The 72089-nt window shown below is 44.6% G+C and overlaps 1 long non-coding RNA gene across 3 annotated transcripts; it reads left to right on the top strand.

The window, feature by feature from the left end:
* The first annotated feature begins 38647 nt into the window (after window positions 1-38647).
* On the top strand, window positions 38648-66061 carry LOC138803944 (uncharacterized). Of its 3 annotated transcripts, none has more exons than XR_011365103.1 (4): window positions 38648-38877; window positions 39841-39899; window positions 58411-58641; window positions 61796-66061. It is a non-coding gene; the product is annotated as an uncharacterized lncRNA (long non-coding RNA). The 3 variants fall into 3 exon arrangements; XR_011365104.1 differs by lacking the exons at window positions 38648-38877; window positions 39841-39899 and adding exons at window positions 50652-50825; window positions 50943-51097; XR_011365102.1 differs by lacking the exons at window positions 38648-38877; window positions 39841-39899 and adding an exon at window positions 50849-51097.
* The last annotated feature ends 6028 nt before the right edge of the window (window positions 66062-72089 follow it).

Here is a 72089-nt window from a genome sequence, read left to right as displayed (position 1 = left end):
AAATCAGAAATGTCCTAGTTAATTTAAACAAATGGATGCAGTCTCATAATGTAAGTTTCGGTCCTATGGCTGGCAGACTTAGCATGCAAGAAGAGTAGATTTGAACTAGCCTCCAACAATAGAGTAAAATCAAATAGGAAGGGGAATCTGAAAGAGATGAAGAGTGATAAGTTGAGACAGGGAATAAAAAAATATGGTCCCAGTGTTCAGACCTAAGACTAAAGAGTGGACAATACCAACGCCCCAGCTCCAGGCAGACAAATGATATTTCTTCTCATTCATGGGAAGGTCAGCTTTGTTATCTCCTCAGACCTTCAAAGAGCAGACACAGACTGCTTAGGGAGGGCTATCTGCTTTATTTGATCTTCCAATGTAAGTGTGAATGCCATACTCTTGCCACGATACCTGGGCGGTCTGTGGCTCAGCCACGTTAGCACATAGAATTAGCCATCACAACACTGGAGAGCAGAGCTGAGTGATACAGTTAGATCCATGATTAGTGCCTCTAGACCTAGGCATGTTCTATCTTTGGTCTTTTCAGTCACATGAGCCAATGATCCCCCTCCTCCACTCCAGTTTTCCTTTTGGAGAGGGAGGAGGGAAGAGTTCCTACTAATAGAAACCGTAATATCTGATGTCTCTGAGTCCAGCACTGGTAACAGTGGGGGTAGAGTTGGAGAGCTGAGCATGTGCCCAGTGTACTGAAATACACTGAAATTCATATTTGTGCGGGTGCTGGTACCCAGGGAACAAGCTCTTACTGAGGTTAGAAGTGATAGCTTGGCCCACAAACCTTCTCACCAAGAGGGCAGAAAAGCAATGGAAACTTGAAATGCTTTCTGTTTTCTAAATCTTTGCACAATTATCAGTTTCTACATCGGTCTTATGTTATGGTTTATTTTCATTAAAAGTACTTAGAAAAGGTAGTATTGGTCAAGATTCCTTGGACTCCTATGTGGTAAGTTGAAAGTCCTTTGTACAACTAAAAGATAATAAAAATATAAAACTAAATGACAAAAAGCACCAGAACCCTGTGGTCTTGTCCACATCATTTCAAAGTTAATTTTAAAAGTTGTTTGTTTTTCGGCACATGGTCTCCCTGATAAGTGGATGTTAAATCCAAAATGTAAGGTGACACGACAAAATTAACGAGACTTAAGAAACAAAGGACTTCCACTCATCTGGTTGAATCACTACTAAATAACCCCATGCTGATGATCACATGTATGGTATATATGAGCACACCGGAGGGAAACCAGGAGGATGACACAGAACTAGAGGGAATCAAGGAAAAACATACAACAGCGGGACCCATCAGCTGCACTGGACATTGACCAAAATGAACTAAGCAACTCAATGGCAGTGATGGGAGGGAGGGAACAAGTGGGAAAGAAGGAACAACTGATGCTATGCAAAACAAAAGAAATGTACAGATCACCCAATGTGGAAGAAATAACTGTATCGCATAGAACTCATAGAACTCATAAATGTTATAGACCATGATAGACAATTTGCTCCATGAGAGTTAGAATGTGTTTGTAACTTTAAGTATCACTATCCCACAATACTGTGAAATTTGGGAAATTATATAACCACTTAATCACAATAAAAAATTTGAGAAAAAAGTTGTTTGTTTTTCACCAACCAGATAACCCTCAGTAGATGAATACATCAAGAATGTGTGTGTGTGTGTGTGTGTGTGTGTGTGTGTGTATTCTCTGCTTCCATTAAAAAGAATGACACTGCCCCATTTGTAAGGAAATGGAAAGACTTGGAAAAAATCATATTAAGTGAAGTAAGCCAAACTCAAAGAAACATAGGTCCCATGGTTTCCTTTATTTGCAATAATTAGTATATGTCTAGGATAATCTTAGCAGATGAGCAGAATAGCTCAAACTTATGCAATAAGACCAATATAAGATGATGCTAAGCTAAATGAACTCTAAGACATGGACACAAGAGGTTTTTCTTTGTTGTTGTTGTTTTTAATGTACTATGTGATTTTTTTTGTTTCTTTTGTATGTTCGTCCCCCTATGGCATATCCTCTGTTGTTACTGTATTTGATTTTGGTACCTTGGTATTGTATATACATTTATTTGAATTAGGAAAGGGAAGGGGAACAAAGGACTTCTTGATGCAATGAAAGAAATGATCTGCACCTTTTTTTTTCCTGCTGAGGTATTTGGGATCTGGGTGGAAAAAAATGAAGTCTTGGGCATCTCTTTGCTTTCAGCATCTTCTTTTGGGCCATCCACATGTTTTGGAATATATCTGTAATCACAGGCATGTGCACTCTTTTGTGATGAAAAATTAGAAGTAAACAGGCAAGCATTGTAATTACTTTCCAAGGTGGCTTGTGTTCCTTTATGTGTGTCTGTTCATGAAGGCTAGTTCTGCATTCATGCAGAAACACTTACTGCTAAAAGTAAAAAGAATCCTCAAATAATTACTGCCGAAGTTCATCTCTCAGTAAAACAATACACCTTCTTTCTGGCCAAAGGAATTTCTTTGTGCTATAAAAAGCCAATGCTTCCCTACTGCTTGTTCTTGTAAAGCTATGGACTGCTTCAACCGATCTGTGCCTGCCACATCTGTCTTGATGGTTTAATGTATCCTTAGAACGACACTGAAAAGACTAAAGCTAAAGACTAAAGCTAGTCTTGCAAAGCTCTATAGATCTTTGAATAAGTCTATTCATCAGATTCTATCAGTGCTAAAATGGGACAGTTGATATTTTTATAGACTACTTTTAGTCTAAACCAATGGAAGATATATAGGAAAGTATATTAAAACACTTCTAAAGATAGCTGTTATATACCACTCTTTGTAACATAGGATTGGAGAGTTGGAATGCAATCCAGTGATGAATGGATGGAGTTGGTTGGTTTTTTGTTTTTTGGGTTTTTTTTTTAACATGTTGGGGATTGAACCTAGAGATTTACACATTCTAGGCAAATGCTTTGCCACCAAACTTTATCCCTAGACATAGGTATTTTTTTTTAAATACAGCATCTCAGGAACTTGGTAGTATAAAGTTTTTCATATTTAGAACATGGATTCTTCATCTTTTCCAGTATAGATGAGAATCACAGACCATGGAGAAACCCAGATTCCCAATCATTCTGAACCCAAATTTTCTGGGAAGTAGACCCGTCCATTGAATATATTGCCCCAGCCAGGTGCAGGACATGAACAACGTGGAGCTCCCTCTGGCCTGGACAGTTGCTAGACAGAGAGCAGGCAGGGTGACAGGCCCCACACAACACTTTGAATGTCTGCTCCGTTCTCCCTCACAAAGGAAAGGAAATAGGTGTTAACCAGGGGTCTTGAGCACCTCTCCTGAAGTCCGCTACCTTTTGTCCTTGAAACTTTAGCAACATAGCTGTTTAAGTGAAATGACTTGGAGTGCAACACAAATGAATGTGACCCACTTCCAGGGAAGAGGTGTGATAGCATGGCAAATGAGAACTTAGGAGAACAAGGTGCTGAGCAGGGTCGTTGGCTGGGAGAGACGGAGCTACCATGTCTAAAAGCATCTGCTCGCGTAGCACTAGGATTTTGAAGTAAACCTCCAGTTCTTTTCATAAAACAGGAGAAATATGAACCCCATGTTCTTAAGCCTTCTTTCAGGGTGATCTGTGACATCAGAGGCTGTACTGATTGTTGTCACATTACCTCTTCTGGTATCAATTCTCTATAAACATTCATAGATGGCTAAAGAATAAGGGTTAGAGACACAACACCATGTCTAAACACATCTGCTCCTTTAGGAGAGCCAGATTTCCCTAGGGTTTGGAAGGGAACCTCCACTCCCTTCCATAAGATGGGAGAGATCTTGGGATAGAGGCACGGTGGCCGGGGGGCAGACACCCCCCGCGCAGGTGCGCGCCTTGCCTCATGAGACAGACGGACACGACAGGAGTCTGCTGTCAGCAGTTCCTGCAGCTTCACCAAGCAAGCTCTGCTGCACATCCTACCCCATGTCACACGCAAAGTGGAAACTAAACGGACATCATTCTGGAGCTTGCCACAAAGGGAAACAAGCCCAGGAATTCCATTCTGGATGAGCACAGGTAAAACCTACACGGAAGGGGCAGAGAAGGTTCTATGTTGGTAGGGGAGCAGGGAGGGAGTACTGTGACAGTTTTCCCTGAGCCAATGGTGACCCACGGTGCTACCTCAGGAGACTGAATTCCTGCATACTCTACCCAACACACACACTATACAGAAGGATTCTTTTCTTTTCTTTTAGAAGTCAGGGTTAGGAATACAAAGCCATTTCTTGGTGTCTTCTAAGGGAGTTGGAAAGGAAATTGCAAGGGTACGGACTGCAGTGCATACATATAAGCTTGAGACACAAACCTCTACCAAATGCTGTGTTTCCAACTAAGTCTAACCTATTTCAACTGTGTGTGTGTGTGTGTATGCACATGCGCATATGTGTACAAACAAATGCTGCTACCAGGCAGCGGTGCTGTAGAGTGAAGGGGCATGCTAGCACACTGCCACAGGAGGCCTCAAACAGGGCTTGGCTCCTTTCTTCCTTTAACAATGGTTGCCCTATAGAAAAGAACGGCATGACTTTCTTCCTCATGCCTAGACAACAAAATGAGTGACTCACAACGGGCTTCCCTCCTGGGCACTGCCCGCTCACTGGAGGGTGGCATTTTCTCACCCTTATTGTCTGGCTGGGTGAGGGCCATGACCTGTGTTGGAGCAGGCCTGCAGCTTCATCTAACTGAATGGGCATCGTGGGCAGGCTGCATTGACTAGATCCTGGGCACCACAGCCTCCCAGGCTGGAGGTGACTCTGCTCTAGGAGAGCCTTGCATGGAAGAAAAAACTAGAACAATAGCTTATCCCAAGCCATGGCCCATGGGGTGGTGGCCAGCCTCTGGTCTGGAGGTAATGACAGTTTGTGAGTCTTCTTTCATTCGGGGTAGCATGGCTAATGAGCCAATGCTAACTAACACAACTGCATAGTCTTAGTCTTGAAACTGGGTTGGGGAAGGGTGAGCCCAAAGGGATCCAAGGAACATCATAGTGATGTTCACCATCTTGTCACTAAAATCGACACCCAGAGGTTGAGCAAGTTGTCCCAAGCACTCTCATGAAGGAGCCTGGTAAGGGAACCTGAACCAAGTCCTGGCTTGCTAGATGAACATTATTTTCTTAAGTGTTCTTCTAGAGTGATCTGTGAGGTCAGAGACCATGCTGGTTGTTTGTATCATTACCTTTGTGTTTATTGCGGTATCAATTCTCAATAAATATTCATAGATAACTAAAGAGCTGAACGTGTAGGCATAATGAAGTGCCACACAGAGGTTAGACAGAACACTAGGACCCTATGGAAGGAAGAGGCTAGAATCCAATGGATGAGATAACTACAAAGGTTTATGACTCTTCTGCTTGGGGGGGGGGGGTGGTTCCATATTGGGAGCCACATTACAGGTTAAGTAGAATTCCTCTTCACAACGGTCCAAGAGCTTCTGTTCACAGTGAAGGTCATGGAATGGAGGTGAAGGAAGGAGGAAGCCACCTGTAGAGCTCTGAGCACCTTGGTGTGTTTGTCTTTTCTCTGTTCTGCTCTTGGAAAGGAAGCATTTGCAAAGCAGACATGGGGAATTAAAATATAATCATCTTCCTTGATTTTTGGATGTGGAAGGACTTCTAGTGATCCGCCCACTTAGGGAAAGCCTAGGGCCTTCCAGATTCCTTCTCTCTACTGCCAGCATTACACTGCCAAGTCTTCTGGGAGCTGGTGGCTCACGCCTGTAATCCAAGTTACTCAGGAGACTGAGATCTGAGGATTGTGGCTCAAAGCCAGTCTGGGAAGAATAATTAGTGAAACTCTTACCTCCAATTATCTTCTAGTAAAAAGCAGGGAATAGAGGTGTGCTTTAAGTGGTAGAGCTTCAGCCTTAAGCAAAAAACAAACAAAACAAAAACAAGAGCATTTAGTCCCTGAGTTCAGTTCCCACCACTAGCACAAATGAATGGATGAGGGAATGAGCTGCTGAGTCTCCACCTCACCAGGCATGGCTTGGCTGGTCCATCTCAGGAGAAAACCCACCTTCCTTTATCACAGAGGTCATTCTGCAGCAGGTCCCGAGAGGACCCGCTCCATGCCAGGACTGACTATGTGTCATTTAATCCTTGCGGAAGTCCCATAGGAGAAGCACCATTATTATTGTTGTTGTTATTGTTATTATTATTACCATTTTTCAGAGGAGGAAAAGTCCTGCTCAGTGTCTTGCCCCCTAGAGACTCAAGAACTTGCAAAAAGCTGTTTCCTCTTAAACAATCCAGCCATCTTGTCTGTACATTTCACATCTTCCAGTTTTGTGTTGTAATCTGGGAGACATGTTGGGCTGAGGGGAAGCCAAGAGATCCTGTTTATTACTTAGGCAACAGTTTCAGTGATGACTTTCATATGAAGCTTATCAGTGTCAAACCAAAGTTTACTAACACGTTCCTAACTTATAAACAGGCGCCCCGCACACTTCATTCCGTGCTGATACAGAAAAACACACATAAACATTTCAAAACATTTCGGGTGGGCAATTAATTTCTTTCCTTTGGGAAAATATTCAATTGATGATAATAATGAGACAATGCATGCTTTGGAGAAAGATAATATTCCAATGGGTAGGTTTGGTCTTGTTCAGATTTTTTGGGGAAATTGTCATTAAGAGTCTGTTCTGAGATACCTTTTTATTTTTTTAAGTTTTGGTCCACTCTGAAGAGTGTGCTCAGGAATTTAAGACAGAAGGAGAAGGACCATGCACGAGGTCTTTTGGTTTATTTGGAAATTCTTTGTCTAATTTTTCTGGAAATGTCTTTTTTTTTCCTAAAGTACCTTGCTGCATCTCTAAATATCCTTGCTACAATTTTTCAACCAGATTTCTTCTCTGCCATTTCTATTTGAATTCTTCCCTCCCTCTTCTGTTTCTCTGTGGCACAGGTAGGTAGCTAGTACAGGTAGGGAGGGGAGAGTTGATTTTTGGTTTTGGGGTTTTTTTTCGTCAGTTGCAGGGCTTGAACTCAGAGCCTGAGCACAGTCCTGTGCTCTTTTCTCTCAAGGCTAGCACTCTACTACTTTGAACCTCAGTGTCACTTCCGGTTTTTGAGTGATTAATTGGAGATAAGGGTCTCAAGGGGACTTTCTGCCTGGACTGGCTTTGAACTGTGATCCTTAGATCTCAGCCTCCTGAGTAGCTAGGTTTACAGATGTGAGCCACTGGTGCCCGGTGAGGGAGAACATTTTCGTTATGGCTTTTGGACCAGTGTTTCCAAAAAGGAGCGGCATGTCCAGCCGGGCACCTCCCTCTGTCTACTGGATGGTAGACATCTTCCAAGATGCCTCTTTCAGAAGGAACTCCTGGGTCATTATGGATGTCTGTTCTCCATCTACACGAAGCCTGATTATTTAGAGTTAAGAGTCTCTTCCATGTTACTGTCAGGGTTGGATTTAAGCCTCTATTCTGAGATCTCAGCCTTCTGAGCAGCTAGGATAATAGGTGTGGATCACTGGTTCCAGGCTTAGGGCTTTTTGGCCAGCCTTCTGCCACTACTGCATTTCTTAGGAGAGTCCCCTATTGGACATCTTTCTAAGTGGTTCCTGAGGAGAACAGTGGCCACCCAGAGGTATGGATTGGGCTTCCCTTTAGGCCTCTGCCTTTGATCACACTCCACTGGGACAGGTTGCCTGGTGGTGGCGGAGCGTGGTAGGAGCGTGCAGTGGGCTGCGATGTCTCACTCTGACTCACTGTTCCCGAGTCTGGCCGCAGCACCCAGTGAGAAACGTCTTCTCGCCCTGGAGCCCTTACCCCAGTCAAACATTTATAGTTTATCTTAAAGAAGATTATAGAACCTTGCCCGTGGCTGGCTTTCTCTTTACACCAAAAGGCCTGGCAGATCAAAGCCAACATGACTTCACATCGCTGGCGGCTTATCTCCTGCCTGTCCTAAGACCACTGACCTCTCAATTAGGGTTGTAGCAATCATTTCTCACAGGCTGGAGGACAGTTTACACTCCCAGACCTCTGGCTGTGACCCTGTGTCTCTGCTGCCTGTCCTGACAGCTCACCCGGCAATTAGGCGACAGCTTCTAGTTCCTTTAGCAAGAAATATGTTATTTTTACCAAAAATATCTCCAAGTGTCCTAGGGCATTCTATTTTTCCTATCTAATGAGGTGCCAGTGGAGTCTGTTAGATGATTATGACTTTATCAGCTTCAATGCTAACACTCCCCTCAAACCCATAACTTCAGAGTACATGGACAAAGACTCGGAGTGTCTGAAGCTCAGATGGTGAATTCTGTCAGTGCATTCCTTTGCTTTCCCTGGGAGACAGTATTGTTTCAGCTCCATTGGAGTTTCTCCCAAACATGGCCTTCTCATTTGTCTGCAAGGTTTGAGTTGATTAAACTTAAATTGAACCACAAAGTTCAGATCGCAGCCTCCAGAGTAGTTATGATTGTAGGCATGTGGTGTGTGGTTCAAAGCCAGCCTGGGCAGAAAACTCCATAAGGCTCTTCTCTCCAATTAACCACCAAAAAGCCAGAAATAGAGGTATGACTCCAAGTGGTAGAGTGCTAACCTTGAGCACTAAAGCTCAGGGACAGTGCCCAGACCCTGAGTTCAAGCCCAAGACCCACACCAAAAAAAAAAAATTGTTTTTTCTAAATTGGGGGCTAAAGAAAATTATTTTGTACCTTGCTACCAAACAATTCTCTGAAAAGTATAAGCTTTACAAACAGATGTTCGAACTAGTGAATGGAAAATGTAAACATTGTTTAAGTAGCAGATAAATTCATCTTACTGAGCTGAGTACTGGGGCCTATAATCCTAGTTACTTAGGAGGCTGAGATCTGAGGATCATGGTTTGAAGCCAGCTTGGGCAGAAGAATCAGTGAGACTCTTATCACCCATTAAGCAACAAAAACCTGGAAGTGAAGGTATATCTCAAGTGGTAGAGTATCAGCCTTGAACAAAAAAAAACAAGTGAGAATGGAGGACTCTGAGTTCAAGCCCTACTACCAGAATGCATTTCTCTATGTGTGTGTGTGAGTGTGTGTGTGTGCGTGCGCATGCATACACACACACACACACACATGCAAATCCTCTTGTTGAATTTGTAACCTAGTTACCCTGGAAGAAATTATAGACGTACATTACAAAGAGAACAACACAAAGAGGATGGATATTTACGCATTTGGACTACTCAATACATGAGACATTGGCTCTGAGTCAGTATCTGGATTTGAATCTCAGTTAGGCTCAGTTTCTGTACATCCTCAGGAAGATTATTGAACTTGTTGATCCCCAGTTTCTCAAAAAAAAAAACTTGGAGAAACATCTGTCAATTATGGCACAGCATTGTTGTAGGATCAAATAACAGAAAGCATTAAAATGTGTAGAGAGTGGATGGTGTGTGGAAAATACTCAGTAAGTAACTTGTATCTGTGATTGCTACATTGTGTTATTGTGTAAATTTGGAAAAGTTAACTGCACTATAATTATTGGAAGGCAGCCCTTCCTGGAGCAAAGGCAGATAGAGGCTGGAGCTCAGCACTGAGAAACAACTGGTAAACTCTCAGGTGCCACTTTCTGGCCACTGATCTTACACCTGACTGCTTTCCTAGGCATTCATATCTGATCTGCCTGCAGGACATGCTGAGAATGACTGAGAGAACCACAGTTGGTTTCCTCGGTCTGCTACAGATGAGGGTCACTTGTCATTTCATCATAAAAACCCATGCGTCATGGATCTAATGCTTGGAATTTAAAATGACATGGGGCTTAAACTTCACTTAGTGCTTTTGATTTAAAACCAATGTGGAGCTGTAGGGTTCTTAAGTCCACACGGCCGATCATGCCACTGCAGGCTTCATGGTATAAGTCACCTTTGAAAATTAATTCTGTATCTGGCTTTGCAAAGACAAACAGCTTTAAACAAAGATTTGTTAAAAAAAAATCAACACTTTAGAAAGGCAAATCATCAGCCATATTCATGTTCTCTGTGGAAGAATGGCTGGGCCCTTGGGAGAGATTTATTTTCATGCATCTTAGTGGTGACCTTCCAAAAGGTCTATTTTATAAAGGGACAGTTTAAGCAGAGGTAGGAGAAAGACTTTATTTATTTATTTATTTACTGCTTTCTTGGCCTCTAGAGACCTATATTTCATTCATCTGTATTTTATATGGAATTTTACTTTCAAGATAAAAAGTGCACTGTATATGATCTGAGTAAATACTTTGTTTTTTTGGCTTATGCATCAAAGACATACTACAATTAAATATGCATCTGTTAGCAGACGGGTCCTAAAGCATTTAATCTAAAATTAACAAGATTGGTATCCCACAGGAAGTATCTGATGACTAGAATCAGCAAGGCACTTTATGTTTTATTTTTTTTAAAAAAAACAAACAAAGAAAATTGTGATTTTAACTGTGGAGACATGAGGAGCATGCTCAGGGAATCTTCAAAGGGAAGGCTGGGGGATTTGAAACACCTCCAGGAAGCAAGCGCTCATGATCCAGCTATGAATCGCAAAGCTCCCATGTGTCTCAGTACCACCGCATCCCTGCCTGTGTGGGTACGGGTGAAGGCAACAGGGATGGAGAGAGGATGAGACTGCGTCCGCATTCACTTGCAGACATATGACCCTCTCACAGCCTTTGAGTCTTCATTTCCCAGCACGCAGCATATTGTTTACTTACCTCCGGCTGCCTTCCTAAGTAGACCAGGACTCTAAGGAAAGCATCAAAGGCTGAGGCAGGCTGATAAGGGCGTCCAGTTTCATGACTCAGCTGGCGAATTGATGGCTCTTGACTTACAAGTAACTAGGGGCCGATGGGGCGCACAGACTTACGGGTCACGATGGAGACATGAACGTTAAGGAGTCTCAGTCTCACTTCTGGGGGAGGCTGAAAAATAATGACGGCAGCACTGAGTGTCTCTCTCTACATTCAGAGTCTACTGCCTGCTATTGACCATGCTTGTTTGACCTTGACCTGGCCTTACCTTGATTGTAGAATGCGGCAGATGATAGTCCAGTTCTGTAGCCCAGACCTTAAGGGGTCCTGTGCCTATAGTCTTTGTCCTCATGGATTGTTCCAGCTACCACATAATATCCTGTTAGCTAAGTCAGTAAATCATGGGAGAATACTTTGGGAGAAAAAGTCCAGGGGATGGCTAGCACCAAGACTCCAGGCAGGTGAGTGAGGTCACCTTGGACCCCTCAACCCCAGTATAGCCACTGGCTGCCTGGAATTGCCCCAGCAGTGAGCCCAGTGTGGCTTTCCTGACCATGCCACAGAGTTTTGAGCAACCATGACACATCATTTTAAATCAGTTCACGGGCAGGGCTGACCTGGCACGTGTTTTGTAAATGAAGTTTTATTGGAACACCACCCGCACAATCATTTGCATATTGCCTACAGATGTTCTTGTGCCTCACCAGTGTTGAGTAGTTGCCATAGAAACCATATAGTCACTGACCCATACTACTTCAAACGGTTGTCTGTCCATGTCTCCAGGCAGCAACTTGGGTAGAGCAATAAATTACCTGTAGAAGTGGGTTTAATAGTTCAGATTCTCCAGAGAAACAGAACCAAATATACCTACCAAGAAATTTAGTATAAGGAATTCATTCGTATGGTTATGGAGGCCGATAAGTAGTTGGCAAAGCTGGACACCCAGAAGAGCTGGTGGTATATTTCCAGTCTGATTCCAAAGGCTGAGAGTCACAAGAGTGAATGGTAAGTTTCTGAGCAATCTAAGACCAAGAAGAGCCAATGATTCACTTCAATTCCTAAGACAGAGGACAGATTGTCCCAGCTTAATACAGTCAGATAGGGTGCTTCTCCCTTAGTCAAAGGAAAGTAAGGCCTTAAATGGATTGGATATTCAGATAGTAATCTTATGTAAAAATACCTTCAGAGTAATGTTTGGCTGAATGTCTGGGTACCCAGTTAAGTTGACTATATAAAGTCTAAAACCTATGCTATTGTTTTGGATTAGGAGGAAGGCAGAGGTGGAGAGGTACTGTTCCATGTATGTACAGGTACTAGGATTTGAACGCCGAACCTTGAGCTCTGCTTGGCTTTTATTCTACTCAAGGCTGGCACTATCTCACTTGAGCCATACCTCCACTTCTGGCCTTTTGCAGGTTAATTGGAGATAAAAGTCTCACAGATTAGTCTGCTTGGGCTAGATTTGAACCATGACCCTCAGACTTTAATCTTCTGATTGCAGGCTTGAACCACCGGTGCCTGGCTGCATTGTGGTTTTAAACAGCTCTGTGCTGGGTGGTTTGTTATGTGGTAACAAATAACTGATAACTTTCCAACTAATTATTTTGACACTTTGCCTCCTACTGAAAGAATTCAGAAATCACTACGAGTTTCAACATGCCACCTACTGAAAAGCAATTATTACATACAGGTTTCAGTATAACCCCTTTCTTTCTATTAAAAATCTACCACAGTCACAGGCATGAAACCAATCTGAATATAAATTAAGGATCATAAATATACATTTGGCTCCCACGGCAAAACAGAGGAGTCCTAAAAATCACAAATCATGCCATGTGTTTATTTTTATTAATCAATATAAGCACGGATATTTATTATTTAAAAATAACTCCAGGGATTTTTTTTTCCTCCAAAATTAGGAGCAAGAATTTCCATCTCAGAATTACCTAGGGCAATCTTGAGAGACTTACTTAACTCAGGAAATGCTGGCTGGTGCCCATAACTGAGAAAAAGCAGTAGTCAGCTGTAACAACATTGTCACCACAGAGAAAGAAAAGAGGGATTTGAGGTCATTGTTTGCAAGTGTAGTTGACTGTAATCCACGCTACTGGGAAATTAAAATAGAGCTTGACGTTTGGACAAAAGTCCCCATGAGTGAATAGAGCTCTCATCCTCTCATTGAGAAGAGCTTTGTACAAGCAGTGATGAATGTCCTTTTCGCTCCATTTTAACAGAATGAGGGCACATGGAAGCGAGGGATGTGTGGGGACCAGCCACTGGGGGTTTCTTGGCTTTACTGGCACACTGTCCACCTTAGAACTAATGTACACCATTTTGATTTGTGCCTCTGATTCTACCCCACTCTAACCCTACAAGACTAGATCCCCCGCCTTTAACTTGTGGCTGTTCTAAGTCTGTAGAGGCTAACGGATAATTCTGGGATTCATTATCTTTTCAAAGAATCTCTAAGCAACAGGCAATCTTTCCTAGTAAAGTTCAAAGTACAACTCTGCTTCTCGTGGAGAGATTCTGAGTAGGCCGTATAATCTCGCTCAATCTCCGTGTCTCTTCTGTGGAGCAAAACAGATCCTTGGCTCCTAAGAGGAGAGATGTGGAGATTAGCTATATCGTGGCTAGAACACCTTAAATGGTGCCTGGCTTGTAGAAGCTCTTCCATAGGGTTTTTATGAGGCTCTAGTGAGCGAATATTTGTCAGATCTTCTTCCATCACTGGCTTGTACATGGTGTGAGTATGTTAAAGAAGATAAACAAAAATCTAGACTCAGTTGCAACCGATGGATACCAGACCTGGATAGTGTCTCCTCTGCTGTGTGCTTGAAGCACACGGTCAAAGACTTTGTCTCTTCTGACAAAGACCAAGAGTCAGAACCCCCCTGGAGTCCATGAAGCTCCTGTGTTCTGTGCTGCAGTCCAGGTGACCTGGGTAGCAGACAGCAGTTAAGGAGAGAGGCACGGACTGGGCCTGGAGTGGCCTCTGTGGTGGACATCAGGGCTTCCTGAAACAGGGCCCAGCTCCTTTTCTTCCCGTGTGCTAGGCAGGGGGGTGGGGGAGGCTTTCCACAGCAAAGGGTTCACTGTGGTCAAGACTACTCATGGGGAGAGGGGCATATGCCCCAATCAGAAGCTGTCACTCCTTGGGCTCAGAATCTCTAGCCATGTGATGCTGACATCAGAACCTCTGTGTCTCTGAAACTCATTACAGTTCTGGGGACGGAGCCTGGATTCATCTACCTTAACCAAGAGTCCTGTTGATGCCTGAGCTTATGTTGGAAGACTGGTTTGAGAGCTGCTGATAAGATCCATGGACCATTGAAAGGCATCATTAAAAAGCCACCAGATCTCTGGCTGGCTGATGAAATTAATCACTGGGTGGTAGGCAGCACCTCCCAAGTGAAATAAAGTAGAGCTGGACACTGGTGGTTCAAGCCTATAATCCTAAGTTACTTGGGAGGCTGAGATGGGAGGCTCAAGGTTTGAAGCCAGCCTGGGCATAAAAGTCTGTGGGACCCTTATCTCCAATTAATCAGTGTAAAGCCAGGCACTGGCGGCTCACACCTAGCTACTCAAGAGGCTAAGATCTGAGGGTTGCAGTTCAAAGCCTGGCCCGGCAGGAAAGTTGAGACTCTTATCCCCAATAAGCTACTAGAAAACCAGAAGTGGAGCTGTGGTTCAAAGTGGTAGAGTGCCAGCCTTGAGTGAAAGAGCCAAGCAAGAGTATGACACCTTGAGTTCAAGCTCCTATACCAGCACAACAATAAAACATACATACATGCATGCATGTATGCATACACACATATATACATAAATGAATTCAAGTAGAATAGAGTGAACTAAAGGATAATGCAAAGAAGAGTGAGTAACTATTCATTTGTATATGTACGTATTCTTTTGCAGTACAAAACATATTCATTAGTGCATCCCTCGTTAGAGGACTTAATAAAACAAAAAGTGTACGTCATGCTCTGCAGTACATTTTGCCAAGTTGTATGTGCAGCATTCCTAGGGAACTGGTTAGAAAAGCAGATTCCAAGGCTCCCTTGCCCATTTAGATTGAGTGGATTGCAAGAATATCAGAAGTTTCCTGATATCTCCTCCTCCTCCTCCTCCTCCTCCTCCTCCTCCTCCTCCTCCTCCTCCTCCTCCTCCTCCTCCTCCTCCTCCTCCTCCTCCTCTTTCTCCTCCTCCTGCTCCTCCTTCTTTAGAGAGCAAGTACTTCTTGGTGAGTCTTTTCTTCCTTGAGTGTGAATGTGGGCAGTCATGGCACGGTTCTGAAGGCACTGAGCTACCTTTGAGGAGAAAGGATCTGGCAAAGAAAGTAAAATGCTTGGTGTGACAGTAGCAAGATCAAGATGTAGTTAAACAGCCAAGCAGCAAAGGTAGGGGAGACATTCAGTCATTTTTGCCCCTTTCTTAAGATCAAAATAATCATTGCTTCTTTTAGCTCATCTCCCAAAACTACCAAAGGCTGTTTACAGAGCAGCTGGCTTGGTTGTCTGAGTCTTCCAGGGCAGATAGGGAAACTGAGGCTCTGCTTGCCACTGGAGGGGAAGTAGGACTTGCGTGCCACTCTCTGACTGCTCGTCTGTGTCACTGGAGTGTGCCAAGCTGGGGCTTGTCTCGTGTTTCTGGCCTGATGGATGGTTTCCTGTATCTCTGTGGCTCAGAAAGGCTCAGAGTGGGCAGCCTGGCTCTGGTTTTCATTCAGAACTCGCATGGCTGACATCCACTGCTGACCGTGCACTGAGGCGGGGCCCAGAAGATTGTGTTATTCAGCAGTTTTACTTAATCGAGCCGTGCCTTTAACCATTTAATTACTTACTGTGTCTCTGGCCACCGAACGCTTCGCTGGAACAAGTTTTCACGCAGAGTTCTAAATGGTAAAACCGATTCAAGTGGGTCAGAGGCTTCCTTGTAGTCCCTCCTGCTGGGTCCCCTCCTCTGGGGCCAAACCCTCTGCCACAGCAGAGCTGGGCAGCAAAGCCCTGTTCTTGAAGCCAGATGGTAGGAACCAGGTGATCGTTCAGGTCTGGAGGAAAATCCAGTGGTAGACTTAGGAAGTGGTTACAGAAGGCAGTCATGGCAGGGTCCAGAAGCCTCTGGGATGTGGGATCATCCAGGTTTAGAGGGACCCAGCACCCTGATGGCTCCAGAGCTTCCAGGGCATCGAACCAGGACATCTGGAGCCGATGAGTGTGAGCGTGATGACAGCTGGGTAATACGTTTATCCCCAGGTGCACTTACGCGTGTGATGGGTTTTGGTATTTTTATTTAACTGGAAGCGGCCAATCTGGTGCATGTGAGGCAGAAATGGACCTGCTGCTGGCCACCCCCAGCCGTAGCTTCCCTTCCCGCCCAGATCACTTCTGGCCTGGCTGAAGGGTAGAGGCAGGGAGCCAGCCTCACTCTGGAGACTCATCCCGACGTGCACTGGGCTGCATCTTGGATTCATAGCCACTTGGAAAGGCTTGGGGTCCCAAGTGTCACTGCGAGAGAGATGGAGCAGGGGAAAGGGCACTGGGCTGGACTTACAGATGATACACAGAGGAGGATCCGCTGGGCGCCTTGAGTCAGCTTCTCCTCCTCTCTGGACCTTAGTGTTGTCATTTACAAAATGAAGCTGACAAATAGAGCTTGTTTTCCAGAGCCGGTGGATGTGAGGGACAGACAAGACGCACCCCGCAGAAGGCTCGGGGCGGCCAGCAGCTGATACAGCTGTTGCTATATGCAGCGCTTGCAGCCTCAGTAAGGGAACTGCTTGTCAGAGAAGACCGCATTGCTTTTATCTGTATGAGTGGCGTCTCTGAGAGCCGTTTGAAAGATCTGAGAGGATAAAATGAATCCCACTGCTTGCTAAGAAGCAGCGAATTCTTTCATGGTGCCAAGTGCTTTCTGCTCCATGCCTGATCTGCACTGAGGCCCTGTCATCAGAGGACTTCGTAGCCTTATTTCAGAGATATGGAAGCAAAGACTCGGGCCATTTCAGGAACTTGTTCCAAACCACACAGCTAACAAATACACCAGCCGGGGCTGGGTTGGACATTAAATGCTGCTCTGCTTTCTTGTTGGTTCATTTGTTTGCTCTGCTTTGTTTTGTAGCTGGGAAGAGAAAACTTCCATCAAGAGCACAGTAGATGTTTCTGGCCTTGACGGTGGGAAGTGAGGAACATCATGATAGCTAGAGACCACTATACAATTTGGCCATGCAGGAGCTTGGTGGTGGCCTGGGTCTCCCAGGGCCCCTTCTGCTGGCTGGTCCTAGAGGCTGGGAGATGGCCATTCTTACCATGAGCAGGGCCAGAAAACTACTTCCTTGGGACAATTTAATGCCAACCCTGCTTCCTTGTGCACAAAAGGAATTATAGTTCAGTTTCTCCTCTACAGGCTGTGGTGGTAATTCCTGAAGCAGTGTTAGGCAGTAGGGTATTATGAAAACACACTGGATCACTATTTATTAAGATACGCCGTGTGGTACACTATACATTCAGTATGCAGTACAGCGCAAGAAGGAAAAGGAGTCACCTTGCTGATGGCACCGGAGGATGCTCACTATCTCGGGCAGCCAGGCTTTTCACTGTCACCCGAGAAATCCTGGAGAAGAGAGACAAAACTTCTAATTCCAGAGTAGAAATGCAGTGATTGTGCCAAGTGCTGGCTCACAACCAGCCTTGGGGCAGACGAGAGAGGGACGTACAAAGGGGCTGGGGTGGTGTGGGTCTCCAGGGCGTCTCTATGTGGCAGACCTCACGTCTGAACCCAGGTCTGTGATAACCACAGGCCCCAGTAGGGAATCCCCTGGGGCTCTGGACAGTGACCTAAAGAGATGGTGTGGTACGCTCTCATCATCTGCACCCTTAGGTTCCCCTGCATTGGCAGGGTGCTCCCCACACAGAAGCTGGGTGGAGGAACTTGTTAAGCTGTACCCCCCCCCAAAAAAAAGAAATGTCCCAATTCGATTGTTCCCATGACTTCTGCCCTCCATCCCGGAAGTCCTTGGGACCCAGAGGGATGGTTGCAGCTCTCTCCTGTTCACCTGGCTCATAACCCCGATTTTAGTTTCCAGGACAACAGCTCCTAGAAAAACTGTCTGCTTCCTGCCACCATGTCTTTATGAAATATGGAAAAACAACTCTTCCCCCCACCCCCCCCCCCAGCCCAGCCCAGCGCCCTACAGATGGGCCCGCTTCCCATCTCTCCCTGCCAGCAGGCTGACTATGGCTGATTAGGGTAATGAGGCTTGCACGGCTTCCTCTGTCCCTCCCATCCTTGGCTCTGAACACAGGCCCACTGTCTATCAATACTGTCTGGCACCAGAAGAAAGCCCCCCTCCCTTCCTGCATCCAGCATCTTGTTGCCTAGAAACCAGGATAGAAGCCTAGAGCATCTTGGGTTTGTTTTTATTATTATTATTATTTTTTATTTGCCTGCCAGGTCCTGAAAACGAGCAAGCAGTGTTTGTTTTAAGCAAAACCTTTGTCCAGAGGAGGTTTGCCTTCATGGTCTCCAGAATGATTTCATCAACCTGCGTCAGCTTGATGGGGAAAGACAGGGGCCTCCACTCGGGACACAGCATCATGTAGTTATCATGCATCAAGGCATAATTAAGAGTGAACATGGACTGTTTCAGGGGGAGTCAGGATGAGGATCAACTATGTGTGTGTTTGTGTGTGTGTGTGTGTATGTGTGTGCATGCATGCGTGTGCCCATGCACATGTGTTAAAATTGGCATCTTCATGAGTTGCAGCTTGCTGAAGCCACATGCAGGAGGGAAGAGAGATTTTTTCCAGCTGAGCAAAAGCCTATCTTGAAAAAATGGCCTTCTGATTTTGCTTGACAAAAGCCACACAATTGAGGATGGAACTGCCAAAACTCTACTTGGCTCATCACTAACCAGCCTCCACCAGAAGATGGGTCATCTTCACACCAGTCCAAAGAGCGATCTCCTCACCCCATCCCCATTCTTTGACTTAACATGGAGAGAGCCAGCCAGTGGTCAGGACCGCACCTCGCTCCTGTTACCTCTGTCCCCTCATGCCACCTGGACGGTATGCATCCTTTGTAAAGCCTTGCATTTGTGGGGTGTGGGATTGCTTTATCTTTTCCTTGAGGCTCCCTCATACCCTCAAACCCTTCCAGAAACTATGGAATCAAGTTCTGCGGACAGAGCCACTTGCTACCGATTCAAGCACCGTGTCCTTCATCACACTTGGGCATCTTAAATATTCCCCGACTTGACAGGTGGGGATGGAGAGGCCCAGAATGGTGGAACATCTTATCTGAGATTTCACAGCTAGTAAGAGCAGTAGAGCTGAAAGTTGAACTGCATAAGTTACTTTCCCAGATCATTATGAGAAATACTTGATCTGACTTTCTGCATCTCAAAATCCTTCAAAGAGGTACTGACCCAGTACTGTAGTCTCTTGGGAAAACCCTGCCACTTAATGAATAAATTGGAATGGAAGGAATAACGGATAGATATGGTGCATGTGTGAAAAGAGCTGTTTGCTACGTTGGCTCCTTAGTTTGTGGAAAGTGCTTTGACCTGCTTTTTCATGAAGTTGAAGTGTGGTGTTGATAACATCACTGAACCATGGATGCTCCATTCTGTATTTTCTAGGACTTCCCTTTTGACTTTTGGGATGTTGGAAGGCCTGCATGTTTAGTGATCTTTTCTTCAACAGTTTTTTATTTTTTCCGTTTGCTTGAAGAATATTTCAGAAACAAAGCAACTTAAAGATAGGGCTTTCTATGTCTTACTTCTCAAGATGGAGGCAGCTCATCATCAGCCTTGAAGGCACATATCCTAAATTCTTGGCACATGAATAACCCATCACAACCTTGGTTTCAAATCTACAATGAGGGGATAAAGATCCTGTTTTGTTATCAGTGCAAAATAGCATGCAACATGATGAGATGCTGGTGTAACAAGCAAGAGCTCAATGGTGGTGGCCATGTAATATTTCATTACCAACTTGGAGGCTGTGCTGTAGACTGCAGCCCATGGGGTAGAGCAGGACAGGGAATTGGGAATTCCTAACACAGAAGGAGTCAGTCGCTCCAAAGAGAGACTTTCCTAGCACAGAGAGGGCGTTTTAACCACCCTTGTCTCATGGCTCCTACTATACTTTGAGCTTCTGTATTTTGTAAATAGTACCAGCCTGTGGGGAAAAAAAGACATAGACATGCCTGGATTCCTAGGATAGATACTAGACACAGAAGGTAGCTCTTTTCCCTGCCAGAAGACAGGGTACTCTAGATTTCAACAAAGGAATGTGAAATTAGTCTTAAAGAAAGAGGAAATTGAAATTCTACTAGCTCTCAGCAGATAGAGAGATGGCAGTCTATGTACAGTGATGTCATGAAGTCTAAATTTTGTGTGCAAAAGAAACCTTTATGTCCTCAAGCACCTGCCACCTTTGTAGCTTTGCCTGTTCCCTTGGCAAACACTCAGTGGGCCCCAGTACATCTAAGGCAGGAGGTGACATCTTGATACATGGATCAAGGGATACAACATAGTTATGAAGCAGACCCTCCCTTCCGGGTCTCTGAGGATTCTGCCCAGCTTCCTTCCCTTCCCTAGTCTGTCCTTTGCAGTCTCATGGGGGACAAGGGTGGAATTTATCCTTTGGGCCGGGGCACGATCCCAAGGACCTGAAAAGGAACAGCTTGCTCATCCCTTGCCTCTCCCCCTCAGAAGCCTGGCCCACTTTGTGAGACCCCAAAAGCACCTGGTCCTTTGATGAGGCAGGAAGATAACTCTTTCACTTTCTCCCTCTTCCTCACCCCAAGTCAAACCAGCTCAGCAATTTGCTAAGAAATTGCTCACTATGTTTTCCTTCTCAGGAAACTGATTTTCATTTTGGTGCAAGCTTCCTGGCACCTCAAAGACCATTAGAGACACGTGAAGGATTGCAGCTAATGTCGTGAAGCTGAGGTGCCAGGGCTGAACATCTGGGCTCCTAATTGTAAACATATGGTCTCTTTCAACTCATGCCAGTCACCAGCAACCAGTCGGCTGCATAGTTCCTGCCGGCCTGCAGCACAACCGCACACTTAGCATGTTCAACATACTAACTCACTGTTCTACGCTGAAACGCAGCCATAGAAGAGGGAGCTGTGCGTTAGGCCCTGACGGGGCCCGCAGTGTGGCTCTGAGGGCTGCCCACGGCCGCAAGCCCTCAGCGTCTCACTGAGGATCACTGGAGGATGGCAGAGCCATTACCACTTTGCCGATAAGAATGACAAGGTCATTCTGGTCATAAAGCTGTAGGTGTAAGCCAGATGCTGGCAGCTGTACATGCTACTACTCAGAAGACAGAGGTAAGAGGCTCACACTTCGAAGCGTGTGGAGGAAAGTCCATGAGACTCCCATCTCCAATGAACCACCAGAAAACCAGAAGTAAGAACTGTGGCTCAAGTAGTAGAGCACCAACCGTAGGCAAAAAAGCTGAGGTGCCAAGATCCTGAGTTCAAGCCCAAGTACCAGCACCAAAACAACAACAACAAACCAAGAAGCAACAACTACCATAAAAGAGGTGCAGTCAGATTCAAACCTGGGTTCCTGTGATTTTATCTGCTACCTGTCCTGGGCACAAGGAAAACCCAATATCTGTTGTAGCTATGAGGGTCAGAGTAGTGAGTTAAAAACCATATCACCCACAACGCAATTGTCACAAGCTGGGGGATTTGCATACATTTGCATTGGCCCCTCCCAAGAACCTGAATTGATAGGCTACTGGCTTATCCCTAGTTCCCTAAGGAAGACCCTGAGTGCTTTAGGACTTGGCGGGCTGCAGGCAGTGGGCTGGAGCAGGGGCCCAGCTGTGCAACAGGTCATCGCCTCCTACCGCAGAGCACTCACTCTACTAGGTGACTTTTGGCAAGTCCCCTCTCCTCTGGGATGGGGAAGGGCTTCATTTGTCATCTGACAAATGAAGCCACTGGCCTGGAAAATCACTCAGGTGCCTCCCGGTGTTTCTACACAGACTCCCCCCCGCCGGCCCCCCGGGATGAAGCCGAGGCCTGGAGCCAGCCTGGCCGCTCTCCCATCTGTGCTCTGGGGTTTGTTTACCCTTGGCATCTCTGGCACCTGACCATATGGGCAGGCTCACCATGCCACAGGGCTTGGTGACGGACTGGGGAGCTGATGCCCCACTGTCTCCAAAGGAGGGAATTCACCATGGGCCCCTGAAGCCCAGCAATCTGGCCGTCGCGTTGCTGGCCGGCTGGAGGCCGGAGTTCTTGGTGGACCCTGAGCGGGTATTTGCAGGCACTACTTGCAGACAGCTGCCTGGAGCCCAGCGCTTGCTGGCTGCCCCTGTGATTTTATTGCTTCATTATCTCTCCAGTCAGAGCTGCAGCTTTGGCTACAATCTGTTAACTCTCCAGCTAGCTCCCTGGGGCTTTGTCCCTGCTGAATTCAGCAAGTTATACCTTCTCCTCACTGTTCTTAACCGTGTCTTATTGTACGCATCTTATTGTATACGCTGAGCTCGAAAATTCCAGACACATGTCTTTTATCTTTGGGCTCAGGTGTTTTGTCTGTTGGTTGTGTTTTATTTAATTATTTTTGGTACCAGTGCTGGGGCTTGAACTCAGGGCCTGGGCTTTTTGCTGCTTCGTTGGAGATCAGAGTCTCAGAGGCTTTCCTGCCAGGGCTGACTTTGTACCTTGATCCTCAGGCTTCAACCTTCTGAACCACTAGGCTTTCTAGGCAAGAGCCCTTGGTGCCTGGCTAGGCTGTTTTGCCAACAGCATAGCTCTGTGGCAGGGAGGGGAGCCAGGCGAATGTGAAGGAAGATTTCCTACATCCCAGCGTACCATGCTCACGTTCTCTGTGAGGGGAATTCAAGAGGACTTGGCCCCAAGCACCTAGAAGCTGAAGGCCCCTTTCTGCAGTCCTTAACAGAGTGCTTTTGGGCACTCTGCATTCAGGCCCGGCTGTTCCACGCCTGTTCTTGGAAAGCTGGCTTTCCACAGTTCTGGAGGCACAGCAAAGAAACAAAACAAAACACCTTTTCCAGAATGCTGAAGTTTGCCCCCTGTGCCGGGTTCAAAGCAAGACTTCATTTCTGAATCCTCAGGCAGGACCTGGAATACCCCTAAAAATGTGTTTTGTAGACTGGAAGGATCATCTCAGTGCTGTGGCTGGAAACATCAAGACAGTTCTTTTTCTTCTCCATGCCAGAGAGCCGTTCCATCTTGTGAAGAGGTTATAAAAAGACAGATAAGGAAAGGACAGAGAAAGGAAGAAAGGAAGTACTGCCCAGAGCACCTGGCTGGCAGGGAGGCCGGCCCAGGCCACACCTGAGCCCCTGTTTCCCGCTGGGTGGAGGCAGCCGCTGGGCAGTTGTGACAGGCCGCTGTCTGGACTGCGTCAAGTCCAAATGCCAGGTGGTTGACAGCACGAGGATTCCACCTGCAATCATCACCCTGTGTGAACCCTCCCAGAGCCTTCCCTCCCCTCCAGCCTCACCCTCAACCCTCCTCTGCCCTCCCCAACCCCCGGCGTTGCTTTAGGTAGGATCTCTGGAGGGGGCCAGATGTCCGAAGCACAGGTGGAGCAGGCCCAGCCCTGGCAGGTCAGGAAGTACCACATCTGGACCAGAGAGACAAACCAGCTGTCCTCCCTGGAGGGCACTGGAGGGGGACCAGCGTAGGAACAGGAAGATGGGAGCTCTGGGGTATGCTGTGAGCCTTCCTGGCTCCTTAGACTAAGTTTGTGTCTCCAGAACAAACACCCGTCTTTCCACTCAGCACCTCGAACTCAGGAAGCTTGTGAAGGGAAGGGAGTTGGAAGAGATTTACGAACAAGACGGACAGGAGAGTCATTCTCCCTGCCCCGCTGTACAACACTTAATAAGTCATTGATTTCTACATTCCCACATCGATCTGAGCGATGCACGTCTCTTGGAACAAAATGGGCCTTTAAGCTGGCCCTTCCTGTGCCAGAGAGATTTTCTTACCTTCTCTCCCCCGACTCTGCCTCAGGTGGGAGAGACCACCTGGCCGTGCCTGCAATCTGTCTACATTCTCCACGGGGAAGACGGCTGTCCTCAGGGCTCAAAGATGGTTTCTTGCAGGAGCATACTATCTTGTTCATTTATAAGGCACAGGTTATATATGGGATCTATAAGTATATATACAATATAGCTATAGCTTAAGACCTTACGTGTAGTAGTAGGAATTCAATTAGCAAAAAAAAAAAAGTCTAAACGATTCTTTAGGAGAGCAGTAAATAATGAAAGATTGACAAATGGCTCAATCGTGCCAGAAACACCCCCAGGGCCTCTGCACTTACCTTTTCCTTGCTTGGAATTTTCTTCTACTTTCAGGCCTGTTACCGCCTCACCTCTTCCCACCTTACTTGAAAGTATCATTTTCCTAATGGCCCAGGTACATTAACAGCCTTGCGTCCTTCCATCTACTGGTCTGAACTTCATTGTTCTCCAAGCCCTAGCCTATGTGGCATGCTGTATGGTTCACCTATTATTTCTGTTTACTGTCTTCTTGCCATGTGCTAGTACAAAAGGGAAAACATCCCTGGTTTGCTCACTGGTGGATCTAAGATGCGGAGCAGGTGCTTGATAAATCCTCACCAGATGAGCTTGGTATGAATTGAACATGGGTGAGTGAGTAACTAGAGAGCCCCTGCCAGTGGCCATCTCTCCTTCTCAGAGGAGGGTCAGCTGTGGCATGTGGATTGCAAGGCAGTGACACAGCTGACCATGGTCAGGCCATCCCAGACCATCACACAATCCGCAACGCAGCGCTGGACAACCGGGTATGGGCCAGCAAGTCCTAGAGCCCACGGCATGGCCTGTGTTCTCAGTCTCCACCCCGAACATGGGTCCCTGCAGATGGAGCAATAAGGAACCTGAACGAAACATACTTGGCCTCCTTACGCTGTAGGACCAGCAACAGGATGACAGGCAGAGCTGTGCTCTTGGCAGAGGCCACATTACCCAGGTTCCCCAAGATGTGCTCCTTGAAGCTCCTCCCACTCACAAGCCAGTCCCTGCTCTCCGAGCTGGGCATCTGTCCCTGCACATCTGGCTGACAAAGCCCTCATAGAGGTCAGTAGTGGGCATGGTGAGGAAAGTCACCACTCTTGGCCAGCACGGAGGGACTCGTAGGCACTGCTGTGATACTCCGAGCTGGGATGTGCATGGATGGATCCATTACCGAGTGATCGTTCAGTAACATCGCAGCGATTCACCTCTGCAACAGTAAATGGATTGCTACCCTTCTAATTTAGAAAGCCCTGTGCCTTAGTGTGCTCATGTCCCCAGGGAGCGGCGCCATACAAGGTGAAAAACAAAACCTTAGATCTAAAGGTGTCTATCAGTGTGTATGGGCCAACAGCCCCTGAGAAAACCCCATAGGTCTTGTGGCCTTCCCTTTCCCTGCACATGACCTTTCACCCTCGTGAACCTCATAAATCTGCTCTGAAATCCCACAGGCCTCTCTTAATGCCATTTTCTGCCTTCTCCTCTTTCCTTCATTTCCCTTTGCAAACTTTCTCTCTCTCTCTCTCTCTCTCTCTCTCTCTCTCTCTCTCTCTCTCTCTCTCTCTCTCTCTCTCTCTCTCTCCCCATCTGCCTCTCTGTTATGGTTTTTTAAATTACTATCAGAAAAAGTTTTAATTACAACTTGAGGGATATTTATTGCAAGAAAATTGAAAATTGACGCCAAACAGTCCAATGCTGGAGAAATGTGTGTGTGTGTATGTGTGTGTGTGTGTCTGTGTGTGTGGTGTATGTGTGTGTCTGTGTGTGTGTGTCTGTGTGTGTGTCTGTGTGTGTGGTATATGTGTGTGTGTCTCTGTGTGTGTGTGTGTGGTGTGTGTGTCTGTGTGTGTGTGTGGTGTGTCTGTGTGTCTGTGTGTGGTGTATGTGTGTGTGTATGTGTGTGTGTCTGTGTCTGTGTCTGTGTGTGTGTGTGGTGTGTGTGTGTGTGTGTGTGTGTGGTGTGTGTGTGTGTATGTGTGTCTGTGTGTGTGATGTATGTGTGTGTATGTGTGTGTGTGTCTGTGTGTGTTTGTGTGTGTGGTGTATGTGTGTGTATGTGTGTGTGTGTGTCTGTGTGTGTCTGTGTCTGTGTGTGTGTGTGTGTATATATATAAAACATTTTAATTATAGACATCTCACTCTCTCTGCACTTCTGAACTTTTAAAAAATGAGATGGGGTGGAGAGAGAGAAGGGGGGGCTAAACTCAATAACTGAGCGCTCTCCCTGACCATTTTTCCCACAAGGCTAGGGCGCGGCCACTTGAGCACACACAACTCCACTTCCAGCTTTTGCTAGTTAATCAGAGATGATAATCTCATAGACTTTGCTGCCCAAGCTGTCTTGATACTGTGATCCTCAGATCTCAGCGTCCTGAATAGCTAGGATTACAGGCCTGAGCCACCAGCACCTGGAAGATGGATTTTATAATGCCTTTCCTTCCACTGCCCTCAGATGGACATCTGGACCTCCAGCTCTTCGATGTCCACCCCTCACCCTCAGCACACTGGGACGGTTGGTTACCTTTCCCTCAGGAACATGGGCCAGTCCTGATTCAAGAGGCCAGTCCTGTGTCCCTGACCCTCCGTTCTTTGTGTTGCTGTAAGAAATGCTGTAAGGGACACCCTCAGACAGAACACTTGTAGCCATGAAGGGATTCCTGCAGGTGGGGTGACAGTATCATACATGCCGAAGTTTCCAAGTCCTCTGGATGCTTCCCAGCTGGGACAGATGGCTTCCTTTTGGTCCCAGGGGACAGTTCCCAGTCTTCCTTCCCAGCATCCTCCTCAGGGCCCCCTTTCTTTGGTAGTTGGGGAGCCAGGCCAGGGAGCCTGTCTCTGTAGGTCAGAAACTCCACTGGGCTGAGGCCAGCAATCTCCACACACCAGTCGCCCTAACACCAACAGGCCTGGCAATGGTTGCCATGGTGACAGACAACAACCCTTTCTCCACTTCCCACTCTAACTGCTCAGAAGATCCGGGGCAGGCAGGTGTCTGCGCGAGGCTGAGGCAGTTCAATCCCATGGGGACCTCATATTTGCAGAGTGATGCCCCCCGCGATTCCACGCGGATCTCATCTACATGCCACCTGTTCCCCTTTTCACCGCATTTGCTTTTTCCTGCGGTCGATATATCCTGAATAATCCCAGGTTTCAGAAAGTCACCCCAAGCATGCACTTGAGGCACAAAGCAAGTGTCTTCAAGCTGAGAACGCAAAACCAGTGAGAAAGAACTTTTGAAGAGGCTCAGGGCAATTTGGTCATGGGTTAAGTGGTAGAGCAAACCTCCCCCAAAGTCATGTAAGGCCGGAGGATGCCTGGAGGGTCTTCGAGCAGCTCCACCCCTGCTCACAGACAGAACGGCACTCGGGTGTCTGTGGTGGGAATGACAGGAGGTCTTGAACTCTGAATGAAAAGGAGCACAGTTCACTGAGGCAGATGGGGTCGAATTTTACAAATACTGAACCAGTAAGGGAGGTTAAGCAATCATTGTCTTTTTTCTACTTTGAGTATGTTTTACAATGTTCAAAACCAAGACAAAGTGTAAAGAGAATAATGTAGTGTGTATGTGTGTGTGTGTGTGTGTGTGTGTGGTTTGGAACCAGGCACTGAAATGGTCATTATAGAAAGCACCAGGCTCTTGAATTGATTGAGGGACATGATGTTTCCTCTTGAGTTCATGGTACCTTCATGACTCTGGGCTGACAGCCTTGACTCAGTGTCCTGGGGTCCTGGTTCTCAAAGCCACTCGGTGACTCGAACACCAAGAGACTCCTGGCGACTCTTCCAGGGTGAGCCTGCACACACCCCCTCTGTCTACCACTGCTCAGCTTAAGAGCCCTGGCTCTTTCTGTCCTGTTGCACTCCAAGTGTCCTGTTCCCACTGAAGACGATGATTCAGGCTGCACATGGGCCTGTGCAGTCAGCCCTCCTCCTTCAGGCTCCTTTGTTCTTGGTTGCTAGGCAGTCTCTCGATTGTGAGTACAATATTTACTTCTATTTATTTTATTTTATTTGCGCTTGAAGAATCCTGGGCAGCACCCAGGATCCTGGGGCTGGGGACTTGCTACGGGATGCAATGTTCTGGGAGGCAGTTGGTGACTGCGTAGGTCAAAGCCCTGAACTGGGGGGCTCGGAGCTTCCCTGGAAGCAGCCAGTGTGGGATCCCATGGGAGAAACTCCATGCAAGGATTTCAGCAAGCTGGGCAGGGCTGATTAACTCTGCACCCTCCTCGGCGACGCACGAGGATTGTCTTCACAAGACAAAGGCTTAAAATAGTCACATCACAAGAAGTCAAACACATAAGTTCTGCTCGTTAACGTTCACAGTCCCGTCCAGTGGCATAGAGCCTAGTGCCGACCTTATGGAGTCTCAGAAATTAGAATTTCTTATAAATTATAAATTTATAATTATAAGGGCTGATGATGAGATGGGAGTGGTACAGACGTAAGACAGACAGACCTGGGTCCCACCTCAAAGGGTCAAGAAGACCAACTGTTTTTTTAAAGAAAGCTCTTAAAATGATGGGTAGATTTAAAGTCCAAAGTCATAAACACCTAAGTTTGAGAAGACCAAGAGTACAGGAATTGTGGTAGGAAGCCCCAGGAGGCATCTGAGAACTCTGCGAAGGACTGGAGAGGGTTTGATCAAGGAGAAGGAAGCTTATTCTGGTCACTGGGAGGGGAAGGGGAAGGGGAGGAGACCTGAGTCCCTGACATGTCTACAGACATGGAATTTATGTCTGTTAGGGAATCTTCTAGATGTAAATGGTAGGAGATCTAATCCACACTAGTTTAAGAAAATAAAAGGCAATTATTTATGTGTGTAATTGAAACGTTCAAGGGATATACTGCGTTCAAGTATGGCTTGATCCAGGAGCTCATAAAATGTCAAATAATAATAGCTTTATCTCTCACCTCCCTCATTCTCCTTCCTGTTGATTCTATTCTTAGACTATGTACAGTAAATCCACATGTGTCTGACAGTTCCGGAGCCCCAAAGTCTTTCAGGTTAGAAGCTGTGGGGATAAAAACACATCTGGTTTTGTTAGCTTCTGAACAAGTCCCAAGATTGACTTGGATAGGATCAAACTTGGGTCGTGTACCCGGCAGCAGTAACTGTCACCAGAGACTAGAGCTCTGCTCATTGATTGGCCCCAGCCAGTCACCTGCCCAGAAAGAAGGGACTAGCTGGTGTTCAAAGGAGATTAGGAGCCCTGCTACCCACTGGGGAGGGCTCTGCACCTGCCAGGCACAGGCTCCAGGGAAACCAAACAGTATGAGCCGGGGCCTGTTGAGTAGGGGCAAAGACCCACCATGGAGAAGTTAAGAGTCAAGTCTAGCTCCTCTTCCTGGGGCCACTGCTCATGGGGCGGGGCTTAGGAAGGCCACACCCACGCCCACCCACAGTGTCTCTCCAAGCCAGGGATGTCCTGCCCAGATCCAAGGCTACCATCAGGAGATGACAGTCACCACGGGAAGTAGAAGTGATCCTGTGCAACCTGGGGGTGGCTGGTGCACGCCAGGGTGGGGAGGGGGGAGGAAACCCGGCCTTTGGAGGCCCCAGAGACCCAACTAGAGAGCAAGACCCCTCTGGTCCTCAGGACTCCCCCCAGGGTGGCTTGGGGACCAGAAGCACTTATACCTGTGTAGCCCAGGAAACTTCTGGGCTCCACCCCGGGCACTTTAGCCCTTCAAGGACCTGCAGGGCCCCACAACGCCTGGGCACAGTTTCCGATGGTGGGGACAGGAGGGAAGCCAGCTCAGGCCTGAGATTTACCTGCTGCCTCCGCGAGGCCCCAGAATGGAAGTGCTGGTTTACCTGCAGGCAGGAAGCTCAGGCGCCAGCCGGGACAGGACAGGCGGAGGGTTCGCTTTCTCCAGTAGTCAGTCTTCAGTTTAATAAGGCACTTGGGACAGAATTGTTTCCATGTGTCAGTGCTGTGCCTTCTAAAACCTGGGGTCCGACAGGATTACTTCTCACTCTGTCTCTGCCTGTCCCTGTGTGCATCCGCTACGGCAGCACCTTCTAGATGTGACAAGTCAAACATCCAACAACTCCAGGCTAGGCATATTGCCTGCCTGCCTGCTTGCCTCCCTCCCTCCTCCCTCCTCTCTCCCTCTCTCCCTCCTTTCCTCTCTCCCTCTCTCCCTTCCTCTTTTCCTTCCTTCCCCTTCTTCTTTCCCTCCCCCTATCTTCTTTCTCTTTCTCTCTCTCTCTTTTCTTTTCTTTCTCTTTTTTGTGTGCTAGTGCTGGGAGTTGAACCCCGAGCCTTGTACTCTTGCTTGGCATTTTTTTTACTCAAGGCTGGCACTCAACCACTTGAGCCACATTTCCACTTCCAGTTGTGTTTCTTTCCAAGTGAAATGGAGATAAGAATCTCTCAGCTATGTCTGCCTAGGCTGGCTTTGAGCCCTGATCCTCATGTCTCAGCTGCTGAGTAGCTAGGATTAATAGAAAATAAGGAGGGAACACTGAGAAGCCAGAGAAACCGGAAATTGGAAGGAACTTCCTCCATCTGATAACAGGTAGTATGACTTCAGCGTTTGATCCCCCCAAACACTGCTTTTAAAAACAGAGTCCCAGAGAGACCCAAGTATGCTCCCAAATAGTGAGAAATGAACTTCTGTGGTTTATACTCTACCAGTTAGTGGTATTTTGTTATAATAGCCTAAATGGCTGAGACCCAGGGTATTATAAAAGAATGAATAACAGTAACAATAAGAGAATGGGACTATCCCAGCCCCAATGCCCTCCTCACAAAACCTGGTACCAGGAAAACAATTATCTCACTTCATCTCAAGCATATACAAGGGTTCAATTCAGAGAAAGCGACCAGGACAAGGAAATGAATAGGCCCCTGCACAGAAAGGAAGACATGGATGATTTCTTCTTGTGGATAATACAATCTTCAATACAGAAACTCCTCAGGTACCTGACACCCAAAGCATGTTAAAACAAATAGTAAACTCAGGAAAGTTGCAGGCCTAAGATAGATACATAAGAGCTATATACTGAAAATGAACAACCAGAAAATGACATTCACAATAAGATTACAAGAAGGCTCTCCAGTCCTAAGGAATCTATGGTTTCAATTGAATTATTCTCAAAATTCCAACTGCCCCTTTTTGTTTTTATTTCAAAAAGCTGACTTGTTACCAAGTTTATATGCCAGGAACCCAGACTATGAGCCAGAACAACATGGAAGAATAAAGTTGGAAGGTGCATGCTTTCCAATTTCAAAACTTACTATAAAGCTACAGTAATCAAAACAGTATGGTACTGGCAGGGCTCCAAAATGAATCTATGCATGTGTAGTCAATTGGTTTTTAAGAAAGATGCTAAGACCACACACGTTGTATGATTCCATTGGCATGAAGCGTCTAAAACAGAGATATTTGTAGGGGTGGATCATAGCACAGGGTGATGGTGGCCTGGCTCTGGGGATATAGGCTTCCTCTGCAGAGTAATGAGAAAGTTCTGGAATCAGGGGAATAGTTGTACAATTTGAGACTGTACTAGAAATGATGGAATTATACACATTACAAACACAAATGCTATGCAATCAAGCCATTAACATGGTAGAAAGGGAGAGTAAGACAGTACAAAATAAAACTACCAAGGAATCAATCCACAGGTTAGTCAAAGAGACTTTCTGTTACTCTCTCCTCTGTCCAGAACATGATCTGAAAAATGGTATTATTACCAGGTGCTGATGACTTGCATCTGTCATCCTAGCTACTCGGGAGGCTGAGATCTGAGGATCGCAGCTCAAAGACAGCCCGGAGTAGGAAAGCCTGTGAGATTCTTTAATTGACTCCCCAAAATGCTATGGCTCAAGTGGTAGAGTGCTAGCCTTGACCAAAAAAAGCTCAGGTCCCATGATAAAAAAAAACAAAAACAAAAACAAACGGTTGCCTCCTTTGTGGCTTCTGCATCTGCACCAACTTCCTCTGTCCACATCTGACTGGCACCGATGCCTCCTCCTGTCCCACCCATGTCTGCTTACTTGGGAGGATCCGAGAGGGAACAGGTCCCTGCCTCTTCCCTGCCAGGAACACCTGCATTCCTCGGCCCCCAGCTCCTTCCTGCCTCTAGATCTGTAGAGTCTCTTCCAACCTCCCTTCCCCACTGCTCAGCCTCCATACTGCCCTTTCCTCTTCTGCAATCAAAACACGCTCTCTCGTTCTCCCTCCCTCCCTCCCTCCCTCCCTCCCTCCCTCCCCAGGTGTAATAGGATCATTCTTAAGGGTCTTCTAAATGTCTTTTTAGGGACAGTTGTCATTGTAGTCAGGACCCACCTAGATAAACCAGGATCATCTCTCCACCACATCATCATTAACTGTACCTGCAAAATCCCTTGGGTCATTCGTGAGCGCTTCCATCTCTTTAGGGGCACTTGTAGTTAGTGAGGGCCTTCCCAGGTTGGCCAGGATGCACGATCTGTACCCTACCCACATCTACAAAGTCCCTGCTGGCACATGAGGTTCACAACATGGGGTCCAGGGATTGAGGCACGGAGGTCTGGGGGCAGAGCATGACTCCACTCCCAGGCTGATGACAGCATGCTCTCATAGGGGGCACCCAGAACCAGGGAGGCCAACTCTGGACTTCAGAGCCCGCCACTGGCTGGCTCTGGAAGCTTCTCTTGTGGGAACTTTGCAGATAGGATCGGGCTGTCTATTCATCTTTGCAGGGCAGGGACTGGGATCTCTTGGAACCCAGTGATGTTTGGCCAACATTGACCCTCCACTGATTCCCCTAAGGTAGAGAAGTTGTCTGGGACAGGGCGATTGTGTCAGAGCTCAGGTCTGGAAAGAGAGTCCTGGAATAGAGGCTGTCTGAGTCAGGGACATGTCTGATGGCTGCTGTCCTTTGATCTCTGGGATCCTCCGTGTTGTTCCCTTTCTTTCTGCTGTCCACACTTGTGTGTGTGTGTGTGTGTGTGTGTGTGTGTGTGTGTGTGTGTGTGTGTGTGTGTGTTTGACCATATGCATGCCCATACTGAGGCTCAAACTCAGGGCCTGGACCTCTTGTTTGACTTTTTCCACTCAAGGCTGGCAGTCCACTTGAGCCACACCTCCACTTTCAGCCTTTTTCTAGTTAATTGGAGGTAAGTCTAGTTGCATAGACTTTCCTGCTTGAGCTGGCTTTGAACTACAACCCTTGGATCTCAGCCTCCAAAGTAGCAGGATTGCAGAACTATCAGTGTCTGCCCCAGCCATGTATGTACCTTAGTGAAAATACTCCACCTGCCGCCCTGAGGTCCTTGTGCTCCATGAGTTTGCGATCCCTTTTCTTTTTTTCTTTTTTTGGGGGGGCCAGTCTTGGAGCTTGAACTCAGGCCCCTGGCACTCTCCCTGAGATTTTCTGTTCAAGCCTAGCACTCTACCACTGGAGATACAGCTCCACTTCGGACTTTTTAGTGGCAAATAGGAGATGATAATCACATGGACTTTTCTGCCCAGGCTGGTTCAAACTGTAATCCTCAGATCTCAGCCTCCTGAGTAGCTAGGATTACAGGTATGAGCCACCAGCTCCCAACCGAGCTTACAATGTTTAACACAGTGTGAGGATGGAGAAATGGAGGTATGGGTAAGCCCTGGCTGAGGAGCTGAGACAAGGCTTTTCTGGCTTCTCCTTAGCTTTGCTTGCCTCTGTGAGTGCACATTGCTATTTCTCCTTTAACTCCTGAGCTGTTTTGTAGAATGACTTCCCATTTCTCTACACAAGGCTGCAAGACAGCTGGGTTCAGAATCACTGAAGCATTCCACAATCGCTCATCCTCAAAATTACCCAGATGCCCTAGAGGCCGGCTCATGTGCCCAGCCCCTTCCAACTGTGGAGGCAATGTGGACCCGGATGGCTTCATCCCTTCCCCCTGCTACATCAGTCCAAGAGATGCGGGAAATGAAGGGGATAGTTCTGCAGACTCTGACCCGAAGGTTTTTTTCGAGTTCTTTGTTCTAACAGAATTAAGGCAGATATGCAGCTGCCTTTGTTGGCTGTGGCGGCTCTGAATAACAAGTCCCAGAGGTTTGTGTGACATTTCTGTATTTTCTCCTGTTGAGGCCTTGTCTTCTGCTGTCTTTCCTACATAAAGCAGCGCTTTTCTGCTCACTTCAATCACTTTGTAAAGAAACTAAACAGTGATTAATTACAGGTAGTCCTGCTGGGCTCTGGTGGTTCATGCCTGTAATCCTAGCTACTCAAAAGGCTGAGATCTGAGGATTGTGGTTCAAAGCCAGCCTGTGCAGGAAAGTCCATGAGACCCTTATCTCCAATCAACCACCAAAAGAGCTGGAAGTGGCGCTGTGGCTCAAGTGGTAGAGTGCTAGCCTGGAGCAAAAGAGCTCAAGGACAGTGCCCAGGCCCTGAGTTCAAGCCCCAGGACCAGCACCAACAGTAATAGTAGTAGTAGTAGTGATGATGATGATGATGATGATAGTAATAATAATAATAACAAAATGATAATGATGTAGTCTTTTGTTCTGCTCACACTTTTGTTCTTTCGGGTACTTTGCATTCCCGACTGTGGATGTACCTTTCTCCTCTAGTTAGTATGGACTAAGAAGGGAGTGAGCTGAATACCTGGTCCTATCGCTGCTTCCTTTGGGTAAACTGAGTCTGGGCCTCCAAATCCAACAGCCATGGGGCTGGTTCTCAGCTCTTCTACAGCTGCATCCTAACAGGACTTGGGAATGGCTGTCTCCCAGGGGAAAGGGCCTCCGGGATGCCTTCCTGGGGCTCCTCCGAGTGCCAGGCCGGCCATCCACGTGGTCCTGTTGGGTAGAGCCAAGCATGGCTCCTCCCAGCCAGGTTCAGGTTCTGGGGTCTCCTCTCTACTCACTGAGGTCGGGGGGGGGGGGGAGAGGGACTTATTCCCTCCCCCAGGATGAGAGACGCCTCACTTCTTCCCATTACTCAACTCACCCAGTGTCTTGGGGTTCCTATACCGTTCCACGTTGTTCTTACCTGGTAGAAAGGCACACTTTGTTGTTAGGTTGTTGTTTTTGAGTTTTTCCTGTTGTTAACCTGAGAACTAAGGTCTTTCCCATTCTCCTACATCCTGACCGGAAGCGAAGTCTCTGCACAGTGAGCTCAGTCTTTGCTCTCCTTCCATTTTGGAAGTGGGTCCTGTCAGGATGGTCCAGGGCTGACCACAAGCTTCTTGTTCTCTCATTTGCCAAGCGAGGAGTTCCTCTGATAGTTCCTTAGCAGAAGATCCATCATAACCCTTGAAGACTCCGGCTCAGCCGGGGGGAAGGAGGAGGAAGAAGGGGAAGAGGAGAAGAGCGGGTATTTTGTGGTATCTCAGTTCCGGAAATATGAGAGGTTCCAGTCATGCTATCTCCCTCATTAACTTGTGATGATCATATACACACAAGGCACTAATTCTTTATTTTTTAAAAATAAGATGGTGGCTAATTTGATTTGAATGCCCTCATCCACGAGTACGCTTCATGATTTTTAATCCAATTAGTGTTGGGAATACTTCTGACTCTAAGGGTGTCTGGTTTCTGCTTAGGAGAGAAAGTCTGCGCCCCGGTGGCTCGTATTTCAACAAGGGAGAAGCTGGGGCCCATGGCCCTAGAACAGAAAGGGCCTGTGCGTGCGGTTGCTTTGTGTTCTGTTATTAAATCCAAGTGGAGTGGGGGCAGAGGCCTTGCTCTGAGCTCGGATTTCTGTAAGCAACGAAAACACACAGAACCATTTCAGCTTGACAGTTTGCCATACAAATTAACATGATTTCTCAACCGGGTCTCAAAACATCCCATTTGAAGGTAAACAAAAGCTGCCACCATGACCACCACCCTAAGGGACCATTCTAGAAGTTTCAATCCAGAGGTCAAGGGGCAGGCTTTTGGTCTGAGTTGAATCGCAGGGGCAGACAACCTTCTACATTTGACTGACCTTACCCCGGCAGGCTTGCTCTTCATGTTAGATCTCCAAGTCGGCCTGAATGACTCTCCAAACCGGCAACAATTCCACTGAGAAAATACTGCCCCAACTCCCGTATGTGGCTCTCATTTTGCTGGTATGACATCAGTTTAATGCTTCTAAAGAGACTGTGTTTGTAGTAACATCAAGGTGTCATAGGCACACTTAATTGTTTTTAATCAATAAAATTCTTTATCACTCTCAAGGTAATTGAGTAACAAGACACTTTCTTCTGTCCTCCACTGTTGTTGATTAAAATTGCCTAAAACCATCTTAGACTTGACACAAGTTGTGGCCTATAACCCTGATGATAAATCAGCCTATGATCTAATTTTTATGTGGCAGGAAAGCAAAAGGAAAACAGAGAAAAGTATAAATGATAGATAGGAAAACACATAGGGGAGCCCATCTGTTAGCGAACATGTTTCCTGTAATCTCTACTCAGAGTTTGCTCCTGCAGCTAGGAAGAAAGTTTCTTCTTCAGCTTTATTCAGAGATTGTTGCAAACTATTCTCAGTGCATTTCACAAGATGGAGTTCAATATCACTGCTTCCAAGGCTCTCAGGTGACCAGAAGGAAGACACACCTTTCGTATTTTCAGTAGAAAGAACATTCTGGAGCCAGGTATTGGTGGCTCACACCTGTAATCCTAGCTACTCAGGAAGCTGAGATCTGAGGATTACAGTTCAAAGCCAGCCCGGGCAGGAAAGTCCGTGAAACTCTTATCTCCAATAAACCACCAGAAAATCAGAAGTGGCACTGTGGCTCAAGTAGTAGAGTGCTAGCCTTGAGCTGACGAGCTGAGGGACAGCACCCAGGCCCCAAAGTTCAGGCCCCATGACAGACAAAAAAAAAAAAAAAAAAAAAAAGCATTCCGGGTCCCATTCCTCACAGCATGCTCTGCTTTAACTCTAGCTCTATACGTTTGGTTAATTAGGAAACATACATACGTAAGACCATTTACAATACAGTCTTATGTCCCATTAGCAGATGGTTACTGGGGAGAAAATGAAAGACATCAAGAAATCAGAGAGGTAGGGAGTGACCTTGATGACCTTGAAAGAACCTATTTCGAAGATTCTAAGAATATCAAAAGCATTTTGACCTTTGGATCCAGGCTGGTGGAAAATAGGTAAGTGGCAAGATCAGCTCTTCCAAGTGCTTCTAGAAGAGACATTGGTTAATGGGATCTGGGAGTCTTAGATTTAGTTGATACTTCTCGTGTGACCGCCCAAAGGAGCCAAGTTCTTGAGTCCACTTGCCTGCCCAGTCCTGAGCCCTGTACCACAGAGTGAGAGGAAAGGATTCTACAGGCAGTCAGTGGCTAACATACCAGGCAGCCTCCTGCAACGAGTGCTCGAGTCAGCGTCACAAGGAGCGTAGATGCCACCTACCAGGGCCAAGGTCTCTCTGTAAATCTATATTATCCTTTATTATCTATGGCTTCTTGTCCATGCCATTATCTCAGATCTATAAGTGACAGTGCAGAAGATCAAAGGAATAATTGGGGAAAGAAGAATACAAACTCCAATTCATCAAAACCAGGTGATCCACCCTGATCTTCAGTTCCTTGCTAATAAAGGGATAGCGCTGGAACCAATGAGCTCAGAAATCACAGCTACTAATCACCCCCAGGAATCTAGGAGTTAATGACAATTCCTTTTAAAAAAATATCTTAAAGGTTAAGGCTCATGTGTTCATATATTCATATTTCTAAATATGTGGTTTAATTGCATTTCAGAGAGCTAATTCAAAATGCATGATTCTAGAAAAAAAGTAGTAATAATGGACTGAAAGTAGAAATGGCCTGACTGTACCCAAATTCTGGGATAAACATGAGAGATAAGAAAGCATGCTTCTCGGTGCTAGTTTGTAATTCTCATCATTAGTACATTCTTACCCCTCGGTGTAGGTAACACTCTTACCCAAACAGTCCAATTCTCTAAAAGTACAAACCAAACCAAAATAACCATATCCAGAAAGATGCAAACAACAACAGAAAGCAAGACAAGGGGAAATGTGTGCCAAATGCTTGCCTGTTAAGTCATCCCAAGAGATTCTGTTTTCAGATATTCCCTTTGGAATTTAGATGTTTCCAGTGTTTGCATTCAGTCCTCCAGATGCTGGCCGCTGGGGAGAAATGAGAATGGAAGTGTGGTTTTCTCCCGCTTACTTCCCCCATGAGGAACTGAGAAAGGCAACTGGTGGAGTCTTGGCTAGCAGGGGTTTTGTTTGATTCTTGCCTCATCCCTTCCTTCCATCTGTCCTCAGTTTACCATTTGCTTACTGAACAATGTCAAGTGACACATGATTTCTTTTGTAGCCATGGAAGAAAATGTAGAGAAAACTGTCAAACCCTGAATCTTGTTCTAGTATGGTTTGAGGCAAAGATCCCTGGGACTCAGTTTCTCCATGTGTAGGGAAAGAATGAAAATACTTGAAGATTTGTTTCCAGACCCCTCTCCATCTCCAACTGTCCTAACTCATTATAAATGTTGGGCAAGTTTCTCAGAAATTTATTTTATTCTTTATGGTCTAGAACCTTTTATACAAATAGAGAAGAAAAAAATATAGAGATACAGACTTTGTATGATCTAAAGCTCTAAATCTGGCAATAATTTTTTAAAAAATCTTTAGAGATAATTATTATTTAAAATCAATTCTTGTACTAGCTCAGAGTTAATTAACAAAGAAACATATTGACACTAAGTTCTTGCTAACTCCAAGATGACTGAGGTTTTAAATATTTAACTTGTAAATATTGTGATTCAGATAAACATAACTTTATGAACAAGGAAGTCCAGGAGATTAAAATCCAGGAACAGAAAGCTGGAGTTGGGTCATACTGTAGATTGTGCAACCCTGTGAGTCCCTATTTATTGTTTGAGGCAAAAGATTTCCAGTAAGGACACGGCTCTGAGCAGAGGTAGCCTGCTTCTGTAGGTGGTCCTCCAACATTGGTTCCTTTCTCTGCTCTTTGTAGAGTCAAACCCAGATATCAGCAAGTTTATTGGTACTGCAATCAACTGGGTTTGAGCATTCATATCTGTACCTTAGCTACCTGGGTACTCAAGAATCTCAGGTTTAGTGCAATTGTGTGTTCTTCTCTCAGCTCCAAATTCACCCTTCATTGCCTGCTCTGGGAAAATGGTGAGAGATCTTTTAAATATTCTTCCTCTGCCAGCTGTACTTACACTATAGAAATTTATTTTTCCCCATATTTCTGAAGGCTGGAAGTTCGAAGTCAAGGTGTTTGGAGATTTGGTTTCCCCAGGCTGGCTGGTCCTCACAGTGCCCTCACACAGCCCTCTCTGTGTACATCCTTTCATTTTTAATGTCGGTCCTGGGGCTTGAACTCAGGGCTTGGATGTTATCCTTAAGCTTTTTCACTCAAGGCTAGGGCTCTATCACTTTGAGTCACAGAGCTCCTTCCAGCTTTCTGGTGGTTAATTGGAAACAAGAATGTCATAGACTTTCCTATCCAAGCTGGCTTCAAACCTTGATCCTCAGATCTCAGCCTCCTGAGTAGCTAGGATTACAGGTGTGAGCCACTGGCACCTGGCTCTTGTATGTATCTTTCTATGTGTTCAACATCCCCTTCCTATCAGGACCCTGGTCACCTAGGTTTGAGCCCACGCTCATGGCTTTTTTTTTTAGCTTAATCCCTTTTAAAGGCCCTATTTCTAAACATCATCTCATTCTGAGATATCGGCAGTTAGAGCTCTAACATCTGACTGTTGGAGTCCCAATCCAGCCCGTTATTTTGTTGCTAGGGCTCATGCAGAAGTGACTCTGGCAGAGACGATGATCAGACTTGGTCTGTTTCTGCACCTTGCCAGGTAGAAACATTGTCTAAACCTCTCCAATCCCAGTTTTCTCATCAGATACAGTGATCTCGAAAGGTATCCTGGGAATTCAGCAAGCTCATGCTTTCGGTGGACTTTATAAAATGAAGTATTCCTTGGCAGGTGCATGAAATCACACTTAAAAAAAATACTCCCCCATTACTTTTCATAACTTGATACTTATTAAAGGGCAGCTGCCAACCTATTAAATAAGTGTTAAGTACAACTGATTTGTACTGCTGAAATCAACATCTCTCCACTTTATTAGACACAGGAAACATTTCTCCAGCTGCCTCTTCACGGCTGTCTCCGCCCATGCCAAGCAAGGTGAGTGAAATCCAAATTTCAGATGAATTATTGTTTCATCTTTTGTGTCTTCTCATTCTCTGTGAAAGGAAGGAGTAGAAAGACTTATGGACTTACTTAATTGACATAACTCAACTTTTTGGAAAAGACATAAACGACGCAGCCTGTAGGACGACAGCCAGAAAATTTTCTGGCCATTACAGTATTTCCCAATGGAGTTAAAAGAAACTATAACCTGGTGCTCATTTGATCCAGCATCAGGGCAACTCCCCCCACTTGGAACTGAACGCTGACAATCTGAGAAACTGAGGTACCGGGGGTCTGTCTTATTCAAGTCCTGAAGGAAAGGAAATTCATTCCTTGAGGAACTTTATAACACACGTCACACACACACACTTCATTCAAAGGCACCTGAGTCCCAAGGAAGCAAAGACTGTTATTTAGCCTATCTTAAGGATAAAGAAACTGAGGCTCCCAGAGGGCAAATCATTTGTCGAGAGTTATGTGACTAGTGAAGTAGCATACCAGAGATCAGAGCTCAGACCTGCCAGCCTCCACCACTGCTGTCTTATCACCTCTCTTGTTAGTCAGAATTTATGCACAATGGCCTCCATTTACTACTGCTACCAGCAGTATAATTATCATTAGGGTAAAGCAATGACCAGTTGACGCTTAACAGCACTTGAATTAATAAAATCTTCCAGTGATTTGTTACATAGCCATTCTCAACCTATATCCTGAATATTAAAAGTTAAGTACTAGATTAAAAAATTATATACTTTTTGGCAAATAGCCAGCTGCTGTAAGGGCACCAACTGGCCATTTGCCTTGTGTACATATGTAATCGTCATCTACAGAGATGTTTGTTCTGTTGCTTTCCTGTTTCCTCTGCCATCTGTGTGTGCATTCACTTAAATCTGCAGTGCAAGTTAAGGTCACAGACTTATCTCGTAAAGGAAAGTACACTTCTGATAACTATTTGTGTTTCTTTCTAATTTTTCTACTAGATTTGACAACTGAAAAGCAACATACTTTTATTATTGTTTTCAAAAGCTTAGATGCTTTTGAGTTTGAGCTAGATCTTTAAAAGGCTTGAAGTTTAGCCTGCCATAATTTGCTTTGAAATCTTGCTAGAAGATTGATTTCTTTTTAATCAGTCATGGGGCCTGGGTGCGTCCCTGAGCTTTTTTGCTCAAGGCTAGCTTTGAGCCACAACGTCACTTCCAGGTTTTGAGTGGCTAATTGAAGATAAGAGTCTCACAGGCAATTTTCTGTCTGGGCTTGGCTTCAAACCACCACGATCCTCAGATCTCAGCCTCCTGAGTGGGTAGGATTACAGATGTGAGCCACCAGTGCCTGGCCTTGGAAGACTGATCTTATTCCACAACAAAAACAAAAAATTAAACAAAGAGAGAGGAAAAGAAGAATCTAACTAAACTTGACTGATATGGATGACACAAGTCAAGAGGCTCAGAGAGAATGAATGAGCATTCCTTCAGCCATGGAAGGAAGGAAATGACATCATGTAGGAACATTCACGAGGAACATCTTCCTTCCACCCCTTTCTCTCAGAGCTCTGGGCCATGCAGGCATCTCAGTACCGGGCCTCAGTCCCTGCTAACTACATTTCTGGAGATCAAGAACTGATTTGCACCCCCTATTCTGCATCTTGTCTCAACTATCTTCCTGTGGATTCCCACCACCATGATGTGGGCCATCCCAGCAGCCCCTGAAGGGAACCTTCCCTACGTCCGGTCCCTTCTGCCCTGTTCCTTGTCCTTGCCACGTGACTGGCATCCTGAAAAGTCCCCATCCGATGCCTGATGGCAGCCCAGCTGACACCCAGACTTTGCTGCCGTGAAAAACTTGGCCCCCACAAAATACTTGACCCATTGTCTTTCCTCCCACCTCTTCTCAATTCCTGGGAAAGGGCAGCCTGGGAAGGGAAGAAACGGGACGGTGAGGTTGTGAGGACTGTGGTGCCAAAGGTGGGAGCATCTTTAGGCCAAGTATCCTGAGTACCGCCTGGAGAAGATAGCACTTGAGTCTGGGGTACTCGGGACTTACCAGATGGAGAAGTGGGAAAGGGGATGGGAGCTGAAGCACAAAGGCCAGGTGGGAAAACAGAGACTGGCTTTTTCAGGTGTTCTAACAGGAGCTCCAGTGCCTGGAGCACGGGAGGACGGCAGCTGAAGGAGAGGTAGCAAGCGGGGCCTGCACAGGAGGGAGGAGGACCAGCCTTGAGCACAGGAGCCGTCCTCAGACCTTGCAAGACTGAGGCAGGGCAGGGAGGTGCTAGGACCTACGTTTTCAAGAGATCACCCTGGCTGCTGAGTAGAGTGAAATGGAAGGAGTCCACTGCCAAACAACTCTTTTCCAAAGTCACCTTTCTGAATACCAGCCACAAAAGGAAGGATTCCATCTTTTCATGAGGTATGGGAAAGGGCTGCAGCCTTGTTTGCTTGGGTCTGCGTTTTGAAGTCTCCACAGAGTAGGCAAAAGTCAAAGTGCTTGGAGATGGCTGTGCAGTTCTGGTAACTTTCTTCTCAGTGAAGCCACGGATTCATTAGTATCATTGGCATTCCAGAATTAAGCATGGATTGAGTATCTACCCTTAGCAGGCATGGAGCTTGGAATAAAGGATAGAGACGCAAAGGAAAGTGACTTTTGTCCTGAGAGACTGAGAGTTGGAGTCCAGCATTGTTTCTGGTGGCCCAGGCTGAAAGTTGTAGATACGAGGATGCATTACTACGTCTATCTATCTATCTATCTATCTATCTATCTATCTATCTATCTATCTATCCACCATCTGTATACCTATTCCATAGTTTCTAATGCAAATGATGTTTTTGTTGATATGTGGCTAGCATATTCTTTTTTTCCTTTTGTATTATCTTAAAATATTTGTACAATGGAGCTTCAACATGTCAGTTTATAAATACAATGTTGTTGTTGTTGGGTTTTTTTGTCGGGTGTGGGGCTTGAACTCTGCACCTGGGCACTGTCCCTCAGCTCTTCAGCTCAAGGCTAGAGCTCTACCACTTGAGCCACAGCACCACTTCTGCTTTTCTGGTGGTTTATTGGAGATAAGAGTCTCAAGAACTTAACTGCCCCGGCTGGCTTTGAACCACAATCCTCAGATGGCAGCCTCCTGAGTAGCTAGGATGACAGGCGTGAGCCACTGGAGCCCGCTAGTACAATGTATTTTAATCAACGTCCCTCCTCCTATCATTTCCCCCATCTCACTCCCACCCCTCCCCTCAATTCCCCTAACTCCATTTTCACTTATACACATTGAATTTTAAGACTACATCCTCTCACCCTTCCTTTCTCCATTCATCCACCCCCATCATCCTACCCCTCCCCCCCACCTCAAGTACCAGCTTCCTGGTATTCCTTTTTGTTAGAGTATAAGTTAGTTGTTCAAAGGAATTACATACACCACTGAAATTCTCCCTACGTATGCCATAGTTCAGATAATACATTTGTGTATGTATGCGCAGGAAGGAGTAGAAAAAAACACTAGAACTTATTGGCACAGGCATGAATTTTTTGAGTAGAGTTCCAGGGCTTAGCAAACTGGAGGAACTTGACAAATGCCATTCTATCAAGCTATCACAGGGCATAGTTAATAAGCTAAAAAGACAGCCAACAGAATGGGAGAAGATCAGCAATACATCAGACAATGGCCTAATATCCAGAATACACAAAGAGTTCAGAACTAAATCCTCAAAAGAATCATAACCCACTGGCTGCCAATGGCTCACTCCTGCAATCTCAACTACTTAGGAGGCTAAGGTCTGAGGATCACAGTTCAAAGCCAGCCCAGATCCAACAGAAAGCTAGAAGTGGACCTGTGGCTTAAGTGGTAAAGCACCAGCCTTAAGCAAGAAAAGTTTGGGGACAGGGCCCAGGCCCTGAGCTCCTGCTCAATGATCCAGACCAAAAATAACTAACTAAATAAATAAAAATCAATAACCTAATTAGTAAATGGGCAAAGGAACTAAATGGAGACTCCTCAGAAGATGAATCAGAAAATGACCAAAAGGCACATGGGCAAGTGGTATTTTCTTCCTCATGCTTGTCTTTAGAGGCTCTTTGTCTTCGGTTCTGATGACATTTCTAAGACTATTTATATGACTGAATTTTAGCTACAAATAGCTCAGGGATCATTCGCTACACATTAAAAAAAATCACGCTGGCAAAATGGCTCCAGGAGTGGGGTTAACTGTGGTATGACCACAGTAGTTGGATTGTTTTCTTCTCAGTTTGAGGGAAACTATAATTAGGAAGTGATCAGCTTTCCTCTACAGTGGAACTATGCTTGGGTTTGGGGATAGGCCTGAGATTTGCAAAGACTTTGGAAAATCTGAGGTATGCGCCTCACACTTAAAAAATTATACCTTAGACAAGCAGTCTATTTTCTGGAGGAGAGCACTTAACCTCCTATTCACAACCACATTTGTTGCATTTGGCTCCAGCAGAGAAAATTAAAATCTTGTGTTTGTCAGCAGTGAGACCAGGATGCCCAGGCCTTGGGTTTAAATATCCAAGAATCATCCAGTGGTTTGCTTTTATTGTTCATAAAGTCGGCAGAGACAAATCACCTGAGTAGTTCCAGATGTTGTATCAACAAGGCCGGACTTCACAAACCTACATGTAAAAGATGAAATTTATAGGCCCAAGAAAAGGCTTAGAGGATTGTGCTGTTTGAGGATAGAAAGATTCTTTCATTCTTCAAGCAAGTTAAATTCCAGACCTATAGCTTTGTAAATGGCAGGACTAAGTGGCATTTATCTTTCTTTGGCCAACTAGGATTTCATGTTCTAATCCAGTCCTCTCTGCTCTCTTTGTTGAACAGAAATCTTAGGTATTGGCTAGATAAGCCAAACTGAACTGTTTTAAGATAGCAAGCTCTCTTTAATATTTATTTATTTGATGGCCCAGGGACTTGAACTCAGCACTGTCCCTTGACTTTCTTTTGTTCAAGGGTAGTTAGTACTCTACCACTTGAGCCACAGCTCCACTTCCAACTTTTGGGGGAAGGGGTAGTTTATTGGAGATAAAAGTCTCAAAGACTTTCTTGCCTGGGCTGGCTTTGAGAATGGTGATCCTTAGATCTCGGCCTTCTGAGTGGCTAGGATTACAGGCGTGAGCCAGAGGCACTTGGTTTTCTCTTAAATTTGTAAAAGAATAACTGCTTTTTCTTTCTTTCTTTCTTTCTTTCTTTCTTTCTTTCTTTCTTTCTTTCTTTCTTTCTTTCTTTCTTTCTTTCTTTCTTTCTTTCTTTTGGGGGGGGGTCCAGTCATGGGGCCTGAACTCTGGGCCTGGGCGCTGTCCCTCAGTTCTTCAGCTCAAGGCTAGCGCTCTACCACTTGAGCCACAGCGCCACTTCCGGCTTTTTTGTTTTTGCTTATGTGGTGCTGAGGAATGGAACCCAGGGCCTAAGGCATGCAAGGCAAGCGCTCTACCACTGAGCCACCTTCCCAGCCCAAGAATAACTTCTTGAGGGTAATACGATAAAGAAACATTTCTCCATGTTGGCTCAACTATTGGAGAACATAGAGACATTAAATGTGACTTACAGTTATTAAAGTCTACTCTGTCTCCCTGGTATTTTGGCAGTGAAGCCTGACGTTGTTCTAGGCACCTTGCTTTGTGAGTTGGCTACCAGGGGTAACATTATATGGTAGTAAGTAAAAAGACTTACGTGGGCCTGGCGCCAGGAAGTTGGAATTTGTTGCCATAAATCTTAAAACCGCTGAAGGTATCTTATGTTCAAGTTTATCAGGCACAGCCAAAAAGTGAAAGTTCTGATGTCCAGGATGCCTCCGTGGCTTTAATACATAGCCTTACTGAGTGGCAAAGAATTTTTATGGTTACTGGCTGGAATCCAAACGAAAATTCGACTATCTTTCCACAGTGGAGTGACCCATGTTATTCAAATAAGACTAGCTCATAAATCTAGGGTTGGTTGGAAGAAGAACACTATGCAGTGTCCTGAATTTAGTATTACAATGATCAGTGCATGGAAGCATCTATGATGTCTCTACGCACTATCCTTCTATTGTCAATCCATGAGTCTTGACGGTGATCAGATATTCTGATGTGCCGTGCACATCAACCATCTTCATAGGTAAATATCTGGCACGCATGAGCTTCCAACATCATCTTGTTGAAAACGCCTGTGTAATCTTATGAAGGAGATGTTCTTGACAAAGGAGGAGACGAAAGCACAGAGCAGGTACACAAATCCCCCAAGAAAATAGAGCAACCAGTCCCCTAGATCTTAATCTACTGTGCTGTGTCCTACACCAGGGCCTCTTTTGACAATGGCAGATGATTATCAATCTTGAGCATTTTGAAGTATTAAAGACACACCAGAGCAAGTCAGAAATAAGCAAAGGAATCTCTTGTGGCTACCCTCCAAATCTAAAACTCAAATATTTCTAGTACGATTAAGGCCATCTTGTCTGCCTCCTCCAGTCCCATTCTTCAGCCTCTCTTATCCCAGAGGTAACTTACCTGCACTGCAGACTTCTCATTCCCACATACTTGCTTTATGCTTTTACTTTATCAGTGTGTGTCTTTGGGCTGTGTAGATTGTACATTTTTGTCTCTCTGTATGAATGATATACTATACTTAAGTGTTCTTTTTACAAGTCTTTCTACTCAATACCATATCTGGGCATTAATTTGGCATCAACTTGCCTGGATCAGGGGGTGCCCAGATAATTAGCTCCATATACATTATTTTTCAGTGTGTTTATGATGAAATTAACATTTGAATTGGTAAAGATAGTCAGATAGATAGGGAAAGATAGATCAGGTGGTGTCACCTGGAACAAAGGGACAAGGACAAGAATTTGCCCCTACCAGACATCCATTTTCTTCCTATGTCCCTGATTGCTCTGGGACATCTCCCTTTCTGCTCTCAGACTAAGATTCACACCACCAGCCTCACCCCCATCCTCCCCTCACACCGATATATGCCTTCAGCCTCAGACTAGAAGCACACCACTGGTTTCTCTGGGACTCCAGCTTGCACAGAGTCAAGCCTCCATAATTGCATAGGCTAATTCCTCATAAGGAATCTCTATCCATCCATCAGTTGAGCCATAGAGAGGTAAACGAGTAATGGATCTCCGTTCAATACCTTCCTCCCAGAGTCTCACAACCAAAATTTCAACTCCGTTCTGGTGGCATAGTCTGGAGTTCTCTTGTCCATGTGGACCCTCCTTGCCTTCTTAGGTGACAGTCTCAAAAGCCACACTAGTCCCTGATCAGATGGGCTTTTCCTGTCCATCTTGAGTGTCTTCCTCCTCTTGAGGCTAGAAAGGGCTGAGCTCCCCACATGGCCTCCTCCCCCAAAGGCTGCTGAGGATAAAGGCAGCATGCTATGCCCCTTCCCCAGGGGTAAAGTTCATAGTGGCTACAGTGATAAAGGCAGCACATCCCCACCCCACCCCCAGGTGGGCCTGGGGTGCAGCACTTCACTTTTATTTGTAAAAGACCCTGTGAAAGAGACAGGTGGGGAAAGCCTGGAGGGTCCAGGCAAGGGTGTCAGAGTTGAGAAAGTTGTTAGATTCCCCCCCTAACCCCCCCCCACCCTTAGTACTTGAGCCTTTGGAAGGTTTCTAAATTGACGAATTAAAATACAATAAGAAGGAACTTAAACCCCCAAAGTACCATTTGGGTCTCTATTTTGACAAAGATAGAGGTGGATTAATGACACTAGAAGCAAGGATTTCCTCTCCTGATTTTCTTTCTTCACACCAGGTAGCAAGCACCTCAGTGCTTAGATTCCTTAGAAGCAGAAAGATCGGTACTTGCTTGTTAGTGTCGTGGATTTCTAGAGTATGTCTCTCTGGAGGAATAAATTTGAGTACTTTGCAACATTTGTCCTTTAAAACGGCAGCAAACTGGCAAAACACAAATCAGATTCTAGTTGAATAGAGTAGGCTTTCCCTATCTGGTACCCACGGATGCTTGAGACCATGGAGAGCACTAAACGTTATACAGGCTGTGTTTGTTTCTACACACACACAAACTCACACATGCACATGCATACGCATACTCACACTCATGCATGCATTTCTCTTCCACCTAGCTAGGCACTTACCATGTATGAGGACCATAATTGCAGATAGTTTCAGATAAGATAGCAAAACTAGCACACATTCCTTTTCTCCTCTTTCCTAACTTCATGAACAGGAGAGTCATTCTTTCTGTAGATCTCAGTATGGGCCCTCTCCCCTCCCCTTTCCTTAATAAACTGAGAAGTTAATCTTATGGTTTCTTCTCAGAATTCTGGATGATCAGCATCACTCCTTTTGGGTCTGGGGGTGATGATAAGGTGAGGGTTATGCAAATACAAGTACCGCAATCCTGTGACAGGCAGTCTGATCTCTGAGAGGACTACTCCATGCCCGCATATACAATGCAGTGGCGTGTTCTGGGGGCATATACAGAGATACACTGGGGCACATCTGGTGAGATTCACATCCAAGCTCAATCTCACCTAAGGGAATGGAATTTCATCATGTCATTCAGTATACAACTTGTGAGTCTTTGTTCCCAGAATTTTTGGTTTCGTATCTTCAGAGCATTTGTGTGCAGTATTAGACCTGTAAGTAGAGGAGGGAGTCGGGCAGAGTATTCTCTGCCTCAGGCGACTTCTCAGGGCTAGTTGGGGATGCACACAATCCCAGCATTGCACTGATGTCAGTTTTCGGGTTGGGATCTAGACGGTGACATAAGATGTCATCTCTTGGAATACTGTTGTAGAAATTCCTATGGGGGTTTAAAGTAATTTCAAACTTCTAAGCAAAAGCACAAACCAAATTTACCCACCCTCCTAACTGGGAGCAACTCCTTTCCACTGTCTGACTAATGAGCCAGACAAATCTCAATCAGCCATTGGAGGTCAATGTGCTTCGGAGAAGTGGAGAATGTGAGTTCTAACAAGATGCACCCACTGGAAACTGTGCTGGATGAGAAGGCCAGAGCTTCCATAAGCTCTTTTGAAAAGTTCACAGCCATGAAACATGCTGGAACACAGCAGTGCAGTCCATCCAACCTGCTCCCACCTGCGGCCTTGCTGGTGTTTGGACCATTTGTTGAGCAGGCAGGGCTGTCCGGTGGTGCCCAGAAGGATATTTGCTGCCTTGTGATTTCTACCCCCTGGATTACAATGAAACCCTGCCTGCCCTCTCCACTTGCGAGAGCAAAAGGTAATTCTCTCCCAACATTGCAAAGTGCCCCCTGACAAAATTGTCACTGGTTGAAGGTCTCTGCCATGCTTAGAAAACAAATCTTTGTCTCTACTTATTTCTGTTTCATTTTGTTTTAATGAGTCAGCACTGGGGCTTAAACTCAGAGCTTTACGCTCTTGCTCAACTTCTTTGCTCAAAGTGAGTCCTCTTCCACTTGAGTCATACCCCTATGTTGGGTTTTGGGCTGGTTTATTGGAGATAAGAGTTCCAGATTATCTGCCCAGACTAGTTTTGGACTGAGATCCTTAGATCTCAGCCTCCTGATTAGCAAGGATTACAGATATGAGCTACTAGTATCCAACTTTTGACTCTACTATTAAAAGAAAAGAAAAAGTGAATGCTTTTATAGAAACTCAGCAGCAGCTCCCTCCCACTGGTCCTCCTGTAGACCCAAGTACAAACTCTGAGAAATGAGGTTTGTTCGTTTGAGTTGTTTTGGGGGGTTTTTTGTTGTTGTTGTTGTAAATGTACAATTTGACCCATTCTTTCATGTCTTGAACATAGGTAGTGGTATTAAAATACGAGGATTTTCTACTCTTGAAAAGACTGTCCAGACTCTATTTTAGAAGGAGAAATGTCCATAAAAATCCCCAAAGAAAAGAGTACATACAATGTTGGCCTTATTGAGTATCAGAGTCAGAATTTCACACATGAAGGTAATTCATTACTTTAAAACATTCACAGCCTTCAGTTTATTTAAGCCTCTGGGGCGAACACAGCACATTTCTAAACATTATGGGTTTTGTGAAGGTGCATGACAGACAAGCAGCCTGCCAGGGCCCTGGGAAAGTGATAAAAGTCAGCGCTGAGCTTCACCATGGCTCTCTTTGGAGTGTGTATTTACGCAGTGATGTCAGTGGCTCAGTATCCCGTAACTGGTTGAGAGTCACAGTCTGCATTCATCCGCATGGGATTTAGAAGCTCTCGGACAGACTTACTGGAGAAGAAAATGGGCCAGCAGGTTGGAGAATGGCTGCCTAGTCTTGGAGCAAAGGAACTGAGCAAAGAAATCCATCTTTAAACGGATTCCAAACACAGCGGCTCTGTCCCGAACCTCATGAATTATTTGTATTCCTGAGGCTGGCTCCAGTGTCAAGCAAGGAGGTTGCCTTAATGTATTTATTTAACCCAGGGCCGCTGCAGAGAAGGCAAGCCCACCTCAGCATGAAAGCATCTGTGACAAAGAGAACATTCAGTGGGGGTCCTGGGTCACAAGCTCACCAGGGAGGGGAGGGGAGAGGGAGATGAGGACAGGAGGGCGGGGGAGGGGGGGAATGAGAGGGGAGGGGGGAGGGAAGAGAGGGGCAAAGCAAGCCAGCACAATGCTCAGCTTTATTCCTATTTGGGATCAAACTGCACTCAGCCAAAGAGTAAGCTGCTGCTCGCTGAGCAGATCCAGCTGGATGTTGGATCTGGGGAGAGGGACCCCCAGCAGGCTGCCCAGAGTCCTGATGGAGGAGCACCCCTGTGTTTCCTCTCAGGGGCCCAGCATGCAGGGAGGCAGGCAGTGCAAAGAAAACACCTGGAAGCCACTTGACTTGAACTCACAGAGATCTGGCCCAGTCCACAGGTTCCTGGGCTTTGGCAGCCTCACCCCACAGCTGAGGAGGGAGACACTGATACCCCACACAGTGCCTTCAGGTACCCCGTACTCCAACTCCAGTGACTACAGGTGAGCAGGCCTGGGACAGTCATGGGTTAAGGTCATCCCAGCGATTGGCAGGTTTGGCAATTAGAAAGCAGGTCAGTGGCTTTGCTACCACAGGAGAGAACTTTGCCTTCCCCCCAGATGCAACTGCTCTGCCACCCACAGAATGTACTCTGTTGGTCGGGAATCTCTTCGAAGCAAATGATGGACAATGCCAAGGGACCGCTACCAAAAACCAGGAGCACTCCTTTCTGAGCCCTACCTCATGGTAACCTAGAACCAGTCTCCACAACCAGGTAAGATTGTCAGTATCCCCATGTAGTAACAAAGACACTGAGGCACAAAGAAATGAAGCCATTGGTCCCTGCATCACACAGCTTTTCAGCCATAGCTGGGATTTGAACCTGGGCAGACTGACTGTTGATTTAGCAAAGGGGAATGAGTACTGGCTAGGGCAGGTGGTGACCTCAAAGCTGGTTTGGACCCATGGGCAGAAGAGCTCCAAGGACTCTGTCTCTCTGACTGGTTTCTTTTTCTGCACGTCTTACAGCTCCAGTCTCTACTTCTCTTTGCATGGTGGTCTCATTCCCTCTTGCAGCAAGAAGACTTTCTGTGCATAGTGCACGTGTTAGCTCCTGGAATTCTCCATTGATCCACTCAGTGGGAAAGAGGTCTGCCTCCTGCTGTTTGCACCCCCAGGTCTGCATCCACCCCTGAGCCTATCTCTCTGTCCGCGTGACTTTTTACTTCTTCCCATAAGTCTACTTCTCCATGTCTTGATTCTGATGTATGTAGGCTGATCCCTTTGCCCAAGGGGATCTTCAAAGGCTTGGAACTGCATTTTCACACCTGGCTTTCTTTCCCAGAGAGAACATTCCAGGCTAGGATGCAGAGGGCTGAGAGATCTTGGGGCAGAGTTGAGATGCTCCAGAGGCTCCTGTAATGTCCATTTGATCCCGGCTTATGAGAGGACCTTGGTCCTCTGGCCTTGACCAGAACTGCTCAGCGGAGCCCACACTGAGTCAGCCACCTGCAGCTCCAGGAGCTGACATAAGGCCCTGAGACCCCACGTTTTGGTGTGGCCTGTGCTGAAGGGTTTACAGTGGAAAGCCTGGCTACTGCAACACCACCAGTACCAGGGAGAGGCGGGAAGCTGGTCCCCAGAGGAAACGGGTCCAAGCCCAGGACCCTAGCAAAGCACTCTGGGAAGATAGTGCAATTTCTCTGTAGTCCCAAATACTTCTTTCTGTCTTTATCTGGGGAATCCTGTTGAGGAGATTCTCTGTTCTACTACCCGGAATTCCCTTTGTAATGAACTATATAGATTTATCTTAGATTTAAAAGCCATAAAAAAAATCCTTTGACTTTCCTACATAATTTCCTTGCAAATGATCTACATTTATGAAATGATGACATTTAGCCCGCATTGTAGACTAAAATTAGTCATTTGTTTGGACTGGACAATATATATATATATATATATATATTTTTTAAACGAACTTTCCATATCATTTCTCCTAGCCCTTCTGTCTCTACTTGTAGTTGTCTTGATTCGAAAAATCTCTCTCTGTCTTTTGCATTGTTTTGTATGGTGATTACTCTGAGTCAAGCTCACTTTGGGATGAGCAGTGAACAAAAAGAAAATACAATGAATGCAGCTATCTTTTCAATGGCAGTGAATAACAAACAGTTCAGGATGAACCCCAAATTTTTGGTTCCCAGTTATACTCTGACATCCTGAGAATTATGGTTTCTTAACACTAAATTGTATTATTGAAAAATAAGGAAGATCTCCTAATGAGCAAAGTGAATGTGAACATTGCAACCAGATCAGTACGGATCTCCAAGTCTGATTATCCAATTGTCCCAGCCAGAGCAGAAAACCTCTGTATGTTGCGGAAGGAGAGCAAGGTAGCAAAGTGCTACAGAGAGCAACTGGGCCTGTGCCTATCTGAGAATGTATGTGTCCTATGGCTAGGAATTTTAAGAATTTATTCCATTTTACATGTCAACAATAATGCCTATTATTTTTAAATTTTCTAAGAATTTAGTTATACTATATGATGTACAAGACACACACACACATACACACACACACACATACACACACACACACACACACACACACAAACACACACACACACACACACACACATTTAGATGCACCCTAAATGTACCTCAGTAGGATACTAGATTTTTTAATTGTTTTTAATGTGAAAATACTGTACAAATTGTAAAGTTCGTTTTTCAACATAGTGTCTTTTTTTTTCTATTGTGAAAATACCGTACAGAGGAGTTACAATTACATGGGCAAGATAATGAGTACATTTCTCATCAAGCATCAAGCATTGTAGCCTCCTCCTTTGTTTCCCCTTCCTATCCCTTCCCTTCCTCCCCTCCCCCCACCCCCACCCCTGCCAAAGTTGTAAAGTTCATTTTTCCGACACAATGACTTGTACATCTCATTGTTGCAATGGGTGCACCTGTATCCCTATTTAAACAATTTGTTTTTCCCTTCCCCTCCACAAATTATATCAAAATCAAATACAGTGAAAGCAGGGGTTATGCCATGGGGGAGGGACATACAAAGCAACAAAGAAATCATCTTATAAATATGTTAGAAACAATCACATGAAAGATAAAACATTTGAATACTTATCTTGAGGTTCACTTCACCTAACATCAACTTATCTGACCTTTTCTGCTTATCTCAGACATATACTAGTTATTGCAAATAAGGGAAACCATGGGACCTATGTTTCTTTGGGCCTGGCTTACTTCACTTAATATAATTTTTTCCAAGTCTTTCCATTTCCTAACAAATGGGGCAATGTCATTCTTTCTGATGGAGGCATAGAATTCCATTGTGTATATATACCACATTTTCTTGATCCATTCATCTACTGCAGGGCATCTGGGTTGGTTCCATATCTTAGCTATGGTAAATAATGCTGCTTTAGTATGGTCTTGTTTGTAATCATTTGGGTAAATGCCCAAAAGTGGGATTGCTGGGTCATAGGGGAGCTCTATGTGGAGTCTTTTGAGGAACCTCCATACTACTTTCCAAAGTGGTTGAACAAGTTTACACTCTAGCCAACAATGCAATAGGGTTCCCTTCTGTCCACATCCCCTCCAGCATCTGTTGTTATTAGAGTTCTTGATTATAGCCATTCTAACTGGGGTGAGGTGGTATCTCAATGTTGTTTTGATTTGCATTTCTTTTTTTGTTTTTGTTTTTTGTCAGTTGTGGGGCTTGAACTCTGGGCCTGAACGCTGTCCCTCAGCTCTTCAGCTCAAGGCTAGTGCTCTACCACTTGAGTTACAGCGCCACTTCCTTGCATTTCTTTTATGGCTTAAGGAGGTTGAACATTTCTTCATGTGTCTATTGGCCATCCTTCTTTCCTCTTCAGAGAAGTTTCTCTTTAAGTCCTTAGCCCACTTATTTATTGGGCAGTTGTTTCTTTGAGGATTTGTTGTAGAGGAATTTAATTTTTTGAGTTCCAGGTATATTTTAGATATGAGACCCTTGTCCGTTGTATGGCTATTGAAGATCTTCTCCCAATCCGTGGGCTTTCTATTGATCTTGCTAGCTATGTCCTTTGCCATGCAGAAGCTCTGCAATTTCATACAATCCCATTTGTCCAACCTTTCTTTGATTTGTTGTGTTTCTGGGTCTCTTACTAAGAAAATTTCGGCCTGAGCCAAGGAGACCTAGGGTTTCTCCTATTCCATCCTGTAATGTTTTCAGAGTGTCTGTTTTGACTCAGAGATCTTTGATCCATTTGGAGTTGATTCTGGTGCAGGGTGATATATAAGGATCTAGCTTTAGTTTTCTACCAGTAGTTAACCAATTTTGCCGGCATCATTTACTGAAGAGGCTGTCTTTCTTCCATTCTATTTTTTTAGCTCTCTTATTGAAGATTAGATGGCTATAGGTCTGTAGGTTCGTTTCTGGGTTTTCCCATTGGTCCTGAGGTCTGTTCTTGTGCCAGTACCAAGCTGTTTTGATTACTATAGCTTTGTAGTAGAGTTTGAAATTTGGTATTGATATTCCTCCAGCACTGTTCTTTCTGTTTAGGATCATTTTTGCTATTCGGGGTCTTTTATTGTTCCATATGAATTTTTGGATTGCCTCTTCTATTTCCTTGAAGAATGAGGTTGGAATTTTGATAGGTATCGCATTGAATTTGTAGATAGCCTTGGGAAGTATTGCCATTTTCACGATGTTGATACTTCCAATCCAGGAGCGTGGAAGTTTTTGCCACTTTCTAAGTTCTGTTTTGATTTCCTTTTTCATGTTTTTAAAGTTTTCATCATAGAGGTCCTTCACTTCTTTGGTTAAGTTAATTCCTAGGTATTTTATTTTTTGTGGGGCTATTATGAATGGAGTTGCTCTCCCAATTTCAGCCACGTTTTTCTCATTGTTGGCATACAGAAAAGCCATGGATTTTTGATGGTTAATTTTATACCTTGCTACTTTGCCAAAGTTTTGAATCAGCTTGAGTAATTTGGGAGTGGAGTCCATGGGACTCTTTAAATACAAGATCATGTCATCAGCAAAGAGGGGGAGTTTTACTTCATCTTTCCCTATTTGGATCCCTTTCATGTTTGCATCTTGTCTGATTGCTAGGCATTCCAATACTAGATTGAAGAGAAGTGGAAAGAGTAGACATCCTTGTCTCGTTCCTGAGTTAAGAGGAAATGGCTTTAGTTTTTCACCATTAAGTATAATGCTGGCTGTAGGTTTGTCATATACAGCCTTTATTGTATTGAGGACTGTTCCATGGATTCCTAATTTTTCCAGAACCTTCATCATAAAGGGGTATTGGATCTTGTCAAATGCTTTTTCTGCATCTGTTGAGATAACCATGTGGTTCTTATCCTTGCTCTAGTTGATGTGATGAATTATATTCATTGATTTGCATATATTGAACCAGCTTTGTATCCCTGAAATGAATCCTGTTTGATCATGGTGTATGATTTTTTGGATGAATTTGTTGTAGTCGATTGGCCAAAATTTTGTTGAGAAGTTTTGCATCGGTGTTCATCAAAGAAATGGGTCTATTGTTCTCTTTCTTTGATGAGTCCCTACCTGGTTTTTTTTTGGGGGGGTCCGTTTGTGGGCCTGAACTCTGAGCCTGGGCGCTGCCCCTCAGCTCTTCAGCTCAAGGCTAGCGCTCTACTACTTGAGCCACAGCACCACTTCTGGCTTGTTTTTTTGCTTATGGGTGCTGAAGAATCGAACCCAGGGCCTCAAGCATGCAAGGCAAGCGCTTTACCTCTGAGCCACCTTCCCAGCATCCCTGCCTAGTTTTGGGATGAGGGTTAGGATGGCTTCATAGAAAGAGTTAGGGAGTGAACTTTCTCTTTCAATTTCCTTGAAGAGTTGGAGGAGTATTGGTGTGAGCTCCGTTTTGAAGGCCTTGTAGAATTCTGCTGTAAAACCATCTGGTCCTGGGCTTTTTTTAGATGGGAGGTCTCTTATTGCTGTTTCTATTTCAATGCTTGATATGGGCCTGTTAAGATGGCTTAACTCATCTTGGTTTAGTTTCGGCATGTTGATATTTGCTAGGAAAAGATCCATTTCTGCCAAGTTCTCAAACTTATTAGCATAAAGTTTTGAGAAGTATTTGCTTATAATGTTCTGAATCTTGGTTGTTTCTGTGGTGATGTTTCCATTCTCATCTCTGAGTTTATTTGGGTGTGTTCTGATAAGATTTGCTAAGGGTCTGTCAATTTTGTTATTTTTTTCGAAGAACCAACTCTTTGTTTTGTTGATTCTTTGTATGTTTTTTTGGATTCTAATTCATTTAATTCTGATTTAATTTTAATTATTTCTTTCCATCTACTGGATTGGGGTTATCTTCCTGCTCTTTTTCAAGGAAGCTCAGATGTCTCATTAAATTGTTGGTTTCAGATCTCTCCAATTTGTTGATGTAGAAACTCAGAGCTATAAACTTGCTTCTGAGGACTGCCTTTGCTGTGGCGCAGAGGAGCTGGTAATTTGTGTGTTCATTTTGTTGAATATCATGAACATTTGAATTTCCTTTCTAATCTCGTCTATGACCCACTGGTGATTCAACAGTGTGTTGTTCAGCCTCCATGTGTTACAGGACTTTCTTTGGTGGCTTTTGGTGTTGAGTTCTAATTTTATTCCCTTGTGGTGTGAGAGAATGCAAGGTATAACTTCAATGATTCTGAATTTGGACAAGTTTGCTTTGTGACCGAAAATGTGGTCTATTTTGGAAAATGTTCCATGTGCTGCTGAGAAAAACATGTATTCTTATGCTGCTGGGTGAAATATTCAGTAGATGTCTGCTAAATCTAGTTGATCAATGCAGTTGTTTAGATCTGCGGTTTCTCTGTTGAGTTTTTGCCAAGTTGATCTATCTAGTGGGGATAGTGGTGTGTTAAAGTCCCCAACAATTAATGTCATTGGATCTGTTTGAGATTTGAGAGAAAGTAGTATTTCTTGGATAAATTTGGGGTGCTCCATTGCTTGGCGAATAGATATTTAGAATTGTAATATCCTCCTGAAGGAGAGATTCCTTAATTCGTATGTAACGATCTTCTTTATCTCTTCTCACTAATTTTAATTTGAAGTCTATTTTATCTGATGTTAGGATTGCAACTCCTAACTGTTTATGGGGGCCATTTGCTTGGTATATTTTGTTCCAGCCTTTCATTTTCAAAATGTGTACAACATAGTGTCTTATACATCTCACTGTTGCAATGGGTCAACCTGTATCCCTATTTAAACAATTTGTTTTTTCCCTTCCTCTCCTGAAATTATAATACTTGGAACTCAAAAAATTAAATCCCCCAACTACAAATCCTCAAAGAAACAACTAACTGCCCGATAAATAAGTGGGCTAAAGACTTAAAGGGAAACTTCTCTGAAGAGGAAAGAAGAATGGCCAATAGACACATGAAGAAATGTTCAACCTCTCTAGCCATAAAAGAAATGCAAATCAAAACAACATTGAGATTCCACCTCACCCCAGTTAGAATGGCAAAAATCAAGAACTCTAATAACAACAGATGCTGGAGGGGATGTGGACAGAAGGGAACCCTATTGCATTGTTGGCTAGAGTGTAAACTTGTTCAACCACTTTGGAAAGTAGTATGGAGGTTCCTCAAAAGACTCCACATAGAGCTCCCCTATGACCCAGCAATCCCACTTTTGGGCATTTACCCAAATGATCACAAACAAGACCATGCTAAAGCTACCAGCACAACTATGTTTATTGCAGCATTATTTACCATAGCTAAGATATGGAACCAACCCAGATGCCCTGCAGTAGATGAATGGATCAAGAAAATGTGGTATATATACACAATGGAATTCTATGCCTCCATCAGAAAGAATGACATTGCCCCATTTGTTAGGAAATGGAAAGACTTGGAAAAAATTATATTAAGTGAAGTAAGCCAGGCCCAAAGAAACATAGGTCCCATGGTTTCCCTTATTTGCAATAACTAGTATATGTCTGGGACAAGCAGAAAATGTCAGATAAGATGATGTTAAACCAAATGAACCCCAAGATAGGGACACAAGTATTTTTTTTCTTCCTTGCTATTATTTCTAACATAGATTTTTTTTTTTAAGATGCAGTACACCTGACAGCCATGTGAACATGAGGGTGGTCTCTACGTAAGACTCTGAAGAAATTCCCAGGGACAACATTAAATGAACAAGCAGGCACAGAGAAAGCATCAGATGCCCCTCCTCCCAGGGGGATTATGGGGTGAAGATATACATGCATTCTTGAGTGTGTACAGAATGTCTGAAAGTATTCTCCAGAAAACTGGAAATTGCCGATCAATCCAGGGATGAAAGGTGGGTGAAAAACTCACTTTTAATTTTACACCTTTCACATGAATGGGGAGAGGAAGGGTGGGCTAATACAGTCCTAGGACTCAATGTACATATGTGAAAATGGAACCAGGTAACTTGAGGGGATGGGTGGAATTGGGAGAGATGTGGGGAAATGAAGGAAGGGGGTAACATTGATCAAGATTCATTGTATTCATAAATTGACATACAAAATTGAAACCCCTTTGTATAACTACTTAAATAAAAGTAAATGTTATGTTCTTTTGTGATTTAAAAATTCTGTGCCATCTTTATGAATAACCTCGTTAACAAATAATGGGGGAAAATAACTAAATGAGTTCTCACTGGCTTATTGCATAAGAGAGGACCAGACACAATAACTTCTCAGTGTGAGGGAAGAAAATAAGTCAAACTTCTCTAACAATTCTCTACATCAAGGCAATTGTGCCATTTATTAAGTTATGGCTCCATGATCTGAAAGACTTAGTTAATACCCATGTTCCCCGAGGCTTGGCTGTGGCCCAAGGGACATGGCTTGATATATAGCACCCGCCATTTTTATTAGACACCAGTACAAGAACACTTATGGAGGGCCTCCCAGCAGGAACTAGAAACAGTAAGACTCCAATGTTGCCTTAAGGTACTGACTTAGATGATAAGTCCACCATGATGAATTCTAGTATCTTGGCAGACAGGAGCTATGCGAGTCATCCTTGAATCTCTGGCATCCAACACATAGTAAGTAGATTTTGAAGAGGGCTGGTGGGATAAATGGATGTGAAAAATCTAGAGAGAAAGGCAAGGAAGACGTGACAAATCAGGTCATAAAGAGTTACCCAAATCCTCAGTCTCATTACCTGGCAACAAATCACCTGGCACCAAGATGTCCAAGCAAAAGCTTACTCTTGTCACCATAAAGTTATATTTAATAAATTGGCAAGTGGATAACTTCATGGTTTTCTGGTGTACTATAGGGTCAGAAAGACCTGTGTTAGAGACCCAAATCTTCCATGACTCTGGGCAACTTTGGTTCTTTCTAAACCTTAACCTTCTAATTTATAAATGGAAATAGCCACATCTAACGTACAGGTTAATTGTGCTGATTGTGTCAGAAATCACTCATTCATTGAGTAAGTAGGAAGTAGTTAGTGGATCTTAGACTCTAAAGAATACAGGTATGAAGTGGAAGAAGCTGGTAGGTACTAATGCTTGAAACCACTTGAGAGTATTATATTATTTGGTAGCAGGGTATTATTTCTTCCTCTCTCTAATAAGGGAGATTTGAGAGAGATTGGGCACTTCTGTCATTTGTGAAATGAATGGGAAAGGGCTGCATAAAAAGTTGCTGATAGAGAGGAGGCAACAATGCTTGATAAGAAATGTACTCGTTATCTTGCCCATGTAATTTTAACCCCCTCTGTATGGTATTCTCACAATAAAAAAAAATAGTAAGCAGAAAAAAAAGTTGCCGATAGTAGAGGAATAAATCCATGGGCAGGTCAATCATTGTAAGGTTATTCAGAGATTCTGACTTCTATTAATAGATTCAGCAAAAATCTAGTGCTCCACATGTAGGATGTGTGCTTTGTATACATTTTTTTCAAGGATAGTAGGGAGCATCAAAGGGAAAACCAAGAATATCCAAGAGTATACAACTAGAACTAAATGATCATCTCCACTGCCCCCACCCACCCTCAGATTCAAAGCTCTCCCTCCACCTACCTTTGTTCCCTGAAAAGTCAGGGGGACTGGGGTGCCACAAGACAGGCCACTCACTGACATATAGTTGGGGAAAGAGTGGACAGAATTAGAAGGGAGGTGGAGTCATTGTCGAAGGAACAGAATGAAGAGAGAAGTCCTGGAAGGGAAAGAAAATGGACAGGCGTCTGTGATTGAGGGAAAAGCCTCCAAGAGGACATCCTGAAGGGTGATTGATGGGACCTTTTTCTGTGTTCTAAATATAGAGGCAACAGATGGAGATGCTAAAGGTACAATGCCTGAAGTTCTTTGCTGAACTTCCACATAGTTAAGATGTTGATTTGGAACAAATTGCTGCAACCACTAAAGAATGACCCATCTAGAATGTGTGTGTGCGTATGAATGTGTGTATGCATGTGTACATGTGTACATATATGCACAATAATCATAGTGATAATTTTCAGGGGGAAAGTTCCCATGCCCCTAGAGTTATCCTTGGATGGAAATAGCTACAAGGAAATAGCTACACACAAGTGACTCCTAGTGCTGTGATGTTTCAATGGGCCAAAGAAGAGGGACTTTATCACAAAGGCCCTGATGTCACAGGCCAATATGGTGCCACAGCCTGTGCCTGTTCCTCAATCTTCTCTTCTGCTTCTGTCTCCATCCACATACTGCAACTGCCTTCACATTATATCTGGCTTCTTACTCATTCGCCATTGTACAGGGGCTTCTTCTGTCTTTGACATTTGACTAAGGCCCAAGCTCAAGGTGGGGCTATGTCCTCCAAGAAGTGATCCTCAGCCATCTTCTCCTTCCCTTCTCCTAGTCCCATCAGTCAATATCCTGAGCCTTCTCCCATCATAAATCTTACCGCCCAACCTTCCAGTCATTCCTTTGCTACCTCTGAATATTGTGGCTTGATTATCCATGATGGGTTTTGTACCTTCAAATTCCCAGAACCTATAGTAGTATAAAGAACTCCTCCCCACCCCCACCCCCCGACACACACACAAAAACCCACCACCTATTGGCTGAATGAATTAACTAACCATTGAATGAGCTGGGAAAAATCACTCCCAAAGGAAAGTGGTCCATTTTAATGAGACGTGTGTTGGTTTGCTCATAGTCCTCCACTGAGCCTCTGAAACATCCTCCATGCATGCCTCACCTCTGTTAGGGTATAAGTAAGGAAGCAAGGGGACCACTCCTGTGTCTTCTGAGGGATGAAGAGGAATAAGAATGCACCCAGTGAACAATGGAGACAGAATGGAAAGGAGTCCTCACATCACTGGAGGCTGGCCAAATGTTTCCCCAGAAGGCAGTGTTTTAATTCCACACTGGGGAACAGCCTCTTTCCAATGGTTCTTCAAAAGTATTTGTTTAGCAAGAGAGAAGTTACCACAGCTGGACCCATCAGACTTTGCTGGCAGGAAATGTTTTGTTCTTTCTTTTTCAGATGTGAAGAATAGAGAAGCCAATCTCATTCCTCTTGAAGATTTACAAACAGATGTGATTCCCACGGCACAGTCACAGACCCTGACCAAGAGCAGGCTCTGAGTGCCTCGTGGAGGGCAGCTTGTCCAACTGGAGCTCACTGCAACCTCTCCAAGGGCAGAAACCCAGCTGGTTTCCTGCATGAGGTCAACACTTTGCAATGGCTTTTAAAAGCTATTTGTGTTTAAGTAGCTGGTTCCAACCTTGTATTTGCACCAAAATGTAAGAACACAAAGCAAGGGTTAGAATTTCACATTGGATGAGGGCAAACCATGGGGTCAGTCCACAGGCCTATGGCCCCATGACTTGCTTGGGACATCCATGCTGCCGATGTAAGACAAAGGGACCCAGATTCTTGGACAGAGGTGTGTGCATGAGATTCTGGTTCTGTGAAGACTTCAAGGAAAAGGTCACAGGGAATCTGGAAGGATGCTGTGGAATGATTATTCATTGAGAAAGCTAGATCCCTCTGCTGACCAGACATCTTAAGGAGAAAGCCTGTAATGCCACTTACACGGTTTATTAGGGAACAAAGATGAAATGTTTGCCAAGATCTATTTGATAGCTTGTTGATAATCATGAGAAGGAATATGGGATATGAGTTTAGTTTAAAAGCTCTCCTTCCTCCCATAGACCTGCATGACTTCGGGAAAATTACCGAACAAGATGGTGCCTTCCTTCCTGTTAGAGATGGCCACGGTGATAGCTACCCGAGAGAGTTGAGCTGAGAGTTCAATGTACATGACATAGTGAGTTTAACACAGTGACCTGTGTTCTGACAATGTGGTCTAAACAATGGTATTAATAGTCATGCACTATGTTGTTTTGAAAAATTATTTCTCTTTGGTTTACCTGGCAACCTCCCCCCAAGTGTGGGAAATAGAGAAAAGAGGCAGACAAGATAAAAGTGATGGCAATCTCAAGGTAATGAAATATCATTTTATTAAGGAAATGACAAGATGCAGTTGGCCCAGTCTCGTGCCTTCTTATACACAGGTTCCTGCCAGGATCATGTACTATTCCATGTGTTGACTGAGAGGGAGCAAAGTTCTCCCAGATTCATTGTCCAGGAAAACTGGATCATTTCACTGTCAGATGGAAAGGCAGCCAGGGCCCCAGTATGGTTCATTTGATCTACAATCCTTGAGGCTCCAACTTTCCAAGGGAATTCCATTCCATCTCTTTCCTCCAGTTGCTTGGGGCTGGGTGCACACAATCAGTCTATCTTTTGGCACCTGAGCACTGGCTGCCTGAGAGGCAGGTGTATCTGCTTAATATCCAACCTGCTTTTATTGCCCGGCCCAGTGACACAATGGGTTCAACTGGCCATGATTTCAGAGGAGCCAGAGGTTGTCATTGTTCCAAGAATACAGTTTCACAACAGCTATAAAAACGAAGACTCTGTTTAGCCCAAGGATATTGAGTTGGGGTGAAGATATCCAGCTGTGAAACAGAATGATAAACGCTCCAGCAAATTGGCAAGAGTATTGTTGTACCAGTCTTTTGTCTTCTTGGAGAAGTCATAAAAGACATCGAAGTGTTGCACTTGAGTTACACAGAAATGAAGACCCCCATCCCGGGCCCCTGCTTTGGGCTTTGCTTTTTCTTCTCCTCCCAACAGAAACTCAAGAATTAATTGTTTTGGAAAGTTCGTGGAATTCTTTCTCTGTGAAAGACTGAAAATACAAACTAAAGGGTATTAACAATAAGCCTTAGGTCTCAGTGTCCTGAGAACCAGTCATTCACTGTCTGGCCCAGTCTGGGTTTAGCCCACATAATCCAATGTAGCCATCTTCTACTATGAACATTAAAACAATGGCCTCCTAATATTAGGAGTAACAAGGATGCTAGAAGACCACTTGAAACAGTGTGGCAGGGCTTTATAGCCACCTCTTTTCAGAGACAAAAGGCATCCTTGGTTTATTGCTTTGGTTTGTCCCTTACAGATTCATCCCTTGTCTTGCTGACAGTCAACAGGGTTTTTGCAAAAGTACTCCATCTTTGTTACTGAGAGTTGGGTGATCCAGGCTTCAACCAATCAGCACATGGCATTTCCCCTTGGCCACTCAGATTGGCTTAGAGACCAAGCACATGATTCAAACAAGCCAATGAGAGATGATGGGATTTCCACTGGGCCATCTTGGAAATGCTTCCTGCCTAAATAAAGGATATAGGAAAATATGATGGTCGATCCTACAGCAGTGAGAAGGAAGACAGAGGGCATGGCAGAGGTCATCATTTACTACCTACCTCAAGCCCTTCAGTAAGTTCCCATTATATAAGCTGTCATCCCTTGGCCTTGTTGGAACCTATTGTTTTCTGTTCTGCTTTTCTCTTTGTCTTTTACTCTTTGCTGTGTGTGTGTGTATGTGTTTTCTGTTTTTCCACTTTAAAAACATAGGGCTGGGAAGGTGGCTTAGTGGTAGAATGCTTGCCTCACATGCATGAAGTTCTGAGTTCGATCCCTCAGTACCACAGAAACAGAAAAAGCCAGAAGTGGCACTGTGGCTCAAGTGGTAGAGTACTAGTCCTGAGCACAAAGAAGCTCAGAGACAGTGCCCAGGCTCTGAATCCAAGCCCCAGGACTGGCAAACAAAAAAACAAACAAACAAGCATGCTTCTTTTAGAAAATTTTATAGAGGTTTTTTTTTTTAAGAAGAAAATAACAGTAACCTTCACCATTATGCAACTTTCAAGTGGGTTGAGTCAGGATTCTGACCCAGGCTGGCTGTGCCAGATGCTGGCGCCTCTCACAGAACCCACAGGCATTTTGATGTAGAGTCTTCAGTCCTTTCTGCCTTTGGAGATCACTCATGGGCATAAATCATTATTGTTTTGTAAAGTGGAAATGATATGACAAACACAGTTTCTACATTACTTTGAGCATTAGTATCATGGGTTTCTCTGGTCAGTGGTAGAGAAAGGATTCTACAAGCCAGAAGGAGACCTAGACCTCATACCTTCTCCTAGTGATCCTGGAACGCATATCTTAATCCCCGGCCTGTTTCAGTTTTCTGATTCAAAGATTTGGGTTAGGGCTCAAGAGTTTGCATTTTTAACAGGTGTTGGCTGCTCCACCATGCCATTCTAGACACACACCTGGGGATAAAGTCAGGATCAATGAAAGGGGCAAGTTTATAAAAAGGAAAGAAAGCAAATCCTACATCTCCTCTCTCTGTGCCACAGCAGACAGAAAAGCTGCATACCACACATGCGTTATGTTATTACCCTAGAGACGATCTAGTCTTTTCAAGTTATTTATGAAACAAGTACCGATTCTGCGTTCTAGACAGAAAGCCCACCTTAGGCCACAAAGGCAACCTTAGCCCATCATAAAACACAGGAAGGAAAAGATCACATTTTCTAAACACAATTCAGTAAAATAAAATATACCATTATGTCCACTAATAAGTAGAAATAACTTCCCAACCACTTGGGAAATACATCATTCTCTCAAATACCCATTTTTCTTAAACAACAACAATGATATTGCCATACACAAAAATGTATGTTTAGAACCTAAGTTTCCCTTCAGAAAAGTACAATGCCCTCCATTCTCTCATTATTCAAAAGCAGAGTTTGAAATCAAATAAATTAATTGCGATGTTCACGGACTTTAGAAAAGAGTATTAAACCTAAAGCAGAAGCAAACAATAAGTCTAAAAGCATAAAGCTGAATTTAGATTGGAAAGCGTAAAAGCAGTAGGACTGGTTAACTCAGGAGGTTAGAAAGCATCTATAAAAGTCCTGACCTACCTTAATTAAAGAAGAGAGGAATAAGAAAATGTGAGTATCCAACACCGGTCCAAAGACAAGACAGGTAAACACATGTAGGGGAAAGTTTTTGAAGTGTAAAAGAATACTTTGTAAAACATCTTAGATAATTTTTTCATTTGGATGGATGATGGATTGTTATTCTAGAAAAAATTAATTTTTCATATTAAAAAAGGAAGGAAAACTCAAACAGACTCTAAAAGGATTGTGAAAGGCCTCATTCTGGAAAAGCTTAACCCAAGCAGAGTTCCAAAGACAAAACTATGGGAAAATATACAATATAGAAATGATTGAAATTGTTTTAGGACTCAAAGAGAGGCTGGGTTTTTTTGTTTGTTTTTGTAAAGGCAGACAACCACTATACCAAAACCTATCAAAACCATACTACAAAGAAAAATACAGAAGTAAATTTACTGATAAATCTTAACCTAAACATTAACAAATAGAGTGTTCTAATGCCAGATGTATTTTCCTCATTACTGCATCTTCTCTGTCCAAGCTAGCACAATAGCCTAAAGCAAGACGTGAAGGGGTTCAAAAGGAGCAAGCAAAATTGTCATTATGTACAGATAAAATGATTACATACCAAAGAAACCCCAAAACAATAAACTGAGAAAACTATCAGAAACTTTATGAGACCCGGAGTAACAAGATTCCAGCTTCATGGCAAATACTCAAGAAAGTAATAATGTTCTTTCATATTAACAATAAGCAGTCAGAAAACATAATAAATAAAAAACTATGAATAAAAAACAATTTATAGAACTAATAAGGTGTGCTATAGAAAGCAATCCACAAGACCTTGACGGAAAGTCGGGGAGACTGGAGAAAATGGCACCGTGTGAGCTATTAGATATGCTGTCCTGATTTCATAAAGTTATTGCGAGGGTTTGAGCTGTAAGATTTGACTGTAAACTTCTCCACTAGGCTGAAAAGAAGTTAAATTTTGCTCTTCTTGGGAACAAAAACTGGTTTTAGGAGCTGGTTTAAATTTGGGAAGATGACTTCTGTGTCTTGCCGTAATGGACCATAAATAACATGGTGACAGGGACCAGAGACGGTTGAGCAGGAAGAAGACACCAAAGTAAGGAGCCCAACCAGAGCGCGAGGGAGACAGAACCTTCTTGTACAGGGAGGAAGCACATCTCATATTCAGTTTGAAGTTGTTTGCCACGCCTCTTACTTTTCTTCTTAGCACATATTAATTGTGTAAAAGAACAGGTTTTCCTTGTGGCTCTGTCATAAATGGATGTGATGTGTTTTAATCATATTCACACCTTTCCCACTGCACTTCATTGTTCTTCTTTCTCCTCTTTTTTTTTTGGGGGGGGGGTCGTAGGGCCTGAACTCTGGGCCTGGGCGCTGTCCCTCAGCTCTTCAGCTCAAGGCTAGCGCTCTACACTTGAACCACAGCACCACTTCTGGCTTTTTTCTTTTTGCTTATGTGGTGCTGAGGAATTGAACCCAGGGCCTCAGGCATGCAAGGCAAGCGCTCTACCACTGAGCCACCTTCCCAGCCCCCTTCTTCCTCCTCTTGCAGGGTCTCTTCTTTGTTCTAATCACCATTCTGCTTTTGTGACTTTTGGTTAAAAATCTAGGTTCGGTGTCATATTGCCTTATCATGTAACCCATTTCAAATGGCCTCCAAACTTTCCATGATAATGGTTGTGATAATGCTATGATGGTGGTGTTGGTAGTAGTGGTGGTGATGATGAGGATGGAGATGGGGATGGTGGAGATGGTGGTGATGGTTGGGGCGATGGTAGCAGCTCATAGTACTGAGCACTTTCCAAACAATTTACTAAGCACTTGAACTACATTATACATTTCACTCCATGAGGCTAACTTTCCGCCCTATGGGTAAGACTTCAGACAGAGAGCCATTAAGGAATTCACTGAGCACACACGTTACAGAGGTGGAGTCTGACTGTTGACCCCAATGTTCTAACTCTGGGTCTACCTGGTAACTCTTTGCTGATAGTGCCTATCTCTGGCCCTCCTAGCTTTGACTGATGCCTGTGGAAAGGTCAGGTGGTTTCTAGTGGGGTCTTGTGGATGGGAGAAGGTCAGGTGCACAGGGTCAGAGCCACTGAGATGGAGAATCTCACAGGAGCAGGAAGATGGACCTGGCTCCAGGCAAAATAAGCACCAACCCCCTCCATGGCCGTGGGACCCCGCAGTGGGACTCCCACTAGGCGCGACTGAGTGTGATGAAATGATTTTATTACATCTTAAAGTAAACAATTACTTCGGCTGGCTGGATAACTTACATTCATCCCAGAAGCTGAAATGTGATTTACAACCATTAAAGTGCCAGTCAGTGTTCCCTAACTGAACCTAATGATAATACATGCACACTCAGATTCTAGTAGGATTTTCCAGTGTGTTCCAATGATTTTAAAAGTGTCTAATACAATCTAAATGTATACAAACTTTCAATAAAAGACAAAATATCAAGGAGAACTGAATCCAAGACATGTACAAAGTTATTTGAATTAACAAAGTATATTTTTCAGATAAGAAAATCAGTCTAAAGCAGGGTGCTGGTAGCTCACACCTGCCAGCTTAGCTACTCAGAAGGCTGAGATCTGAGGATTGTGGTTCAAAGCCAGCCTAGGAGGAAATTCACAAGACTCTTATCTCTAGTAAACTATTCAAAAAAAAAAAAAACAGAAATGGCACTGTGACTAACATGATAGAGCACTAGCCTTGAGCACAAAGAGGCCAAGGGACAGTGCTTAGGCCTTGAATTCAAGCCCCAAGACTGGCAACAGACAAAGAAAACAACAGTCAATGTCTAATAGTTGAATAACCCACTAAATACCTTTTCTTTCTTATTTTTTACTTATTTATTTATGTATATTTTTATTGATACTGTACAAAGGGGTTACAGTTACATGAGTAAGGTAATGAGTACATTTCCTATAGAGCATTGTTACCTCCTCCTTTGATTTTCCCCTACCATCCCTTCCCTCCCCACCTCCCCTTTTCCTCCCCCCCACAAGTTGTAAAGTTCATTTTCAACATAGTGTCTTGTACATCTCATTGTTTCAATGGGTCAACCTGTATCCTTATTTAAGCGTTTTGTTATTTGCCTTCCCCTCCCCAAATTAGAAAAATGTATATGTAAGATTCAGGGCACCAGAATCAAATACAGTGAAAGCAGGGGTTATACCATAGGGGAAGAACATACAAAAGAAACAAAAAAAATCACATAGTATAAATACATTAAAAAACAACAGCAAGAAAGATAAAACCTCTTGTGTCACTATCTTGGGTCTCATTGTGCTTAGCATGATCTTATCTGGTCATATGCACATGGCTTTTGACCTTTTCTGCTTATCCTAGACATAAACTAGTTATTGCAAATAAGAGAAACTGTGAGACCTATGTTTCTTTGGGCCTCGCTTACATCACTAACATTTTTTTTGGGGGGGGGGTCCCGTCGTGGGGCCTGAACTCTGGGCCTGGGCGCTGTCCCTCAACTCTTCAGCTCAAAGCTAGCACTCTACCACTTGAGCCACAGTGCCACTTCTGGCTTTTTTCTTTTTGCTTATGTGGTGCTGAGGAATCGAACCCAGGGCCTCATACATGCAAGGCAAGTGGTCTACCACTAAGCCACTTTCCCAGCCCTTCACTAACATTTTTAAAACCCTAAATTCTTCTCTACATCTAATGCCAACAAAATTTCAAGATTTAAATATGAACAAAAGTAACACAAAAGTACTAGCAGAAAATACGGGTGAATAATCTTGGTGTGGCCCAAACCTTTCTGAGTCTGTCATAACCCCCACTCACTCTTAACCACCAGTACCAGGCAAATGGGTAGACTAAATATTTTAAACAGGACTGGATAATCAGGAAATGTATACTTTAAAGTATTAATAACCATGAACTGGCTTGAATAGTCATTGGAGAGGTTGCAATTATCAAGCAAGAAATGTGCAAGACTTCAAAGGATCAGATCAACAAATAGAAATGGGGTAAACCCTTCAGGGAGCCAAGTCTCTGCGTCCAGCGGGAAGGCAGGGAAGAGGGGGCAGGGGACAGGGAGTCCAGGCTATAAGCAGTGAAGAGCCCCAGAACTATGTCAATGTGGATCATTGGGAATCTCCCTTCACGTGCTCACATCCAGATGAAAGATGGAGAAGATGTGGAATCCAAAGAGGCAGAGCAGTGAGCAGACAGCTTCTAACCACAGCCAAGGGTGGAGGAGCAGCCTGTGGTAGAGATGGGGGATGGGCGAATACCCCCAATTTTTGGAAACCTCCTTTCCAAAATCTCTTATCAGCGAGGGTAAAGAGATTGAATTTATATATATTTTTTTTCTTGACATGGAAGCCTGCAAGGTCAAACAAGTGAACAGAGGCCACTGTAGTAAAAATCTAGCTGCTGATGAGTAGAGTTACCAACAGTAATTCCCTCAGGGGATCCAACTCCTAAGTGTACCGTGGGCAGAGCAGAAAAGACCTCAGCATTCGGCGCTGTTGGTTGCCAGACTGAAACCCCCATACAGTGAAATCCCGTGCCCAAGGTAATACACCAGCTGGTGTAGAACCATAACAAGTCAGAATTTTTAATATGTTCAGACATTGTTATATGGGGCTTATTTCATTGTGTTTATTCTATCTTGTCTTTCAGAGAAACAGTGAGAAAAAAAGCATGAGTTTACAATAAAAATTTTTAAAGGGAGTAGGGGAAAGTTTTTAAAATAAATTTCACTTTGTATAACCTTGACACCTTGTAAAATATTTCCAGAGATTACTGCTTTGCCATTGAAAAGGGCGTTCTATGGATACATAGCCACCTGAGTATTTTGTTCCAATTTTAATTCTTGTTACATGAAACTTGCCCACCACTGGTGGCTCTCGCCTGTAATCCTAGTTACTCAGGAGGCTGAGCTCTGAGGATCGCGGTTCGAAGCCAGCCCAGGCAGGAAAGTCCGTGAGACTCTTATCTCCAGAAAACCAGAAGTGGCCCTGTGGCTCAAAGTGATGGAGTGCTATCCTTGGGCAAAAAGAGCTCAGGGATGGTGCTCAGGCCCCGAGTTCAAGCCCCATGACTAACACCCTCATTGCCCCTCCCCCCCAAAAAAAGAGGAAACTTTGCAAACATCAAGGGACTCAGATTCATGGAGGGGTTTGAACTCTCTCAGAGCCCATTCTCACCAGCTGGATGCAGGATACCCCTCTAGCCCAAGGGTCCAGGACCCAGAGGCACTGTTGAGCAAGAGCCTTGAAGAGAACTCCTGGTCCCGATTTCCTCCATTTTCCTGTTCAGTGTTGGTGTAGATGCAGGCAGGCTTCAAGGGCCGGCCATTGTTCAGAGATGAAGGCCAGATTATTCAGAACTATTTATGCATTTTTTCCCCCTTGTCAATCATGGGGCCTGAATTCTGGGCCTGGGCTCTGTCCCTCAGCTCTTCAGCTCAAGGCAAAAGCACTCTACCACTTGAGCCACAGTACCACTTCTGGCTTTTTCTGCTTATGTGATGCTGAGGAATCGACCCCAGGGCCTCATGCATGCAAGGCAAGCGCTCTACCACTGAGCACCTTCCCAGCCCCTATTTATGCTTTTATTAGATTGAATTGGTCCATTTTGAAAGAAAGGGTCTAAAGAAGACTGGGTTGAGATAGAGACTCTTTGAACTGCATAATAGAAAAGAAACACAAAAGACTTGTGAACTGAACTCTTAGAGATGAGTAGATGGCATAAAGTTCATGTATCTGTCTGTCTGTCTACCTATCATCAGCCCATCATCTAAACCTGAAGGCAGTTTCTTCTAAATGTACAGACTGGACTGGATGTCAGAAATCTTTTTTTGTCCCCTATCTCATTGTCCTCTATTATTATTAAATTATTGACTTTAGTTTCAATGAATGAACCATGTGCCGATCAGCAGGGAAGCATGGCACGGACATATAATTCTGTAAAAGGACATATAATTCTCTTATGGCTGTGGGGATCTGGTTTGCTTTGCCATTGGGCTACTGGAAGCTTATAAAGAAACAGAACTAAAAATTATTCCATTGAGCTAGTGGGAATCAGCCATCATATACCAGATTATATCATTGATTTCTTTTATGCCCCGAATCTTACAACAATAAGGATATAATGTAGAACACAGTAAAGCTCGAGCCAAAGGTATGAAGACGAAGAGGGACTACTCAGACTGTCCCCTTCATGCTTTTCCTTCGGCCACCCAAGAGCCTCCTGCCCTTACCACCTACATGCTGAGCTGGTATAGACAACGGCTCATGAGATCTTCGGGGAGAGAGACTCTCAGAAGGCTAGGAAGGTTTGGACACAGGGCTCGGGTGAGGGAAGAAGGAATTGTAGCTATGGGCTGTGCACTTACAGTGCTGAGGAACCCAGCTAGAATTGTAGCTATGGGCTGTGCACTTACAGTGCTGAGGAACCCAGCTAGGGTTTGGGATTCTTTTTTTAATTACTTTTCTTGGCTGCAAGACTCTGGTTCCTTG

Source organism: Dipodomys merriami, unplaced genomic scaffold, assembly GCF_024711535.1.
Source record: "Dipodomys merriami isolate MVZ:Mamm:240054 unplaced genomic scaffold, mDipMer1.0.p SCAF_35, whole genome shotgun sequence".
Taxonomy (NCBI): Eukaryota; Metazoa; Chordata; class Mammalia; order Rodentia; family Heteromyidae; genus Dipodomys; species Dipodomys merriami.
This window is presented reverse-complemented; position numbering and strand designations above follow the sequence as displayed.